This window comes from Pelobates fuscus, chromosome 2 (assembly GCF_036172605.1).
Source record: "Pelobates fuscus isolate aPelFus1 chromosome 2, aPelFus1.pri, whole genome shotgun sequence".
Classification (NCBI taxonomy): Eukaryota; Metazoa; Chordata; class Amphibia; order Anura; family Pelobatidae; genus Pelobates; species Pelobates fuscus.
Window position 1 is genome coordinate 366,502,567 of NC_086318.1, and position 72,089 is coordinate 366,574,655.

General features: G+C 39.7%; 1 protein-coding gene across 1 annotated transcript; it reads left to right on the forward strand.

The window, feature by feature from the left end:
* Positions 1-5,776: 5,776 nt before the first annotated feature.
* LOC134586353 (protein kinase C-like) lies at positions 5,777-59,056 on the forward strand. The gene is made up of 10 exons (XM_063441826.1): positions 5,777-6,064; positions 13,274-13,444; positions 14,568-14,689; positions 16,232-16,294; positions 16,846-16,981; positions 17,467-17,643; positions 18,258-18,386; positions 52,804-52,974; positions 54,534-54,625; positions 59,029-59,056. Exons 1-10 carry the CDS (start codon positions 5,777-5,779, stop codon positions 59,054-59,056), a joined length of 1,377 nt encoding a protein of 458 aa, XP_063297896.1.
* Positions 59,057-72,089: the final 13,033 nt, after the last annotated feature.

The following is a 72,089-nucleotide window of genomic DNA, read 5'->3' on the forward strand; positions in this document are numbered from 1 at the left end:
CACATTTGAGACACACCAGTTTCATATTTTTCAAAAGTGGATGCTGGGCCTAAGTCTCATTTTAGCAGCTCATGATTGAAAATTACCTCTCAAAGGCCACACCTATTTTTTAAATATAAGCAGTTCATCAATTCAAATTATGAACAAGTGCATGCTACTTGCTGTGAAAGGGGGAATGTTTGGAGTAAACTTTTCAGGGGGTAGTACCCAGTTATCTGCTTCCTGGCAACGCTGTCACGGATCCCGGAACCAAAACACAGACAGACCACAGAGAGAGAAACTTGTAATAACAGTCCTTAGAATGGCCGGGCTATACAAGCAGAGAATAGTCAAGTTACAAGCAGAGGTCAAAGGAGTAAAGAAAAAGGACAAGCCGAGGTCAAGGATCAGAGAAGACAGGATAAACGGGAGACAAAGCCAACATTCGGTAACCAAACAGATGACTAAAATCACACCCCAAAACCGGCCTGGGTGTGGTTAATTTTAAAACAGTGGCCAATACATTGGCCGGGCTGAAAGGGGTAATCAGGGCAGTAATATCTGGTCTCAGCTATTACGCCCCTCTTGTAACACACCCTGCACCTTTTCTGGGGGATTTCATTCTGGGGCTTGATAGAATCCTGAAGCAGAAGTGACCTGTCTTCATTCTTCTGCTAGGCTCCACTGCTAGGCTCTGTGGCACTCAAGCAACCCAGAAATGAGCTGAAACTGAAATTATAGAAACGTGCATTTCAGCTCAGCATTTGCCTTTTTAAAAATTACAAAAGGTATTGTAGATTGCCGCCTGCATTATATATATGCCCACTTTTTTATACTATGCCCTGGTCTTTCGCATGATAAAATACGGCTGCATCAGTTGACCGGACAGGTCAATCCCCTATAGGCTGATTGTAATGTGGTATGCAGACTGGCACACGTTTAATTTCCTCTCTGCCACGAGATGCGACCCTGCGTTAGGATGAACACCTCCTTTTATCACAGTTCATTCTGGCAGAGAGCTGCTCTTTCCCCCCTTTTTATTTTTTTTTCTTCTAGAGCCTTTGGGAAACCTGTGCGACTCTTCCGAATAGTGCCACAAGTCACAGTCTCAAAGCAGCATTTTTAGAAGTGGGATACTATTATACAAATTATCAATATACAAGTGATATCCCTTGTTTAGTAATGGCATGATTAGGTCCCAGACAATTTTCCCACTTGTCCCTACTATATATGGGCAACCTGGGGGATCGAGGTGGCTATCCCTTCTTTTGTATACACGGAAGGTGTACACATAGCCACTGCCACTTTCACACAGTTTATAAAATGTTATCCCATATTGGGATCTTTTGGATGGGATGTATGGTTTAAACCCCAGTCTTCCTCCTAAACTTCACGAGGGATTCATCAATAGAGATATATATTTTTTGAGTTATAAATAGTGGCAATTAGAGGGTGTATTTTATATAGAAAATCATACTGTGGATGACTTTTTGGGGGGAATTGTCACTAAAGTGCATAAATCACAGTATGTCTTTATATCTGTCCCTACTACTTATTGTCTGGGAAAAAATGGGGGTATTGCAAATGGGGTTTTTAGACCAATACATTCTAATTGTGGGCTTTTTAATTATCCCCATTGGCATTGTCAGTGCCCAGAACTGTTTCAATTCTGGCACACTGGTTGGGTTCCATCTCTCTTTCCTGGCGACAAGAGACTCTTGATTGTGTGCCAGATACTGCTCAGCGTACGGATTAGTCTACGTGACTATCTTCCCAAAAATCTAATCTCCCAAGAACAGCTGCATACAATCCAGCGCATTATAACCAGACAGGTCAGCTTGTATCCCAGGATTGGCAGTGAACTCTGGGATTTCTGGTGAAAAATTAATAGGGGGTACCCAGTAATCTGCGCCATTTTTTTAGCATTAGGGGAATCGGCGATTTCTCCTGATGGTCCAGCAGTATCTTACACACAGTCCCTGTCGCCTGCATCACTCCCTGCGTCACTCTCGGAGGCAGTGTTTGTCGGCATAAGCCTCCTCTGCACTATACTTCCTAAGCATTATGGATTAAGGGAATAAACTTTAACTAAATAACTAAACTTTAATTTATTTATTTTTACTTGTTTTCTTTTCTTATCAGCTTAGCACTAAATTCCCACCCACCTCAACTAACTAAATGACAAATTAATAAAATTAAATATTAAAATTTAACTCCTTAAGGTTACTAAAAAATCTAATTTAACCCCTGAGGGTAAAAAATAAATACAAAATAAATCACAGTAAAGTACTGTGATCTGTATTTTGATCACTGCTGGCAGTGATCAATCAGCAGGAAAAGGGTTAATTATTTTTTTTTTTAAATGACAGGGTAAAGGGGATTTGGAACCTCTTCAAACAAATTAATTAACTTCAGGGACACAATGTAACAACGATCTGTCTCTCTCCACTTCAAAAACCCACAAGAGGTGGAGGGAAGCGGATCTGATATCCCAGCAGCATTGTGACAACGTGGGCTGGGACATCGCGATTTGCTGTTGCTGGTCTGCCCCTGACTCACAGGCACCCAGCAACAGCGTTAAACCCACAGGTCCGTTATCTGGCGTTAAGTGCTTCCCCAGCATGACGGACCCGGTCCGTCATCTGTCATTAAGGGCTTAAGGTCCTATTTTCTTATATATATATATATATACAAAAATAGAAGATTCCATGCACTCTTGCTTGAAGTAAATAAATAAATAGTATAAATAATACTTGCCGGGTGCCAAATCCCATGGGGATGTAGATAGAACAAAAAATAGCAGTGACTGGGTTGCACTCACGGTCTTTTGTAGAAAAGGTATAACTTTATTCCATAAGTGGTAGAGAAATCGACGTTTCGGTCCACACAGGGACCTTCCTCAGGATCTGTCATTTTATCCTGAGGAAGGTCCCTGTGTGGACCGAAAACGTCGATTTCTCTACCACTTATGGAATAAAGTTATACCTTTTCTACAAAAGACCGTGAGTGCAACCCAGTCACTGCTATTTTTTGTTATATATATATATATATATATATATATATATATATATATATATATATTTATATTTATATATTTATATATATATATATACATAGCAAAAACCAAAAAGGTTATGGTGGGGAGAAAATTGTGATTGAAAACCCCTTCCACCTGAAGTCTGATGAGTTGTGGCGAAACGCGCGCGTCAGGGGCCATCGGGGATTCACAGCAACAGCTGTAAGTGTGGAGTCTGACCGGTATCTCCCCATTCCTTCATGAATCCTGAGCAGTTTTTCTGTTAGCTCGTGAGCAGACGTTTTGAACTAGCCTCCATCCTCTTTATTCTCTAGAGATGGGTGGCTATTCACTTTTTCCGATAAGCAGCTGTATTAGTTCCATACCTATTATTATAGGTTAGTCCTGACAGTCTAGCTCCCGCTTTTTCTAACAGATTGAGTGATTCAGCTCGTGCTATCTCAGCTCTACAGTGTGATCAGCATTATTAGCTACTTTTACCAAGCATGAACTGCAACATTGTTTTGTGGCTATGAATATGCATCAGAGCTATTTAAGCTCTATATTGTGATCTAGCATTATTAGCTACTTTTACCAAGCATTAACTGCAACATTGTTTTGTTGCAATGAACATGTGTCAGAGGCACTCTGAAAACTTTTGAACAGATCCTCTGTGTGTTTCATCTATTATATACCTATATGTTTGATCCATCTGCATGTTTAAACTGAACTTTTATATGTAGTATTTTACCACAATTATGTTCGGTTTACAACTTTAGATATCTTTATGTGCTAGGTTTGAGACACCATGCCGTCCTGGACATTTGTTGTCTAAATCTGCTGATTAATCTTTATACACTTAATATCTGTTACTTCATCACTTTAGATCCTTAGGTGCTAGGATTGAGGCACTACGCTGTCCTAGACACACGGGGTTACAAATTGCTGATGAATTTTTACACATTCAATATGTTATTACTTTATTGATGTTTAAACACTTTTCAGTGATTTTTTATTATCGTATTAATAAAAGTTACATTTTAATTAATTTCTTAAGGGCACTCCAGTTTCTCCTCTTGCCTGTTACTTCTTTGGTAGTTTACTGTGGGTTAACCCCACCTATTGAGTGTTTCCCTTTAGCTTCCAGTTTCTCTTTGTTTTCTCTTGTGTTAAATGTTAAACAAAAATCTGCACACCAGTCAAGCCATAAGACTTGCTTTTCCCATAGAAATCACAAATTTGCAGTGATATTACTACTGCAAGGAGTTCTGGGTGGCCCTAACATTAACTATATATACAGTTGTGGATGAATTGTTTTCACTTTTTTACCGTTATTTTCTTAAAAAAAAAAAAATAATAATAAAACACTATTTGAAAAGATTAGGGTTCAAGTTAGGATTAGGGCCAGCAAGACAATCCATTTACTGAAATCCCCTGCCTGTGGGGCCAGTATTTATAATGATAAGGGGCATGTGCCAATGCTAGCACTAAGCTGGACTGCCAGGTAAGGCGTCCAGATCCTGCATACTATATTTTGCCTCATTCATAATCTCTAATAAATAGAGGCTCAGGCAGCATTTATGATTACATATAGTACTTTTAACATTAAAATGTTCTTATTGGTTTTTACATTCAGGACACCCCTCAATAGAAAAGCATTGAGGATCCTACTGTGCATGCATGGCAAGTGGCAATAGGATTATTTTCATAGAGATGCATTACGGTATTTCTCTATGGAGAGACTTGACTGCGTTTGACATCATCATGATGTCAAACAAAGAAAACTTTACACGTTTTTACATGGAAATGCCTCTAAACGCAGTATGATTAACAGTCACTAGAGGCACACTGATTGACAAACATAAACACAACTTTTTCTCATAAATGGCAATGGTTATACTTGTCACCATACAAAGAGAGCACCAAGGCACCAAAACCACTATATTAAGCTGCAATAGTATTGGTGCTCAGGGTGCCCCTTTAACTAAAACAAGAAAAAAACAAAAGATAATTTTTTTAGGGCATAAATTGCCTTTTCTTGCCCTAAATTGCTGATACCTATAAGTGGTAATTTGCTACATGCTAACAGCATAGAGGACTTTGTGTGGGGCAATACATACACGTTACCTAAATGCACTGCCGCAAATCAGAATGAACTGATATACTGCATCGGTCAGTAATAACCAAAGAGACTGTCGGACACAAAGCGAGTACTCAAAATGGAGCTTTCATTCACAAAATGCGTGGGTGACAAGGTCCTTTTTAAGTACATATTAAACCTCTATACAATTTCCTAATTAAGTGAGCAGCAATTGTACAGATTAAATATAGATGTCAAAAGGATGCACGCACACAACCTGGTGCAGTAACAAGGCCTAGTGTGCCGCACTCAGACACCGAGTAAGAAAATGGACATGTAGATCTCTACTGAGGTGGCCATATTTACTGCCAGCTCTGCACAAATGACATAGATGAGAAGCTAAACACTAAACCTAAAATATATTTGAAATTATACATTTACAAAGAGTTTTAAGAAATATGAATTATTTATTATGAAAGATGAATAAAAAATAAAAATAATAATCATTGGGATTTAAAAATAAACAAAAAAAAACAACACAATGCAGTTTCTGACCAATCAGAGCACTTTAGAACTCATGACATAGAACTTGCTCATGCACCTGCCACTTCACTTCAAACCTTTTGAGAGCGATTTTGATTGGTGACAGTTGGCAAAATTTTTATTCGACAATTCGTGGATTAAAACCATCAAACTCAAACATGGATGGTAAGAAGACGAAGAAGAGGACCGCTGAAGACGTAGAGAGCAGAGGAAGAACACAACAAAAAGAAGACAACAAGGACAGTGACATCAGGAAAGAGCTACAGGTGAAGAAAAGGAAGAAAGAAGAACCTAAAGATGAAGAAGGAAAACAACGCGCGAGTGAAGAGGAAATTAATGAAGAAATCAGCGACTCTCCAGAAGATCCAGGTCCATCTTTGGATTCATCTCTTTCGCTGGAGAGATTTACATTCCACCGACTGCTTGGCAAGGGTGGCTATGGAAAGGTACGCAATTTGTGAAATATCCATTTACACAGCAGATATGTTTTTTACAAAAGAAACTGAATTTTTAGGGGTGATGTAACACATTATTGATTAATATAATTCTCAATAATTGGTTATAGGATGTACACCCTTATCAAATCATTTAAAGATTTATATTCAAAAGCTTAAACATGTGATTTGTCTCTGATTGTGGTCACTTAGTTTCATCTATTGCTGGTTTTAACTTGAAAATACATTAATATATTCTGTTTGCTCCCCTGTAAGATTGAACTTAATGTCAATTTATTTTAGCATCAATTAGAAAATGTATTGAAAAATTAGATTCAGAGATAGGTTATAAAACCTATTCTGTTGTTTAGATAGGGTTAGGTGAGTAATACGGGCATAACCCTGTGTAACGTTACAAATTAGACTAGCACTGGTATAATTAAGACCAGACCTGCTCCCCTTTCTTTCATTTATTGTTTGTTTTTTGTTACACATTTTTATTTTAGCACATGTTTTCATCCATTATTACTTGGTATAAATCCTTTAACCATTTTTCTAATAAAATTGTATTTAAAATATCTTCTATTTAAGAATGATTTTTTTAATCGGTTGTAATCTCAGTGAAACCTGCCTCCCCCCACTTTTCAAGTGGGAGGTCCCACCTTCCCATTTTCTCTCTACTTTATTTTAAGATTAGTTCTATGGGCAGTGCACAGTATTAAAAACCAAACAAGGTTATTATTATTATTATTATTATTATTGGCATTTATATAGAGCCAACTAATTCTGCATCGCTTTACAATATTATGAAAGGGGGGGAAATGTACAATAAATGAGACAATTACACAGTAACACAGGAACAATAGGAAGATGAGGGTTAATTCCCTAAACAGTATGTAATGGGAAGAATTATAAAAATTAGCTTAAAGTAGGCCTTCACCCATTTTAACCCAAATAATATTGCCTTCTCAATTGACATCAACATACTCTTTGGTGAATAAATTCCATATTCCATATTTCTTACATGTTCCTCTGTTGGATATTTAATTGTCATTTAGTTAGTAGTACTGGAAATTGATAGTGTTTGTTGTGATTTTTCACTGTAATTATGGCCAGTTTAAAGGGACACTATAGTCACCTGAACAACTTCAGCTTAATGAGGTTGTTTAGGTGAGTGCTACAGCTACCCGGAGCCTTTTTCTTGTAAGCACTGTATTTTCTGAGAAAATGCAGCGTTTACATTGGAAGCTTGGAACACCTCTTGTTGCAGTCAATCAGACGGCCACCAGAGGGACTTCCGAGTTCAGAGGCCCTAAAAAGGCCTCTCGTCCGATGCATTCTGGGTGAATGCATCAGACGGGCTATCAGCACACAAAGCACTGTGAACGCGCTTTGTGTGCTGACAGCCTGTCAGCACTGCTGTGGGCGTGGCTTCAGCTGACAGCTGAAGCCCGAACCCACAGGGATGCTGTCTGGCCACAATAGTGGTTGAAGGGGGGGGGGAGGGGGGGGACCTACTCTCCTCCCCCCCCCCCCGGCCCCCACCCCTGAGCGGTGAGTGGGGGCCCTAAAAATAAGGGTGGCACATACTGCCCCCCCGGCCCCCACCCCTGTGCGGCCGGTGGGGGCACTAAAATTATCAATAAGGGGGGACCTATTGTCCCCCCCCGGCCCCCACCCCTGTGCGGTGGGTGGGGGCCTTAAAATAAAAAATAAGGGGGGGACATACTGGCCCCCCCCCCGGCCCCCACCCCTGTGCGGCGGGTGGGGGCCCTAAAATTCACAATAAGGGGGGGCATACTGCCCCCCCCCCCGGCCCCCACCCCTGAGCGGTGGGTGGGGGCCCTAAAATTCACAATAGGGGGGGGACCTACTGTCCCCCCCCGGCCCCCACCCCTGTGCGGCGGGTGGGGGCCCTAAAATTCACAATAAGGGGGGGGACCTACTGCCCCCCCCCCCGGCCCCCACCCCTGAGCGGTGGGTGGGGGCCCTAAAATTCACAATAGGGGGGGGACCTACTGTCCCCCCCCGGCCCCCACCCCTGTGCGGCGGGTGGGGGCCCTAAAATTCACAATAAGGGGGGGGACCTACTGCCCCCCCCCGGCCCCCACCCCTGAGCGGTGGGTGGGGGCCCTAAAATTCACAATAGGGGGGGGACCTACTGTCCCCCCCCGGCCCCCACCCCTGTGCGGCGGGTGGGGGCCCTAAAATTCACAATAAGGGGGGGTCCTACTGCCCCCCCCCGGCCCCCACCCCTGAGCGGTGGGTGGGGGCCCTAAAATTCACAATAGGGGGGGGACCTACTGTCCCCCCCCGGCCCCCACCCCTGTGCGGCGGGTGGGGGCCCTAAAATTCACAATAAGGGGGGGGACCTACTGCCCCCCCCCCGGCCCCCACCCCTGAGCGGTGGGTGGGGGCCCTAAATACAAAGGGGGTGGGGACCCTAGTTAACCCTCTCCCCCCCCCCCCCCCAAAAAAAAAAAAAACTTATCTCCCTACCTACCCCCCTCACCCTAAAAATAATGAGGGGGGACCATTAACTAAAAACCTGTAAAAAAAATGAGATAAAATCAACTTACCATTCGATGTTTTCTTTCTTCTAAAATCTTCTTTCTTCAGCCCCAAAAAAGGCCAAATAAAAATCCATAATACCCGACGCAATAAAAAAAAAAAAAAAAAAACCCGAGCGCAAAAAAAATAATCCATCTTCACCCATGGAGGGCTCCGCGCAGACTGAGCTCCGCAGGGCGGGGGAAGGCTTATAAAGCCTTGCCCCGCCCTGCAATTAGGCTAAGAACACTCTGATTGGTGGGTTTAAGCCAATCAGAGTGCTCTTTGTCATTTTACAAGCGTGGGAAAGTTCTTTGGAATTTTCCCACGCTTGTAAAATGACACAGAGCAATGTGATTGGATGGCTTGAAATCCATCCAATCACAGTGCTCTTTGTCATTTTACAAGCGTGGGAAAGTTCTTTGGAATTTTCCCACGCTTGTAAAATGACACAGAGCACTGTGATTGGATGGATTTCAAGCCATCCAATCACATTGCTCTGTGTCATTTTACAAGCGTGGGAAAATTCCAAAGAACTTTCCCACGCTTGTAAAATGACAAAGAGCACTGTGATTGGATGGATTTCAAGCCATCCAATCACATTGCTCTGTGTCATTTTACAAGCGTGGGAAAATTCCAAAGAACTTTCCCACGCTTGTAAAATGACAAAGAGCACTCTGATTGGCTTAAACCCACCAATCAGAGTGTTCTTAGCCTAATTGCAGGGCGGGGCAAGGCTTTATAAGCCTTCCCCCGCCCTGCGGAGCTCAGTCTGCGCGGAGCCCTCCATGGGTGAAGATGGATTATTTTTTTTTGCGCTCGGTTTTTTTTTTTTTTTTTTTTAATTGCGTCGGTTATTATGGATTTTTATTTGGCCTTTTTTGGGGCTGAAGAAAGAAGATTTTAGAAGAAAGAAAACATCGAATGGTAAGTTGATTTTATCTCATTTTTTTACAGGTTTTTAGTTAATGGTCCCCCCTCATTATTTTTAGGGTGAGGGGGGTAGGTAGGGAGATATTTTTTTTTGGGGGGGGAGGGTTAACTAGGGTCCCCCCCCCCCCTTTGTATTTAGGGCCCCCACCCACCGCTCAGGGGTGGGGGCCGGGGGGGGGACAATAGGTCCCCCCCCTTATTGATAATTTTAGGGCCCCCACCCGCCGCTCAGGGGTGGGGGCCGGGGGGGGGACAGTAGGTCCCCCCCCTTATTGATCATTTTAGGGCCCCCACCTGCCGCTCAGGGGTGGGGGCCGGGGGGGGGACAGTAGGTCCCCCCCCTTATTGATCATTTTAGGGCCCCCACCCGCCGCTCAGGGGTGGGGGCCGGGGGGGGGGACAGTAGGTCCCCCCCTTATTGATCATTTTAGGGCCCCCACCCGCCGCACAGGGGTGGGGGCCCGGGGGGGGACAGTAGGTCCCCCCCCCTTACTGATCATTTTAGGGCCCCCACCCGCCGCTCAGGGGTGGGGGCCGGGGGGGGGCAGTAGGTCCCCCCCCTCATTGATAATTTTAGGGCCCCCACCCGCCGCACAGGGGTGGGGGCCGGGGGGGGACAGTAGGTACCCCCCCTTATTGATAATTGTAGGGCCCCCACCCGCCGCTCAGGGGTGGGGGCCGGGGGGGGGGACAGTAGGTCCCCCCCTCATTGATAATTTTAGGGCCCCCACCCGCCGCACAGGGGTGGGGGCCGGGGGGGGACAGTAGGTCCCCCCCCTTATTGATAATTGTAGGGCCCCCACCCGCCGCTCAGGGGTGGGGGCCGGGGGGGGACAGTAGGTCCCCCCCTCATTGATAATTTTAGGGCCCCCACCCGCCGCACAGGGGTGGGGGCCGGGGGGGGGACAGTAGGTCCCCCCCCTCATTGATAATTTTAGGGCCCCCACCCGCCGCACAGGGGTGGGGGCCGGGGGGGGACAGTAGGTCCCCCCCTCATTGATAATTTTAGGGCCCCCACCCGCCGCACAGGGGTGGGGGCCGGGGGGGGGACAGTAGGTCCCCCCCTCATTGATAATTTTAGGGCCCCCACCCGCCGCACAGGGCGGGTGGGGGCCCTAAATTATTATTGATAATTTTAGAAAGCGAGCTGAGCTGTCAGTCAGACAGCTCAGCTCGCGAACGCGCATTCCGCGCACATGCGCGGTAAAGCGCTCAGGTTCTTCATAGGGCGGCATTCAATGCCGCTCTATGAAGAACGCGATTGGTCCAGCGCGAAGCCGTCCCATTGGGCCCCGCGATTTCGTCATTTTGACGAAAAAGGGGGCGCGGCCTAGCGGGGAGCTCGGCGCTGGAACGGAGGTAAGTTTTTAATATAAAAACACCGATTTTTTTTTTTTAAATGAATGAAAGTTCATATAAAAGCAAGAAGGAAGGCTGGGGGACCTGTCTTTCTTGCTTTTATATGGTGACTATAGAGTCCCTTTAATCCACTCCAACTGTCACTACAATTGCTACTTCCTGGTCACATGACCTGATAGGAATGATGGACATTCTCAAAGATACAGTAGGATAACGAGAGAGATACATTTCTACTAAATGTCAATGGAAACTGTATCACAGTCTATTGTTATGGAAACTGAATCATTTCTACTTAAGAAAACATTTACTATGCTTATGTTTTATGGATTGAATAAATAAAAGTGCAATAGAGGATATTTTCACATTTTGAAGATTTAATAAAGCTTTATAGAGTATACTTCCTTACATACTACAATACACAGGAAGTTACTGTGTTAATTATGTGATTGTACAATGGGTCACCCAGCTAATACTGTATCATTTGTAACATTTGGGTCTCTGTTAAGAACCAATGCACTGGATTCTCTTTTTGTTTGTGCTATTGTTTGTGCTGATATTTGTATTTTTGCTGTGTATTTTCTAAAGCTGATGTGCGCTACTATAATAAAAATATTCTGTTCAATTACAGCAATATTCTCCGTGTGTGGTAAAAAAAAATAATATATATATACACACTCAAAGTAGTGCACTCACTGGTCTTCTTAATTTGCAAACTTTATTCACCAATGTTCAGTAACTTTACAATACCATCAAAGTTTTGGTCCTCATCTGGACTAGGACTGAAACGCTGATGATACTGTAAAGTTACTGAACATTGGTGTTGTGGACAAAAATATTAACCCAATTTATGTTAGTAAAATGCCTATTTACTCAGCATAACTACAATCAGCATTATTCAACTTTATATGTGATTTACCTAAAATGGCCGCTAGGGTGTTTCCCCTTGACATCGACTAACACCCTTATTAACAAGATGGCGCTGGAATCTGGGGGAGACCTCCAATTATTGATGTATTATTCCATGTTATCTCTGACAATGCATATGGTGTCATTTTGCTTTATAAGGGGCATGCCGTCCCCTCAGAATAAACATTCCTCAAGTTTTTCATTAACCCGAAACCTGTGTCTGTGTCTGGAGCATGCACGCATTACTTCTTAATTTGGCCCGGGGGCAGATACGCAAGGTAATCAATTAATTGATTGTTTCCACATCAATTGGTGAATAAAGTTTGCAAATTAAGAAGGCCAGTGAGTGCCCTTCTATGAGTGTATGTATTGTTAAAAGGCTGGAGGAGCACCTTAGCAAGTAAAGAGTGAGTGGATTTGTGAGTGGTCTGACATCATATTCTGGCTCCCGGCATCACTAAGCAGTGCGAGGTTGCTGTGCTATAGAAGATGCCGCCCGCCTCGTGTGGGGGCCCGAAGGTGGCCAGCCGTGCCATAGGTTCGCCATCGCTGCAATAAATTATAAGTGGTGCCAATGGTTTAGATATACCATTAGAATGCTAAACACTGTGAATGAATATGCTTTTGTCACAATCTATCTGATATATTAGCTTCAATCAGCCATATCTGGTACAGAATGCAGTATATAAACAGGGCAGGGATTGGATTTGTGCACAGCTACTCTGTTGTGTTTTTTATCAAGTTAGGTGTAATGAGATCATAGGGCATATTAAAGATAGTTTAAAGGAGAAAGGCTAAAAAAACTAAATACTAATGTATTTTACAAGATATGTCTGTAATATAATAACGACACCGTAGGTTTCTTAAAGGGAAACTATAGTGCCAGGAAATCAAAGTTGTTTTCCTGGCACCATAGCTTCCCCCTGCCTCACAGCCCTCACCCCCATGCTGCAGAAGGAGTTAAAGCCCTGTCGGCGCTGGTTTGGGTTTGCCTCTGCTCCTCCCCTGCTGACGTCATCCGTCAGGGAAGACCTAATGCATATGCACGGCAATGGCCATGCTTGCATTAGTATTTCTACCATAGGGGGTTTAACATGACACTGGATGTCCTCATGCATAGCGTGTGGGCGTCCAGCATCAGTTAGGCGACCAAATGTCACCTAAAAACCCTCTAGTGGCTGTTTGGTAGAAAATCACTAGAGTTGGAGTTTACCCTCAAAGGTAATTATCGTAGTTTATTAAAGACTGCAATAATTACCTTTGCAGGGTCAAGGAGCCTGGAACTATGCACCCAAATCACTTCAATGAGCTGAACTGGTCAGGGTGCCTATAGTGTCCTTTAAGGTAAATATAGCTTGCTACATTTAAAACATTTGTGTCAGTTTTCCTTTAAATACATCATGCTAATAGATATGTTATCACACAAGGATTGACACAACATTCTGAAAGCCTTTTTATTTATGTGTCATTCAGGTCTTCCTGGCATCGGATAAAACAACGAAGAAGGTGGCGGCTTTGAAAATAGTGAGAAAGAAAGACCTTCTCACTGAAGCCTGCGAGAGGACACTCACTGAACGTCGAGTGCTGGAGATGGCAGCCGGAAGTCCTTACCTAACCAAAGCCTATGGAGCGTTTCAGATCCCGGTAATTCCTTAATGGTCATAAATCAACTTTCCATTAACAAACCAACCAGCAATATATCTGCAGATGTTTGCTTTAAATTTTCTGTGGCAAATTGGTTTATACTTTCTAACCCATACCTAGCTCGTTCACTATCTCCATCCAGATTAAGAAAGATTAGCAACTCATAATTAGAAAGAGTAATTTTTGCATTATCCATTAGGCTACATATGGAATGCTCAAATTTGTACTTATTTTGTGTTCTTTGCATATTTCACATGGCTATATTTTAAACATTTCTTTCAAAGTTTGCAATATTAATTGTGTTTGTGCTATGTATTTTGTTAACTTGATGTGAATAGCAGTTACAGTACTAGAGAGATGCTCAGTCCCTTAAGCACTAAAAGTGCTGAACTCTCAAGTGCAGTGTCAGAGGGATTGCTAGATTCCTGGCACCAGTGACACTAAAAATAAAGTGCCAAAGGAATGTTCCATCTCTCAGGAACAAAGATAATCAGCACACTCAACCCTAGGAGTCGTTGCAGAGGGTTCTCAGGTCAGTTTCAATGCAGTTGATCATGTTTGTGCTGGCAAGAACAAAAATTATGTTTCAATGCGCCAATCTCAACTTGATGCCAAAACGCTATAATTGTGTATTTGCCAACATTCTGAACTCTTGCACTTTGAAGTTTCGATATTTCAAAACTTAGGTGAAGAATTGAATTTCCGATATTTCAAGGCTAACAGGAAGCAAAAAAAATTGTGAATTTGCCTATTCAGGAGTGATCAGTGGTATCTCCAAATTTACTCTTAGAAAACATCTAGTGTCAGTTTTGGGTTACATTTTGATTTATCTGTTATTTTTTTGAATATAAATATATATATATGTATATATATATTCCAATATTAATACGTTTTAAGGATTATAAATCAAGGCATTCATGTTTCCGCATGTTTTTTTTTCTTCTCAAAATGGCATAAACACAGTGATCAACGGCACTCCATTACAGTTGGTTCCTTAAACAGAGCATCGTTTTTTTTTTCACAGCTCTAGGATTTAGATTGCCATAGAAAAAAATATTGCAAAGTACGAGAAATATGTTTTAACAAGTTTTCTTTTTGATGTTTAAGTGTTTGTGTTGTGAAGTATATCCCATTGTATTTTATTGTCAACCAGACCCATCTATGCTACGTGTTGGAGTATCTGCATGGTGGTGATCTTGACAGCTTCTTGAAAAGAAACCTCAGACTGGAACCTTGCATTGCAATGTAAGTCTTAAAAGACAATGCTTAAAATGGAGACCGGACGATGAGAGGGGAAATATGGGTCAGAGCAATGAGAAGATTTAACAGGAAGAAATATGACAAGGGCTGAGGAAAGAGTCACATTTAAAGATTTTTTTTGGAAAAGAGGGTCGGTAAAGGAACCCTGAAGTTTCAAATAAAATTCTAATAGTTTGAATAATGACCAAATCACCCAGCATAAACATTCACAGATTAAAAATATCATTAAAGTTTATGGAACAATGTTAAATAATGTTTTTCTATTAAAAGAACAGAAGTACAATTCTCAACATCGAGCCACTGTATATAATGACAGGAGGATTGGAAAGGAATTAATTTGGGTGGGAGTGAAAGGAGACAGTTATCAATAAACAATATACAGCTGCCCACCACCACGTTTTCTACTATTAGCATTGGTTGGTAGACACTGGTGAATGCCATAGATAAAGAATTTAGAAAAATTAGGAACATCAGTGAGTCTGAAACATATATACAATAAATATACTCTGAATATAAATATTCTACAAAATGCTAACTCAGTATGAACCCATGTTGCGTGATGATGTAGAAATGTGTGGGCACATACACCTAGTGTTGCTAAGAAACAAGCATACAATGTATAACAAAATGTGTCGGGGTATAAAAACAACGACATATAAACAAGGAGGAAAGGGTAGAAAGAGTGAAGCTAATCTCAGCTAAAGCATAACTGTACATGAGTCCAATCGATCATCAAACGTAGAAGCCGAGAATCGACAAATAGGAGGAGATGCAGGAGATAGAGGACTGTGGTTGCATGTGATTGAAGTGTCTAAGGGTAAACAGTGAAATCACAGTGTGTGCTGCATGCAACCAGTGATCAACATGTAAAATTAGAGCAAGTATGCCGGTGTGTGAGTTCATACAGTGATAGACAGTACAGAGTGAGAAAGACAAGCTGGTAAAAAAAAAAAAAAACTGTAATTAGAGGCAGATCAAAGATATAGATATACCGAGGAGCTCAAAATAGACAAAAACCTACTGCAACTGGTGCTAAATAGACTCATAACATATAATACTGATTTTACACATAACACTAGGCAACAATATGAACAACAGATAAGCACAAGACATTTTGCATACAACCGAACATGTAAGAGCTATGTAAATGGATGGAAAATTGCCACAATGAGTAATAGCAAATATAAAGGAAGCTAGTCAATAAAAGGGATAAGAAGATGCCTGCTATGTATGGTATAGATGTCCTAACAAGGTATACACGTGTTATACAGAGAAATATTATTGAAGTTTGCAATAGAAACATATTTGATAATAAAAAGTATTCACACCAGTAATACTAGAAAAAGTATATGTGACAGTAAGAAAAGTGAATAATGTAGGCAGGAGAGAGCTCTGATTTTATATATATATAAATTATTACAGTGGATTTTCCCTAGGTCAGCTCATTTAGGAAGATCTCATTTTAAGAAGTAAGTTCATTTTATATTAAATACTTTGTTGATTAATATTTGAATTCTTGTTTATTAGATTCCTCGCTGCGGAGATTGCGTGTGGACTCCAATATCTCCACCAACACGACATTGTGCATCGGTAAACACATCTTCGTTAAGCGATATATTTATAAGCTTGCTCTCTCTACACTGTGCTGTTCCTTTTTTATCCATATTGTTTAGCTACATTTTTACCTTTCTCTCAGGTGAGTTAAGATTTTTTGCTCTCACACTTCACCTGTAAGAGGGCATTATACAAACCGTTTCAACTTTACACGAAGAAGAGGCTTTTTACTTACGTTTGAGAAAAACATGTACTCGTGTGGGGCCGAGCAGAAAAAAGGAAGGGCAGGATAAGAAAGAAAGAAGCAGAATGGTCATTTCTAGTCCACCTGATTAAGAGAAATGTACAAAACTGCATTAATTAAAACTTAATTACAAAATCCTTTTTTAAATTGTCTCCTAAATTCAGGTATAAGCAGCCTGTTCATTTCTCTGTGAATTGATGGGGCATTATTTCATTGATTGGCTATAGCTCATAAATAGATTTGTACATACTTCCAGTATTTTACTATTAGTAAGCCATGTAAACGACCTGTTTCATGACAGATCTTCAATAAACTATACATCTTATGATATTTCTCTCTACAGAGACATAAAGCCAAGGAACATAATGCTGGATGAAGTGGGTCACATCAGGATAGGCGACTTTGGACTGGCGCTGGAGATGCACGGCAAGAGGAAAGCAAAGGGTTACGCAGGCACTGTAGATTATATGGCTCCAGAGGTAGGATTGACCATGGCTACTGTTTGGGTTTGAGGCTACATGACTTGATCATATTACACCTCACCAAGAGCAACAATCACTCTGTAGCTAAACAGATCTTTATAGCTATGAAGATGAAGAACTAGAATTCAACATTTCTATCAATGCTCATGTTATTCTCCTTTGTAATAAGGTATTATGGTTGATATTATAATGAGCATGGGTTAACATCTTTATTTATTATGGCTGATGGCAACAGTGCTTGGCTAGGTCCTGCAAACTTTAAAGACAATTCTTTAAAATTGAAAAACACCTTCAGTGATTGTCTATACTGTCCCAACCAGTCATATTGCTCCGAATCATTGCACATTTGTAGTGAAATATATATTTTTTATAAGTTTCCTATTTTAATAGGCAGACGATGAGAACAGCATTATATTTGACAGTAATACCTTCTTTCCTGTACGGAAACACTTGACTAATAATTTCTGAAATTATGTTGGCAGATGCGGAAAGGAAGAAAATACAATGCTGCAGTAGATTGGTGGGCCTATGGTCTAATCCTTCATAAACTGGCCAAGAGAGCATTTCCAAAAAATCCAAATGCTGCCCAAACAATGCTTCATGACACCACAGACCACCCTGAGTGTCAAAGAAAACAGGTCAAAGATCTCGTGAAAAAGGTGTGTATGATCCGGCAGTCTAGATTAATGTCCTGAAAAAGAAAACAATTCTATGAAAAACTTACTCTTTGCACAGCTAAAAAAAGAGAACATATATTTATAGAAAACTATTAACAAAGAGTGACACGGAATGGCCATAAATGACAATGGTATCTATATATGGTAATATCGAAAAAAAGATAAATTAATTCAGTCAAATGCTTATAGCTCATACCAGCAGTCCATCGCTGGGAAGATTCCTTATAGTCGTATAAGACAGGATAATATTTAAGGAGGGGATTTCAGGAAATAAAATATATACACAACTAAACAATCAAGAACACAGTGATAAAATGACTAAAACTAGAGAGAATCGGGAACTGATGCTGGGTTAGGTAGTGTCTCCTATTGAGAGCAGGAGAACCTTAAACACTGCATTCAACATATGAAGTCGAGTGGAGATAAAAGCGAGTGTACTAGTAATAATCTTGCACCTTTGATTCTTAGAATGTCCCTTTAACCTTGTGATGCTGCATACAGATTTACAGATATCTATATTGTGTTTGCATGTGTTTTAGTAAATGAATAAAGGCAGTGGCGGTTTTATTGTTGACATTCTACTCTTCCATTTGCAGCTCCTGTGCAAAAATCCATCTCAGCGCTTGGGGGCAGCTAGCAGCATCCGATTCCATCCTTTCTTCCAGTCCATTGACTGGGATGAGCTGGAGGCTGGCAGGCTAGATCCCCCCTTTGTGCTAAGAACAGTAAGTATACGGAAACTTCAAACAGAGACCAGAAAAATCAATGTAACAAAATGAGTGACTAGTTTATGAAAATATAAGAGGGACGATCAAAGGGCTAATATGGTGTGACCGTGGATTACTGGTTGTGATTGGGACTATGTATATCTGAGTATTATGGGGTAATTGGAAACAATATCTAAACTTGGCAGCACTGCAAGCTCTAAAGTGTCCACTCCAGCCATATCCATACACCGCTGTCCTTAACCAAACAGCTGTGCCTGTCCCTTTGTACCCAACTATCTTGAAAAACCTCATAGGAAAGCACGGTGTGGAAGGTTGAAGAAAGAGGACCCCGATCCAGCACCCAGGGACCCTAGCGCTGGAATCAGGTAAGTGGTCATGGCCTGGGTGCAGTGGAAGCATAGGGAGACTGTAGTGTCAGGAAAACAGTTTTGCATTCCTAACACTATAGTGTTTCTTGAAGCAATCTAGCCTTTAATTTTTCCTTTTGTTCATTGGCACTATGGCTAGAACACTGTGATAATAGGAAAATTACACCAGTTTATCCATATAGCTTTTGGCATTCTGCAATCTCACTCTTCCATCTTTTACATCCGTATTGGTGTTCTTATACTGCTTTCTAGGAATGGTAACTCTTATTGGATGTGTTGTTGTACAATGTGTAAATAGTACAGTAACTTCTTATGTCTTCTCTTTATAGCCACCACTGGAGAGCTTAATATCACGAGTAATACAGGAGACCCTAACATCTCGATACGAAGCATTTACTCCATCTATTCCACCAGAGCAGCGGCAGTTGTTTCTTGGATTTTCTTTTAACACCCTCTCCTAGCCTACTGCAGCATTGTGAATTTTCTTCAACATCTCTTTCCCTGACAACGAGGGACCATGAAGAAAAGGTAAAGTTACGGCGTTACGTTGTCTCCTGGGCTGTGGGTAGAGAGCTCCAAGCTGAAAGGGATGAGGGTAGACCTGCCCAGCGTTTTAGTTGTACTCCAGTCACCTTTTGTTTACCTAGAAAGCGATAGTGCTGTAACATCAATATCACAGTCAGGGTTTACTTTCTTTTAAACTATGATTTGTGCAGTCAGTGAAGTAACTGGCTGTGTCAGTGAGATTTGGATTTTGTTTGTCTGTACAGGCAGTGATGTAACTGCTCTGTCAGTGTTTTTCTTTTCTTTTCTTTTAACTATACAGGCAGTGGGGTAACTGCTCTGTCAGTGTTTTTCTTTTCTTTTATTTTAACTATACAGGCAGTGGGGTAACTGCTCTGTCAGTGTTTTTCTTTTTATTTGTATGTGTGTTATTTTAATCTGTACAGGCAGTGAAGTAACTGCTCTGTCAGTGTTTTTCTTTTCTTTTCTTTTAACTATACAGGCAGTGGGGTAACTGCTCTGTCAGTGTTTTTCTTTTCTTTTCTTTTAACTATACAGGCAGTGGGGTAACTGCTCTGTCAGTGTTTTTCTTTTCTTTTCTTTTAACTATACAGGCAGTGATGTAACTGCTCTGTCAGTATTAGGTTTTATTTTTTGCACAGGCAGTGAATTAACTGGTTGTGTCATTTTTTTTCATTCACAATCAGCAGTGAAGTAAACTGCTGTAAGATTTCATTTAATTTGGTTTTAGCAGCAAATAGTGAAAGTAACTGGCTGCTGTGATTTTTTATTTGATTTTGCATTTTTTCTTACAAACTGACTGTGATGGAAAGAAGCTGCACAAAGCTAGCTGCCGCACTGCTTTTTTTAATACTAGGTCAACGTTAATTTAAAATGCCCCACATTTCTTTTCATTCTAATTTTTAGAATTAAAAAAAAATGTTTTTGCACAGTCTCAGTTTCCCTAAACTCCAGTAAGTAGGCAGGCCCGGACTGGCCATCAGGAAAACAGGGCAAATGCTGATGGGTCACAGTGGCCATGAACTGGGGCCGACCAGGGAGATCACATCCTCTCCCTGCCGGCCCCTCCACGTCGGAGTGCAAGGAGAAAGTTGCGCGGTCGGCAAAGAAAGGGTTCCACAGTAGTCAGGGAGATCAAGCCTATGTACTGCAGGGGAGAATGCAGTGAAATGCTCCCTGAAGTGATCAGAGCATTGCGGTGGGTTACCAAAGCAACGAAAGAGCACCGCTGCTGGTGCAGTGCGCCCAAGAGGACCACTGGGGATCATTATTCCCATCCCTGGCCCAAGGTAAGTGAAAGAGAGGGGATCGTAACAAATTAATATAATTAATTACTACTGTATGCTAATATTTTAAGCACCTCTCCACAGTACAGCCCCTAAACCCCACAGTGCAGCCCCTTTCCCACTACTATACAACCCTTTATCACCCCACTGTGCAGGCCCTTATCCCTCACAGTACATTCTCCATTCCCCCCACTGTACAGCCCCTTATCACCCACAATGCAGCCACTTACCACCCCCACAGAGCAGTCTTACTCCCCACAGTAGCCCCTCACAATACAGGATTTTACCCACTCACTGTGTAGCCCCTTAGCCCCATAGCCCCTGAGTGCAATCCCCTACCCCTCCTCACTGTTTAGCTCCTTACCCACACAATAAAGCCCATTATACCTGCAGTGCAGCCCTCAGTCCCTTACAACCCCACAGTGCAACCCCTTACTCTACACAGTGCAGCACCCATAACCCTTACTGTACACCCCTTTACTACTCCTTACCTCTCATAGTGCAGCCTTACCCTATACAACAAAGTCCCTTACTCCCACACAGTGCACCCCCTATCCACCACAGACATAGTATAGCCCATATCCTCCCATATACTAGAGTCCCTCTACACACACACACACACACACATACACATTACATCCCCTACCCCCTCTACACATTCTGTATATTCCCTATCTACAAATACACTACAACCCTATTCCCCACACAACCGGCACACACTGCTGCACTATCCAGACACACACTAGACTGCGAACAGCCCCATCCACACAGACATACACACAATCCCACATGCACATTGCACCATATGCAGCCTACCCAACACACATTAACACCATAAGCAACCTCCATATGGATACAACATCACATGTAGTCTCTTCTGTATACACATACAAATACACACACACTCTACCCTGTTTTAACACTGTCACTCTTATGATCTCTGGTTTGTGCCCCACTCATGGGGAAACCAGAGACAAGTCACCAGCAAACACAAAAGACATGTATCATTAGAATAGCTTTCACTGTGTCAAACACAGGACATTTTGCCCAAGTGAGTGCTCATTATTAGGGCCCTGCAAATGGGCTGCCCTGTAGGGGAAATGTCCTGACATGCCCACTTTAGGGTCAGTACGTGCCAATGATGACTCCTATTGAGCTGCTCTGCCTTAAAATGCTAGGGCCGAATTATTGTCCTAGTCTGGCCCTGTAAGTAGGTGCCTATTCGAATAATTAAACTACCAGGAGTTCTTAGCCACCAGCACTATGTGCCAGTGGAAATACTTTTCCTTAATAGTAAGGTGCTCTGTAGTATGCCAAATCCATCTAAAATTTACACTACTAGGGATGCCCAGGTCTAGTAAATATGTAATGCCTGTCTTGCCCCTCAGTCCATTTGGAAGTAATGGGCTAATATGATTCGTGGAAAGCCCCTGCTCTTAAACAAATGAAAAGCGTGACATTTCCAATAACCCAGCCAGTAACTTTTAAATTAAAGATAACCCAGACATGGGTTTAAATAAGTGGAAAAATTACCGCCTCTGTAGCTGGGGTGGCTGCATCAGTGCCTGCAGGGTTTGGGGGTCCATCGGGTAGTCCACCCATTTAGCAGCGTGACCCGGCCCCTTTAACCCCTTAAGGACCAAACTTCTGGAATAAAAGGGAATCATGACATGTCACACATGTCATGTGTCCTTAGGGGGTTAATGTCGGCATCCAGCGCTGGGAGGAAATTATTAACTTCACCCAGCTTACATACCGCGCGGGATAATGAAGACGACAGATATGTAAATTACAACTATAGTATTGATATATGTGTATCAATGTATACCAGTGTGTGTGTGTGTTCCAACCCAGCATCCAAGAGACGTCATTGCAGCTTTAAACTCATATAGACTTAAACAAGAAATTATGAGGGCAATGAGATCCAAGTCCCTACAGGACTCTAAATATGAATCCATATGATAGTTGTTCCAGGTAAAAAGAAGTAAAATTCAAGGGAGGGGAGCACTTGAGCACTGAAAAAATAGATATTATTAGTATAAATAGTAAGGGAGAAGGATAGGGAAATTAAATAAATAATAAACAGAGAGAGTTTATTACACTTTAAGTAAATAATATTGGACATGAGCACTAAAGATAAATAATACAGGGGGAAAGGAGAGAGAAGGAATCTAGGTAAAGAATGTAAAGCAAATTTTTTTTTCTTTTTTTTTTTTTTCTCTTTCTCTTTTTTTTTTTTTTTCTCATTCATATTATTATCCCCGCTTGAACTCAGGGTAACTCGCAGATTTCTTACACGTTTGATAGAATTGTTAGTATATCCCATCACCTAACCATATAGGGTGGTTAATCTGTAAATTTCTTCCCTCCTGACATACAGGGGGAAGGAACGCAGGGATATTTATGGCTCCTATGGGAAAGGAACCATTTATTTTAATGTTAAATGTAGGGGTGCAATGTCTTGTATGTTATGTTATTTTTTGGTTGTCCAGACTGAGGGGAAAGGGGTCAGATAGAATTAAGTTATGCTTAGAATAGCATCTCTCAATGTAAGGGGGGTTAAATACACCGCAGAAAAGAGTTATCCTCACCGATTTTATTAGGAAGGAGTCAATACATATATGTGGAATACAAGAGTCACACTGGCTAAAAAATGACAAAGATAGGTTTAGCTCAAAAGAGTTCCCACATATTTTTAGATCCTCTATGCCCAAGAACAAGAAAAGAGGAGTAGCAATTATAATTTCTGCGAAGATAGATTTTAAGTTAATTCACCAAGTTTCAGATGACGAAGGAAGGACTCTCATAATAATTGGAGAGATAAACAATCAGAGATACACAATTGTAAATCTATATGCCCCCAATAAAGCTCCCATAAGGTTTTTAAATAAACTGGTGAATAAAGTCGAAAAAATTAAACAAGGGGAAATAATATATATGGGAGACTTCAACTGTATACTAGACCCTGATATGGACAGAAATAAATAAAAAAAAAATGAGAACAAGAGACAGTTAGAACAATCCTCCCAAAAATTTAACGAGGTAATTAAAAAGGCAGGTCTTATGGATATTTGGCGCATATGGCATCCTATGGAAAGGGATTATACTTGTTTTTCCTTCCCGCATCAGGTATATTCAAGAATAGATTACATATTGACAGAAATAAATATTGTTAGAAGGGTCAAGAAAATTCTGATCACTAATATCCCATGGTCAGATCATAATGCTCTAATTTTAGAAATCAAAGAAGAATTTGTCAAAACTAGATCTAACTGGAGATTGAATGAATACTTGTTAAAAAAACCCCAAAATGTGGACACAATACAAAAGGCTATAGAAGATTATTTCAGAGAAAATAATAATTCTGAGATCTCCTTATCTACGCTCTGGTGTGCGTTTAAATGTACAATCAGGGGAAGCTTTATAAAAATGGGCACAGAGGAAAAAAAAAGAAACTTACAAAACTTGGCACAACTTTATATAGATTATGATAGATTGGAAAAACAGAATTAAAAAAAAATATCGTTTGAAATAAGTAAAGAATCAAGAAAAATAAAAGAGAGTATTAATAATATATTGATAAACAAATCCAACCTTGCGTTAGAACGTTTAAGAAGAAACTGGTACTATAAAGGGAATAAAGCGGATAAACTACTAACAAATAGATTAAAAAAGGAAAAAATTAAAAAAATTATTTCTAAAATAAAAATAAACGGAGAAGAAGTAGTCCTGTCGCCAGAGAAGATCGGTAACGCATTTCAAAAATATTACGCAGAACTATATAATCTACCCGGGGGAAACAATACTGATGATATTTCCAAATTCTTTACAGAACTCAAACTCCCGTGTATAACAGAGGCTCAACTGGAAGTATTAAATGAACCTGTCTTACAAAATGAAGTAGAATCTGCAATTAAAAAATTAAAATCAAAAAAAGCACCAGGACCTGTCGGGTTTAGTAACTGCTTTTATAGAACCTTTAGGGGTAATATAATAGAACCTCTTACCAAACTATTTAATGACTTTATGTCATACGGAAATATCCCCAGCAAACTGTTAAAAGCCCACATAGTTCCAATTCCAAAGCCTGGGAAAAATTTGGAATTAGTAATAAATTATAGACCTATTTCATTACTTAACAGCGATATTAAAATCTACTCTTCTGTTTTAGCAGTCAGGTTATCTAATGTAATAACAAGTATTATTCATCAAGACCAGGTGGGGTTTATATCCAGTAGAGCCCCAACTTCTAATATTAGGAGATTTATAGATGTGGCAGATTTGGCAACCAGACACAAGATCCCCCTCCTTGCCCTGTCATTAGATGCCGAAAAGGCCTTTGACAGGGTAAGGTGGGAGTTTCTGGAGAAAGCCCTATCTGGCTTTGGAATTCAAGGTAATATCACCAGGGCTATCATGGCTTTATATACAACTCCAACGGCTAGGGTAGTGGGAAGCGGATTTTCTTCCGAATGGTTCCAGTTAACAAATGGAACAAGACAGGGTTGTCCCCTGTCCCCAATATCATACCTGATTAGTCTTGAACCATTAGCACACAAAATCAGAGCTGATGACTCTATAAAAGGAATAGAACTAGAGAAGGAATCATTAAAGCTTACAATGTATGCAGACGATGTGGTACTTACTCTGAGAAACCCCGTGAAATCCATGTAAAAGGTCATGGATTCTATAGAGGAATATTCATTCTATCCAGGATATAAATTAAACTTAAGCAAGTCTACAGCACTTTCATTCAATCTCACGTTAAATATTAAGCAAAAGTTATTTGACAAATTCGGATTTAATTGTGAAAAAAAACCATGGAAGTTTTGGGCATAGAAATTACTAATGAACCGAATAATATGATGGAACAAAATTTTTTAAGGCTAATGAAAGATACAGCAAAAACCCTGAATAATTGGAAGGGAATTGAAGTATCATGGTGGGGGAGAATAAATATTATAAAATTCTATATATACCCAAAGTGGGTGTATCTCTTCCGCATGCTACCCCTTTACTGTTCAGAAAGCTGGCTATCTTTAGCACAATCAATTATTAATGAATTTATTTGGGGTCAAAAACGTCCTAGATTAAGTAGAAACCATTCAAAGTTAAAGATAAAATCGGGTGGACTGGGAATCCCACAATTAAATCATACTTGGAGAGTTTGTAACATAGCACAAGCAATAATAACCCAATCCGATTTAGCAAAAGAACAAATCTGGTTTAAAATGGAACAGAGTCTACTTAACGATGAAATAAAGGAGGATATATATTCTCTTTTCTGGAAGACAGATCATAGAAAAAACCTTAGACAGGGTAATTATGATAAGGGCTTGATCCTAAACAATTTAATCCCCATATGGTATAAATTAAGAAAAGATCTAGACTTACAAGACAAACTGCTTACTAGCATTGATTTTAGACAGCTGCAAAAAAATATAATGGATCTAAACATCCAGAGCTGGATCAATGCAGGGGTTAACAAAATCAACAATATAATAGATAATGGTAAGATAAAAGATTTTAATACCTTAACAGACGAATATAAGCTACAAGCTAAAGAGATATTTACCTATATGAGAATAAAGGGGTATCTTAAAGAGCACTTATTAAAAAATTATTCAGCGAAACATTTAATACTGGAAAAATTATTAAAAGACCATACTATTATTAAAAAGTTAGTCTCAAAGTGTTTTAATTTAATCGAAACTGACCCGGAAGAAATTATTGGTCTAGTGATATCAAAATGGGAGAAGGAAATAGACAATAACATAAGTTACGATGACTGGATGAAAGCACTGAATTTGACCATAAAAAATGTACACTGTCTGAACCTAGTGGAACTCCAATACAAAATCATGAATAGATGGTATTTAACGCCAGATAAACTTGCTAAAATGTACCCGGATGCATCGGATAAATGCTGGCGCTGCGGGGAACATAAGGCAGGAATGCTACATATATGGTGGGAATGTGGTGAGATAAAAAGATTTTGGGATATGGTAACTATGAATATTGAATCATGGACAGGAATTAAGGTCGACAAGAAACCACAGTTATTTTTGTTACAACTATATATGTCTCAGAATTTGGATCAATATGTTGTCTTGATAATTCATACACTGTTAGCAGCTAAAACATCAATTGCTAGGAAATGGAAAGCCAGAGAAATCCCAATATGGGAGGAAGTAAAATCACAATTAATCTATCAGTTGAAAATGGAGATAGGGATAGTTAAAGAACCAAGTACTTTGAAAAACTGGCTAGGTATCATACAGGAAAATTAGTCTATAGATAAACCCTGCTTACATTTGATATAAAGATAGCTAGATACTATAATAGGAATGTAAAATTACTAAATTAAAATCTAATCTGACTCAAGAGAGCCCTCAGTCTGGACTTTTTGTTTATCTTTGTTAATGTATAGTTAATGTTTTGTATGTTAGATATGTATACACTTGAAAATTTTATCACGTAATTGCAATATGAGAAAATGGTAATGCATATTATGCTGTATATGTTTTATATAATAAGAATAGCTTTCACTGTGTCAAACACAGGACATTTTTGCCCAAGTGAGTGCTCATTATTAGGGCCCTGCAAATGGGCTGCCCTGTAGGGGAAATGTCCTGACATGCCCACTTTAGGGTCAGTACGTGCCAATGATGACTCCTATTGAGCTGCTCTGCCTTAAAATGCTAGGGCCGAATTATTGTCCTAGTCTGGCCCTGTAAGTAGGTGCCTATTCGAATAATTAAACTACCAGGAGTTCTTAGCCACCAGCACTATGTGCCAGTGGAAATACTTTTCCTTAATAGTAAGGTGCTCTGTAGTATGCCAAATCCATCTAAAATTTACACTACTAGGGATGCCCAGGTCTAGTAAATATGTAATGCCTGTCTTGCCCCTCAGTCCATTTGGAAGTAATGGGCTAATATGATTCGTGGAAAGCCCCTGCTCTTAAACAAATGAAAAGCGTGACATTTCCAATAACCCAGCCAGTAACTTTTAAATTAAAGATAACCCAGACATGGGTTTAAATAAGTGGAAAAATTACCGCCTCTGTAGCTGGGGTGGCTGCATCAGTGCCTGTAGGGTTTGGGGGTCCATCGGGTAGTCCACCCATTTAGCAGCGTGACCCGGCCCTTTTAATGTCGGCATCCAGCGCTGGGAGGAAATTATTAACTTCACCCAGCTTACATACCGCGCGGGATAATGAAGACGACAGATATGTAAATTACAACTTTGGTATTGATATATGTGTATCAATGTATACCAGTGTGTGTGTGTGTGCCAACGTGTGTATCTGTGTGCAGGGCTGGTCTTTGGGGTGTTCGAGCTGTGTGGCCACACATGGCGCCATGGAAAAATTAACACTCCAGCGTCTGACACAGCTCTTGGGGCTGAAATTAAGCCGGCAGAGGTTCCAGGAGCAGAGCCTGTGCTGGGGAAATGGTTGCGGTACCTGATCAGGGCAGCTCCATGTGGCAGACTGAATTGATGTCATCAGACAAACGGCAGCTCGAGCCGCGCAGAGTTGCCCTAAGAAGGACTGCACAAACTTCAGGAGGCTCTCAAGCAGGTACAGGGGATAGCTTCATCCTCAATGGCTGGTAGGGTGGGAGAAAGGAGGAGAATCAATGACTATCTATAGGTGTGATTAGAGTAGAAAGCTGTAATTCCTCTGGTGAAGAGAGTGGTGTACTACCTACGGGGGAGAGGGTGGGATACTACCTAAGGGGGAGAGGGTGGGATACTACCTACGGGGGAGAGGGTGGGATACTACCTACGGGGGAGAGGGTGGGATACTACCTACGGGGGAGAGTGTGGGATACTACCTACGGGGAAGAGGGTGGGATACTACCTACGGCGGAGACGGTGGGATACTACCTACGGGGGAGACAGTTGGATACTACCTACAGGGGAGACGGTGGGATACTACCTACGGGGGAGATGGCGGGATACTACCTACGGGGGAGATGGCGGGATACTACCTACGGGGGAGACGGTGGGATACTACCTACAGGGGAGACGGTGAGATACTACCTATGGGGGAGAGGATGGGATACTGCCTATGGGGGAGAGGATAGGATACTACTTATAGGGGAGAGGATAGGATACTACCTTTGAGGGGGTGGGGTAATATTTATGGGGGAGAGGAGGAGAATGGAGTACTATTTATGTGGGCTAGAATGTGGATATTATCTATGCTGGAGAGAAAGGGATACTACTAATGGGTGTGAGGAGAATGGGTTCCAGCTATTTGGAGGGAGAAGCTTTGAATTAGCTATTAACTATGAGGGGGAGGGGGGGGGCATAGGATATCAACTATAAGGGAGGAGAAATGGGTTACTAACTACCAATAGCAAAGAATAGGCTTCTACCAATAACAAGTAGGGGAGAAGAAAGGGCTACTCCCTATGGGACATTGATGGACATTAATGGGCTACTAACTATTGGAGTTTGGAATGGGCTACAGACCGTGAGGGGTACAAATTTGCCACTTAGTTCATACAGAAAGTTCCACACCATAAAAAACACCCCTGCATCCACACACACACACACACACCCTTTTAAGTACATTAACCCTTCACACACTAGTCTCTACATTCACACACAAAAACTCTAGACATACATATGCCCCTGCATTCAAACACATTGACACACACATAATACAATTCAATATTTTTTCTGTATTCTGATACACACTGTAGGAGGGGGATTGGTACTTATAAAATAAGGTCGGCCCTGTCTGTGTGGGCGTGCCAGTATGTTTGTTTATCTGTGTGTGGCTGTATTTGTGTGTGTGTCAGTGTGTGTGTATCAGTGATGGTATATGAGTGCATATGTGTTTCAATGCGTATGTGTATATGTACGTGTCAGTGTGTATGTGTATCTGTGCTTTAGTATGTGTGCATATATCAAACATTCAAATCCAAACATCAACACTACATACAAACACACCCCTGCAATCAAACACCAACACTACATGCAAACATATCCCTGTATTAAAACACCAACATTGTCTACAAACACACCTTTACATTCAAACACCAAATCTACACACAAATATACCCCATCATTCAAACACAAAGACCTCACCCACACCCCTGTATTCAAACACACTACACACAAGTATGCCACTGCTTCCAAGAGGCAATAATATATACAAATACACAACTGCATTCAAATGCCAACACTTTACAAACACTCCATACAAAAAATAAGCGTACATTCAAACACACAAAAAATTTCCACAAAGTAAACCCAACATGGATGGTCAAATTGTAGCTGTGGGAGATGCATGACAGATGGGAATCTACCTTTTGGCCACCCTTGTGCTGGGGGAAGGCCCCCCTAATGTAGAGTGGACTGTGGTGCAAGAATTATTTTTGTCACCTGTCCAAAACAATTTCTTGCACCACAGTCCTCTCTACATTAGTTCCACCACTAATTTAAAGAAAAAAGAATTATAGGTGATTAAGTGAGTGAAGAGATATGTGTGAGAGGGGGTGGATGCATGGATGAATTGATGCCTGGTGGGTGGATGGATTGATGAAAGTGTGTTTGTGTGTATGTGTTGCATTGTTGATGAATTTGGAATGAATGGTGTGTGATTCTGTGAGTGAAAAGAGATGCGAAAGGTGTGTGAATGTTCAGTAACAGCGGTTGAAGCCTTGGTGCGGCGTTACTGCTCACATGGACACCCATGTGCTAATTCAACCATTTTTCTCACTGTAATGTCCTGCTTCTGCTAGAGATAGACAGAAATTGATGGCTGTGTAAGAGTTTGTGTGTGCATCTTGTATTGGTTATGACTGAGAAATGAAAGGTGTGTGATTCAGTGAGTGAAAAGAGATGTGAAAGGTGTGTGAATGTCCAGTAACAAGGGTTGAAGCCTTGGCGCGGCGTTACTGCTCAGATGGACACCCATGTGCTAATTCAACCACTTTTCTGAATGTAATGTTCAGTTTCTGCTAGAGAGAAAGAAAGTGAGAGGAATATTTTTGAATAGATACATACAGATCAACAGGCTGAACTTGCCTACCCATATGTGAGCAGAAATAGCAGATTATTGCTTGTAAAGTGATATTGTCATTGGACATGGAAGTGGTGGAGCATGCGGCAGGCACACTCTCTCAGGACCCTTCTGCTTTAATGTCGGGTGTTGCAAGCACCAATAGAGAGAGCTTGGCGTGTTCCTTAGTGCTCCAATTATAAGTCAGGTTTGAACAAGTATAAATCAGCAGAAGCTATGGACGGGTTGTTAATGAAGGACAAGGGAAACATGCATTCCTGCTAAAGTGGCTGTTTAGGTAAACGGCCCCCTCTCTGTGTAAAATAAAAACATATTTTACTCACCTTTTCTCCCATGCCACTCTGGTCTTGCCGCGCCTGGCCCACCTGGCACAGCCTTCATGACTTTTTTTATGCTTCTTGATGATCTTTTACCATAGGAAATTATTGGGAAGCTATTCTGCATGAACAGCAAAACGCTGTGCCAGTCAGCATCTCCTCACAGAGATTCATTGAATCAGTGTATCTGTATCGGAAACATTCAGCGCCTCAAATTCCTCAAACCTGTTTCCTAACCTCTCTAATTCCTCCCCAGCCTCTAAAATAACCTGGGGTGGGTTATATTTCCGTTAGCAGGTGAGAGTCGGCACTTAAGGGTGTGTGTGCCGGGCTCACTTCATCAAATTGGATTTTTATTTTTCAATAGGAAAACCCGGAAGCAGAATAAAACCACTACATATACTTTTCTATATGAGGGGCTGAGAGTGAGCCCCCAGATAAGGTGAACATATCTTGTTATGGACACAAATTAGAATTAGTAAAATGCCTAATTACTCATACTCATATTCAATATTTACTCAAAATGGCTACTAGAGGCAACCCCTCCCATCGACTAACTACCTTGTGTAACAAGATGGCGCTGGAATCCGGAGTAAAATCCTGTGATGACAGTGACATCACGCCTTGTAGGATGTGCATTAGATAAAACACTTACCGCCTAACCAATTATTGATGTATTTTCTCTGTTATCTATAGTTTTGCATATGATGTATTCTTGCTTTATAAGGGGCATGCCGGCCCCCTGAATAAACATTCCTGAAGTTCTTTCAGCAACCAGAAACTTGTGTCCGGTGTGAATTTACTTTAGGAGCGTGCACGCATTAAATATAAATAATTTGGTATGGGGCAGATATTCAAATCATCAAACACTTGGTTTGGTCCACAACAATATCTTTTAGAGGTTTATGGTGGTGGCTTTTATCCAGCTATATTTAAGCCGTTTTTGCTTGTAGAGATTATTGATATGGTACTTAACTCCTTAAGTGCTGGAATACTGGAAAGAGGATTCTTTGGTGGTTTATTTCAAATTTGAATTTAACCTATCAAGTGCTGGAACCAGTGTTCATTTTGTCAACTAACAATTTTAGCCAAATTTTAGTAGACACATTTTTTTTTTTTTAGATTAAGTCGACTACATCTAGACTAAAACGAATACAATTCAGATGACTTAAATACTACTAAAATTAAAATGGCTTTTTAGTCAGAACACTATGACTAAAACTAAATTGAAATTTGCCGCCAAAATTAATACTGCACAGATGGGCTGTGGAAGGGGCAAAAGAGACACACCAGGGCTTGGGAGAGATACACCTAGAGGGGCTGGGAGGACACAAAGAGGCACATAGAGGCTGGGGAAGGGGAAAAAGAGACAGATAGAGACTTTAACAAAACCCATCAGTGGAGATTTAATCGTCTAAGACTAGACTAAAACTCCAACAATTCAGATGACTTAAATACGATTAAAATGGCTTTTTAGTCAAAAGACTATGAATAAAACTGAATAGAAATTTGGTGCCAAAATTAACACTGGCTGGAACATTGGCTGGAACAATGCAAATTGCCATAATACAGACTATTGACTCGAGTATAAGCCGAGTTGGGGTTTTTCAGCACAAAAAATGTGCTGAAAAACTCGGCTTATACTCGAGTATATACGGTAATTACCACAATTCTCACAAGCCTAGTATGGCAGAAACACGAGCCCCTAATACCCCCAACGTTTCGGCACCTCCTGGTTGCCTTTTTAAAGGGTGTTTAGGCATGGGACAAAGCTCATTAATCTATACTCAAAACTAGACCAATCATTTCATTGCATATCAGCAATCTTTCTTATTCTTCTGTTATTGTTAATTTTTGTTAATATGAAATATGTTACAGCAACCTCTGTTATGACAATATGTATGGCATACTGCAACAATGCACAATTTCAGTGAATATCCTCTACCGAACCAAGCTGTTTCTTAAATATTCTATCAAACAACTGTCTGCACTCTTGTAAACTATACCCCTTCAGGACAGAGTCAATAGTGCACGTTCTGATCAAAAGAAAACGTAAACAAAAACTGGAATTTGCACTATATGTCTGTTCAGCCGTAATTCACCGCTGTCACATTAAGTGCACCCACACTTATTATATATCATTTTGTTCAGGAGAAACAGGGCTTTAATTTATCAATAACTATTCATATATGGAACATAATTTATTATGAATAAAATTTAAAAAAATGTGAGAAAATAAGATTTTTTTTAAAATTTGTATTTCTGTCTGCCATTTTAGCTGTGAATGTCATAATACTGTTAGGTTTTACTGCAAAAAAATGCACATATTTGTAATCAGCGATGTCTCACGAGTACAACAGTACCCCCCATTAACAGGTTTTATGGTGTTTTGGAAAGTTACAGGGTCAAATATAGAACGTTCCATCTTCAAATTGAAATTTGCCAGATTAGTAATGTTACCTTTGAGACGGTGTGGTAGCCCAGGAATGTGAATTACCCCCATTACCCCCATTTGAAAAAGTAGACAAGCCAAGGTATTGAAAGTGGGGTATGTTTAGTCTTTTTTAGTAGCCACTTAGTCACAAACACTGGCCGAAGTTAGCGTTCATATTTGTTTTTGTGTGAAAAAAGCAAAAAATGAATATTTGGCCAGTGTTTGTGACTAAGTGGCTACTAAGAAAGACTGGACATACCCCACTTGCAATACTTCGGGTTGTCTACTTTTGCAAATGGTATGCCACCATGGGGATAATTCTCATTCCTGGGCTACCATACGCTCTCAAAGGCAACATAACTAATCTGGCAAATTTCAATGTGAAAAGAATTAAATGCAAGCCTTATATGTGACTCTCTAACTTTCCAAAACACCATAAAACCTGTACATGGGGGGGTACTGTTATTCTTGGGAGACTTCACTAAACAAAAATATTAGTTTTTTAAAACAGTAAAACATATTACAACAATAATATAGTCCATAAAAGTGCAGTTCGTTTGTAAAAAATGCAAAAAAGTCACTTTTACTTAAAATATCATCGTTGTAATACAATTTACCAGTTTGAAACACTAATATTTGAGTTCAACGAAGTCTCCCGAGTAAAACAGTAACCCCTATGTACAGGTTTTATGGTGTCTTGGAGAGTTACAGGGTCAAATATAGTGCTTGCGAATTAAATTCTCTGCACTTTCTCCCTGTGTTGTCAGGCACATAATTATGTTAAAAGATTACTTAAATATACATGTAGAATTTTAATATATACCGGTATACATATATATGTATTTAAATTCTACGTGTATACTAATCTTTTATGTAATCATATGTATTTATCTATATATATATATATTTGTGGTTATTTGTATTTTATATATAGATAGATATATATATAGAATGTCATTCTATGTGTATTTTGTTACCAATATATATATATATTAATAACAAAATACAGTTAGAATGAAATTACACATGGATATATAATTTATATTAAATTTAGTTTCAATATTTTATTTATTTATTTTATTATTTTGTTTATTATTTTAATTATACGTATATATATATATATAATATATATATATGTAGATCTATTATATATATATATATATATATATATATATATATATTTATATATATATATATATGTATATATATATATATATATATATATATATATATATATATAGATAATAGATATACATATTATATATATGTAATGTCATTCTAAGTGTATTTTAATACTAATATATATACTTATATTAGTATTAAAATACACTTTGTATGACGTTACATATATATAATATGTATATATATTATATATATATATATATATAATATATATATACATATTATATATATAAAAAAATACTTTTAATTTATTTTTACACGTTTAATTTTTTTTTTTTTTATTCTTCCTACCAGCAGGGGGACTGTCTGATATTTCAGACAGCCCCCCTGCTGGCAAATCCATAGCCAGCTACAGGGGTCCATGTGTTCGCTCTTTGAGAGCGATCACATGGCCCCTGGGGGCCTCATTTGCCGTGGGAGGGCTGCCTGGGCTGTCAGGCAGCCCTCCAGAAGAGGATCGCGGCGGAGGTGAGTACCTCCTGGCTCCTGGCTCCTGGGGCAGAAAGTCGTTACGGCGTTCCATGCCGCCGCAACGGCTTCAAAGCCCATTTAAAGCGCGACGGCATGGAACGCCGTAACGGCGTTAAGGGGTTAATCATGGTTTTGAAAAGACTCTGCCTGGAATTACTATATAAAAAAGGATATTATTCTACCAATTGTTTGCACATTGTGTGTCTTACTCATGCTAACAGAAACAAACAAAAAATATTTATAAAATTGCAAACGGAAAAAGAAATATGCAGGTTAAACACATCAATTCACTAGTTAAATATTGTACGATGCTTCTTCCAAAATCCCATTTTTTAGCATCATAGACTTTAAGGTCAGAATGACTAAAAGTTGTTTTTTGAGAAAATCCACACACTTTGTTAGACAATATTTATGACATTTGTGATAATTCACTTATTTAATAAGACATAACAGGGGTTAATTCATGATACTCTGACTTGAAGCAAATGAAAATCCAAATCACAAAAGTGAGGCATAAATAGCCGATATGGACAAAATCTCCAACTTACAAGTAATCAGCAGCCATAATTTTGCCATTTGAATTTAAGCTACCGACATTTGGGAGTTTAATGAATAAATACAAAGAAATGTAAGGAAATAATTTCTCCTTTAAATACACATCAACAGTTTAAAAGGACAGGAAGTCCAAAACTATATCCATAAAAAAGATGAGCGTACACACATCAATTCACTACTTAAATATTATATAATGATTTTCAAAAAATCCCACAACATAGGCAGTCCCCCTTCAGTAAATCCTGCCAATCTCCATCATGTGATCGCGATTACAGGAGGTCCTCGTTTTGCGACCTACCTGTTTTATGACGGCTCGCATTTACAACCAGCTCTCTCGCGGGGTAGTAAGTGCGAGCCGTCGTGGGAGTTAGAGGGATTCCATCCTCTGCTACGTTCTTCTATGTTCGGGGATATTTCCCCAAACATAGACGAACGCAACAGAGCAGGGAATCCCTCTAATCTATGTTTCTATAATTTCCTCGAACATAGATTAGAGGGATTCCCTGCTCTGTTGCGTTTGTCATTGTTCAAGTACATTTCCCCAAACATAGAACAACGCAATAGAGCAGGGAATCCCTTAACTCCTCACTTACCGAGCAATTTGTTCTACGAACAGGTCGCAGGAACGGAAGCCGGTCGGTAAGTGAGGAGTACCTGTACACTGAAATCACATTGCATGGTTTGGCAATTTACATCACTACCTGCAGGGAGACTGCCTGGGTTGTCAGAAAGATCACACAACTTATAATTAATACAATAACACTTAATTATATAAAAATAACATATACATATAAACTTAGAATTACATTATATATATAAATATATATATTGAATCAGTCATTTTTGACATGTATATATATTTATTATTCAAAACAAATATTTGTGTATATATATATATGTCAGGGCTCCGCGGGCAGCGGTCCCCCCTCCTCTTACCGGTCGGCGAGCGGCATCCTCTCCTCTTGACACGCCGCTGGCGTCTTCTCCTCCTCCTCCCCCCAGCGGCAGCATGTCTAGCGCTGCACGCTGGGAGCCGGCACCCATATCAGTACGCCGGGGTCACTCACGTGACCCGGCGTTAAAGCGACAGTACAACAATCACAGTGGGGGGTATAGATACCCCCCACGTGTGTTTGTTAATTCTGATTGGAAGTTATCCAATCAGAATTAAGGCAAGGATATTTATACTTACCTTTCCTGTCTCTCAGTGCCCTGTTGTGGTCTTTGCTTTAGAGTATTGATTCTGAACGTGTGCTTTCTGGTTACGTACTCCCTGGCTTGTTATACTGACTTTGTGACTTTCTCCTACCCTTTGACCTCGGCTTGTTTCTCGTTATTCTGTTTTCTGGTTCCCCTTACTCGGCTTATCTCCTGACTATTCTGTGTGTGCTTAGCCCGGCCACTCTAAGGTCCGGTACTGCACACTTTCTGTGTGTGTATCTGTGTGTGCGTTAGCGTGTTGGGTTCCCCGAATCGTGACAATATATATATATCAATAAATAAAAAGACAAATAAGTTGATGTGGCCTGATGGGATACACCCAACACATTAAAAGAGCAGGAATACTCCCAAAAGTTTGGAAATTAAATTATGCTGTGCCAATTCACAAGAAAGGTAGTAGGCAGGAGTCGGGCAAATATAGGCCAGTAAACCTTACTCTAGTAGTGGGAAAAGTGATAAAAACCATGTTAAAGGATAGGATTGTTGAACATCTAAAATCACATGGACTTCAAGATCAGAGACAACATCGGTTCACTTCAAGGAGATCGTGCCAAATTAATTGTTTTTTGATTGGGTAACTAAAATAATAGATCAGGGTGGTGCAGTAGACATTGCTTACCTAGATTTCAGTAAGGTTTTTCACACTGTTGCACATAACAGCATCATCAATAAACTACAATCTTTAAGTTTGGATTCCAATGTTGTTGAATGGGTAAGGCAGTGACTGAGTGACAGGCAACAGATGGTTGTAGTCAATTGAGTATATTCAAAGCAAAACTACCACAACAAGAGGACATAATCTTAAATTAGAGAGGCAAAGGTTTAAAAATAATTTCAGGAAGTATTACTTTTCAGAAAGGGTAGTGGATGCATAGAATAGCCTTCCAGCTGAAGTGGTAGAGGTTAACACTGTAAATGAGTTTAAGCATGCGTGGGATAGGCATAAGGCTATCCTAGACTCAAGATAAGACCAGTGACTAATGAAAGTATTTAGAAAATTGGGCAGACTAGATTGGGCAATCGGTTCTGATCTGCCATCACATTCTATGTACCGTATATACTCGAGTATAAGCCAACCCGAATATAAGCCGAGGCCCCTAATTTTACCCCCAAAAACTGGGAAAACTTATTGACTTGAGTATAAGACTAGGGTGGGAAATGCAGCAGCTACTGGTAAATTTCTAAATAAAATTAGATCCTAAAAAAATTATACTAATTGAATATTTATTTTCACTGTGTGTATATAATGAATGCAGTGTGTGTGTGTATGAGTGCAGCGTGTGTATGAATGCAGCGTGTGTGTATGAATGCAGCGTGTGTGTATGAATGCAGCATGTGTGTATATGAGTGCAATGTGTGTGTATATGAGTGCAGTGTGTGTGTGTATGAGTGCAGTGTGTGTGTGTATGAGTGCAGTGTGTGTGTATGAGGGCAGTGTGTGTATGAGTGCAGTGTGTGTTTGAGTGCAGTGTGTGTGTATGAGTGCAGTGTGTGTGTATGAGTGGAGTGTGTGTATGAGTGCAGTGTGTGTATGAGTGCAGTGTGTGTATGAGTTTCCACTCCCAGCTCAGTGATTAACCCCTTAAGGACCGGACTGTTTTTGCGATGTTGTACATTTGCAACCAGGCATCTTTTTACACTTTTGTGGTGTTTGTGTTTAGCTGTAATTTTCCGTTCTCTCATTTACTGTTCCCATACAAATTATATATTGTTTTTTTCAGGACAAAAGGGGCTTTCTTTACATACCATTATTTATATAATCTCATGTAATTTTTTAAAAATGAAAAAATATGATGAAAAATTGAAAAAAATACATGTTTTTTGACTTTTATGTGAAAAATCTTTTACTCATCTACAAAAGCGAATGAAAAAAAACTGCTAAATAGATTCAAAATTTTGTCCTGAGTTTAAAAATACCCAGTGTTTACATGCTTTTTGCTATTTTTTTGCATGTTCTAGGGCTTTAAGTACAAGTAGGATATTGCGGTTTCAAAACATACATTTTTAAAATGTATCAATAGTGACATTGTAACACTAATATCTGTCATAAATCGGTGAATAACACCCCACATGTACATATTTTTTTTAAAGTAGACAACCCAGGGTATTCAATATGGGGTAGGTCCAGACTTTTTTAGTAGCTACTTAGTCGCAAACACTGGCCAAAGCGTTCATATTTGTTTGTGTGTGAAAAAAGTAAAAAACTAAATTGAACGCTAATTTTGGCCAGTGTTTGTGACTAAGTGGTTACTAAAAAAGACTGGACATACCCCATTTGCACTACCTTGGGTTGTCTTCTTTTGCAAATGGTATGCCATCATGGTGGGGTAATTCTCATTCCTGGGCTACCATACGCTCTCAAAGGCAACGTAACCAACCTGGCCATTTTCAATGTAAAAATATTTGACCCATATATTTGACCCTGTAACTTTCAAAAACGCTATAAAACCTGTACATGGAGGGTCCTGTTCTACTCAGGAGACTTTGCTGAACACAAATATTAGTGTTTCAAAACTGGAAAATGTAGCACAACAATTATATCATCAGTAAAAGTGCTGTTTGTGTGTGAAAAATGCAAAAAAAGACACTTTCACTGACAATATCATTGCTGTGATATGTTTTACTGTTTTGAATCACTAATATTTGTGTTCAGCGAAGTCTCCCGAGTAAAACAGTAACCCCCATGTACAGGTTTTAGGGTGTCGTAGAACGTTACAGGGTAAAATACAGTGATAGCAAATTAAATTCTCTGGACTTTCGGCCTGGGTTGACAGGCAGGTCCCTTAAATTGCAATCAATAAAATAACTTAATTATGTAAAAATATTACATAAATACGCACGTAGAATTTAAATATATATGCATATTTATATATTTGAAGTCTACGTGTATATTTATATAATTATTTATGTAATTTTGTATATGGACATATGAATAGTTTGTATTCTTTTTATTTATTTATATATACATAGATATATACACAATTTTATTCTAAGTGTATTTTGATATAAATATATATATTAATATCAAAATACAGTTAGAATAAAATTTCGTATAGATATATAATTTTTTTACATTTTTATTATTATTTTTACATGTTTTATTTAATTTAAATTACTTATTTGTATTTTATAATAATATATATATACAATATATATAGTTATTATATATATTATATATATATGTGTGTAATTTAATTATAAGTGTATTTTTATATTAATATGTTATAGTGTAATTTAGAAATAAACAAAGATGTTTAAATGTCTATCTGTTCCTGTCCAATTTAGAGAAAATTAAATTGCGTATACGCAGAAGTAATTCAGACTGACACACGGAGTTCAGGTTAAAATAACTTCGAGGAAATTTATTGGCAAGTGAAGCAAGAGCGGGCTCGCAGGCCCTTTTAAGGGGAATTTTGCATCATCATTGATTATCGAGATATCAGTAAATAAACATCATTAATTGGATTAATTGTTAAGTGTCTGTGTTAGTGTCCACCCATCAATATGATTAATTGGTTCAAAAACTAAGTGGTTAGCTAGGTGTCCTCCCACCGAGAGGTGGTGTTGTTCTGGACACGGGTGTGGACGGATGGCTCAAGCGCCATCTTTCCCAGCATGAGGTTTACTCGGTGGAAAGGGGGGCTTGGGCGTCATTTTACGTAGTTAGTGATGTCAGTCTTGTGATCAGGTGCAAGGTTCTCTTATGAATAGAACATTTCATTAGTACAGTGCTCTCATGGCCTTCAGATTATACTATGTTGCAAATTACAGGAGATTCAGCAATTCCTGGGGTAGGCATGTCTTTATAGAAAAATACAGTCTCTGTTCATTGTACTAAATGTTGCTGGGAAATTCTGTCATGTAATGTAGTTTAAAATGGAGGGTCTGTCACAGTGTGAGGTTAAAATGGAGTTAGTACAATAATTCAATACAGGTTCAATAAAGATTTTTAATAATTCTACATCAAATATATGTACATATTAATATAAAAATACACTTAGTATGACATTATATATATATATATATATATATATATATATATATATATATATGATATATAGACATATATTATATAGGTATAATATATGTCTATATATCATTTCTATATATATATACACATATATAATTATTATTTTTTTATTAACTTTAACTTTATTTTTTTTAATGATTTTACACATGCAGGGAGACTGCCTGTCAGCCCTATTGTGACCATGTGGTCGCCCTGTTGAGCGATCACATGGCCAGAGGGGTCCTAATCTGCCATGGTGAGACTGTCTGGGCTGCAGGCAGTCTCCCCACAACGGGAGCCCGCCGATCGCCGCGGGGAACCGACGGCGATCGGGTAAGTAAATCTTAAAGTTAGGACGGTTCAGGACCGTCAGCGGTCGGCAATGGAAAAATGCCGATGACGGTCCTGAACCGTCCTCCGTCCATAAGGGGTTAATGATGGATTAATAGATTGATATAATATAATATAATATATTTATAATAATGGGTTATTATATTATTATTATATAATGACAGGTTTCCACTCCCAACTCAGAGATTAATGATGGATTAATAGATTGATATAATATAATATATTTATAATAATGGGTTATTATATTATTATTATATAATGACAGGTTTCCACTCCCAGCTCAGTGATTAATGATGGATTAATAGATTGATATAATATAATATATTTATAATAATGGGTTATTATATTATTATAATATAATGACAGGTTTCCACTCCCAGCTCAGTGATTAATGATGGATTAATAGATTGATATAATATAATATATTTATAATAATGGGTTATTATATTATTATTATATAATGACAGGTTTCCACTCCCAGCTCAGTGATTAATGATGGATATAATATAATATATTTATAATAATGGGTTATTATATATTATTTTTTATTTTTTTTAAATATATATGATTTTATTTTAATAATATTTTTTTTCGTCCCCCCTCCCTGCTTGATACATGGCAGGGAGGGGGTCTCTCCTTCCCTGGTGGTCCAGTGGCATTGGTAGTTCAGTGTGGGGCTGTGGGGGCTGCAGAGCGGTTACTTACCTGTCCTGCAGCTCCTGTCAGCTCCCTCTTCCTCCGCGCCGGTCCGTGCAGCTCCTCTGTCAGCTCCCAGTGTAAGTCTCGCGAGAGCCGCACTATGACCCCGTGTGCTGAAAAACTCGGCTTATACTCTAGTATATACGGTATATATAATATAATTAACGTATAAATATTTTCATCCTAAGTGTATTTTGATACTAACGTATACAGTCATGGGGAAAAAAAAGTACGTCCTCTTTCATTTCTATGGTTTTACATATCAGGAAATAATAACAATCATCTGTTCCTTTGTGGTGGAATCGCGGTAAAAATAAATTTAGTAGGCAGAGATTTCCACGTGGCATATGTGTATGTTGTGTCAGTTAGTTAGCTACACGTAGCTAGGATACTGTCATCAATGTACTGAGCATGTGCAGGAATACAGGATATACGAGTATTCCCCTCCTCCATTGTGCTGGGCAAGCCATGTGGTCAAACAGGAATTTAGTCTCTATTCTGTTGATTGGGTAAGAATATATATAAGGTGCCTACACTGTACGATCAGGGCTCAGATTTTAGCTGTTTTTGGTGACATTAGTCCCTCTGAGTCCCGGTCGGTGAATCGAATAAAGATCTCTTCCTTCCTGAAGAAACCTGTGTCCATCTCTCTGTGCTTGGCTTCCGTCAGTTTCTCCGGTATCATTTGGTGCATTTGCCGGGAATCTCATTGTTCAACGGTAGCTGAGAGCAGAGGCGTGAGACGGTCTATCTTTGTCCACGCTCCCTACGGCTGCACCCCTGAACTTTTGCGTGGACCTCCCTTCGTCTCGGCGCCACTGGTCTGTTGTCCAGGAGATCATCGGCCTCTACGTAGTAAGTGCTGGGGTGCCCCCGTCGATGAGTGTGAACTCAGGTTCAGGAACAAGGAGGTAAGACGACTACTGTTTTAGATGGTGGATCCACTAGGGGTATTGGATACCGATTGTGCGGTAGGCCCATAAGGGGTTTGTATTGTGTATGGAATTGGCCCCCTCAGTAGAGGGAAGGAGCGAAGGCGCACCGCTCATAATTAAACGCCCTGTAGTCAGCCCGTTTAATCTTGGTTTGGAGTCAGGCTGGGTCCTGTGTAAATAGCCCAAGCCGGACACCGGTGTCTTGTCTAGACTAGCGTATCTAGGGTGTATATTCCGTTCGCTAGGTCGGAGGGACCGGGAGACTAAGCGGAGCCTGGTGTATATTCTGTCCGCTAGATCTCAACCTATCTTTGCTAAGTGGGAAGGCGTGTAAATTTGGAACCCACTAGACTATTGATTGAGTAGATAGACTAAGAGGGTTCTGTGTAAATTCCACCCTCTTGTTCGCTATTTGTGGTGCTTGGGCAGCGACGGCTAACCAAAACGGATGTAAATTGTTTTAGGTAGTCCTTCGAGGTACTGGGCAAAAGATTAGTTGGGAAACTGTAAATTTGTTAAAAATTATTGTAGTAGAGTGTATATCTTGCTAGATAGTGTGAGCTCTGCCGTCTAGCGAGAGTGTGAATAGTGTGTAATTGTATCATAGCGCACGGTACCATAACCATGTATTATAATTACTGATACTGTAAATAACCACTAATAACTGTCGTTTATGTTGTATGTTTAACATCATAACAACTACTTACTGAACTGTGACTTTAAAATTGTACTTTAACCAATGCTAACCATACTATAACTACTGTTTGTAAAGACGATGTTACTAGGGTGTGTTATAGACGGGTAATTTAAATATTAAGAATTATAACGTGGGTGATTGTATAGTCTCGCCAAAAGGTACAGTAATAGTTATTTAGTGACTGGTGTAACAGCTGTGTGTGTACGAGAATTCCCTGTATGTTTTGTTGTGTGTGTTTGGCCTAGTAACTGTACCACGTGGTGCTGTTGCCAAGGGGAACGAGTGTGACTGTTGGAAGTGTGTTTGTTTTGCTTCTGTTGGAGACAACGCTCCGTTGCTAAGTATGGGTGCGTGGGATTCAAAGATCATTGATCCCTTAGAATGTATGAAAAAAAAGTTTTAAAAAGGGATACCTTTTGATCCCTTAGAATGTATGTTAAAGAACTTTAAAAAGGGATACAATGTACATGATTTTGGAGTAAAGATGTCCCCAACACGCCTGACTACTTTATGTAGTAGGGAATGGCCTGCCATGGTGGCTGCATGGCCTCCACGTGGTAGTCTTGGTAGTCTTGATCCTAATCTGGTGCAGCGTGTACACGTGACTGTATTGGGTAGGCCTGAAATTTACGGCCAGTTTCGGTATTTGAGAATGTTAAGAAAGCATTGATGAGCGCCCCAGCATTAGGTCTACCTGATCATACACGTCCATTCTACTTATATGTACACGAGCAAAGAAGGATGGCTGTGGGAGTACTGACACAGTACTTGGGATCATGGCAACGACCTGTTGCATATATGTCTAAACAACTGGATGCAGTGGCCAGTGGTCTTCCACCTTGTCTAAGAGCCGTAGCTGCCGCTGCCCTGCTGGTAGCCGAAGCTGATAAGCTCACTCTGGGTCAGGAACTCTACGTGCGAGTCCCGCACGTAGTATAGACGTTGCTAGACTATAAAGGCAATCATTGGTTTAGCAATAGCCGTATGACTAAGTATCAAGCCATGTTATGTGAGAACCCGAGAGTGCATCTTGAAACTGTCAATACCTTGAACCCAGCTACCCTTTTGCCACAACCTACTGAGAGTCAACATGATTGCCTGGAGGTGATGGATGAAGTGTTCTCAAGCAGACCGGACCTTCGTGATTTTCCCATCCAGAACCCCAATGTCCAGTACTATACAGACGGTAGTAGTTACGTGAAAGAAGGGATTCGCTACGCAGGATACGCAGTGACAACCATAGACAAGGTGATAGGAGCTCGGCCATTGTCAAAAGGAACATCGGCACAGAAGACAGAATTAATCGCACTCACACGAGCGTTACAATTGGCTGAAGGATTGAGAGTAAATATCTATACGGATTCAAAGTATGCGTTTTTAACCACTCATGCCCATGGAGCCTTGTATAAAGAAAGAGGACTACTGAACTCAGAGGGTAAAGAAATCAAGTACGCAGCGGAGATATTACAACTATTGGAAGCTGTATGGGAGCCGAAGGAAGTTGGTATCATACATTGTCGAGCGCATCTGAAAGGTGATGGTGATGTGGTGAAAGGAAATCGGATGGCAGATAATGCAGCCAAGCGTGCCACTGAATCGGGACAACAGGAATATGTGGAGTATATAGCTGCTCTCATACCGACCCCTCTGTCTCAGTGGACTCCAGTTTATACAGCTCAAGAAGAAGAGTGGTTAAAGACTGAAGCTGGAAAATACTTGGAGAATAATTGGTATCAGTTAGAAGATGGAAGGAGAGTTATTCCAGCATTGCTAGCTGTAGAAATTGTTCAGAACTATCACAATGGGACACATTCCGGGAGAGATAGTATGCAAGAATCTCTTAGGAAGCATTTCTACATACCAAGATTGTCCAACTTGACTCAAGCCATTGTACGAAGATGTGTGTTATGTGCCAAAAACAACGCAAGGCAAGGTCCAGTGAAACCACCGGGAGTCCAATTCATGGGATGGCTCCCTATGTCCGATCTCCAAATAGACTACACGGTAATGCCTAAATCCGGCAGACATCATTACCTACTGGTAGCTGTGTGCACCTACTCAGGATGGGTCGAAGCATGTCCCACTCGTACAGAGAAAGCAGGAGAAGTTGTGCGATTTCTGTTGCAAAAAATAATACCCCGATATGGACTACCATGTTCTATAGGATCAGATAATGGTCCAGCCTTTGTTCACCAGTTCAGTGCACACTTCTGAAGAAGCCCTGTGAGGCGAAACGCGTAAAGTGGACTTTTATTTATACTTAGAAACATAGAAACATAGAATGTGACGGCAGATAAGAACCATTCGGCCCATCTAGTCTGCCCAGTTTTCTAAATACTTTCATTAGTCCCTGGCCTTATCTTATAGTTAGGATAGCCTTATGCCTATCCCACGCATGCTTAAACTCCTTTACTGTGTTAACCTCTACCACTTCAGCTGGAAGGCTATTCCATGCATCCACTACCCTCTCAGTAAAGTAATACTTCCTGATATTATTTTTAAACCTTTGTCCCTCTAATTTAAGACTATGTCCTCTTGTTGTGGTAGTTTTTCTTCTTTTAAATATAGTCTCCTCCTTTACTGTGTTGATTCCCTTTATGTATTTAAATGTTTCTATCATATCCCCCCTGTCTCGTCTTTCCTCCAAGCTATACATGTTAAGATCCTTCAACCTTTCCTGGTAAGTTTTATCCTGCAATCCATGAACCAGTTTAGTAGCCCTTCTTTGAACTCTCTCTAAGGTATCAATATCCTTCTGAAGATAGGGTCTCCAGTACTGTGTACAGTACTCCAAGTGAGGTCTCACCAGTGTTCTGTACAATGGCATGAGCACTTCCCTCTTTCTACTGCTAATACCTCTCCCTATACAACCAAGCATTCTGCTAGCATTTCCTGCTGCTCTATTACATTGTCTGCCTACCTTTAAGTCATCAGAAATAATCACCCCTAAATCCCTTTCCTCAGATGTTGAGGTTAGGACTCTATCAAATATTTTGTACTCTACCCTTGGGTTTTTACGTCCAAGATGCATTATCTTGCACTTATCCACATTAAATGTCAGTTGCCACAACTCTGACCATTTTTCTAGTTTACCTAAATCATTTTCCATTTGGCTTATCCCTCCTGGAACATCAACCCTGTTACATATCTTAGTATCATCCGCAAAAAGACACACCTTACCATCAAGACCTTCTGCAATATCACTAATAAAAATATTAAAGAGAATGGGTCCAAGTACAGATCCCTGAGGTACCCCACTGGTGACAAGCCCAAGCTTCGAATATACTCCATTGACTACAACCCTCTGTTGCCTGTCACTCAGCCACTGCCTTACCCATTCAACAATATTCGAATCCAAACTCAAAGATTGTAGTTTATTGATAAGCCTTCTATGTGCAACAGTGTCAAAAGCCTTACTGAAATCTAAGTAAGCAATGTCTACTGCACCACCCTGATCTATAATTTTAGTTACCCAATCAAAAAAATCAATAAGATTAGTTTGGCATGATCTCCCTGAAGTAAACCCATGTTGTCTCTGGTCTTGAAATCCATGTGTTTTTAGATGTTCAACAATCCTATCCTTTAACATGGTTTCCATCACTTTCCCCACTACTGAAGTAAGGCTTACTGGCCTATAGTTGCCCGACTCCTCCCTATTACCTTTCTTGTGAATGGGCACAACATTCGCTAACTTCCAATCTTCTGGGACTACTCCTGTTTTCAATGATTGGTTAAATAAATCTGTTAATGGTTTTGCTAGTACACCACTAAGCTCTTTTAATAGCTTTGGGTGTATTCCATCAGGTCCCATTGACTTATTTGTCTTTACTTTTGACAGTTGAAATAGAACCTCTTCCTCTGTAAACTCACGTGTAATAAATGACTCATTTATCCTTTTTGTTAACAGAGGTCCCTTTCCTTCATTTTCATCTGTAAATACCGAACAAAAATATTCATTGAGGCAGTCAGCTAGCCCTTTATCCTCATCTACATACCTTCCTTCTTTTGTTTTTAATCTAACTAATCCTTGTTTTACTTTTCTTTTCTCATTTATGTATCTAAAAAAAGTTTTGTCCCCCTTTTTTACTGACTGTGCTATTTTCTCTTCTGTGTGGGATTTGGAAGCTCTTATAACTTGCTTAGCCTCTTTCTGCCTAATCTTATAGGTCATTCTGTCTTCCTCACTCTGGTTTTTTTTATAATTACTAAATGCTAACTTTTTGTTTTTTACTATTTTGGCCACATCTGCGGAGTACCACAGTGGTTTCTTGAATTTTTTGCTTTTACTGACAAGCCTAATGCAATTTTCTGTTGCCTTCAGTAGTGCAACTTTTAAATAATCCCATTTATTTTGGACTCCATATAAATTGCTCCAGTCTGATAATGACTCCTTTACACATATTCTAATTTTAGAAAAGTCTGTTTTTCTAAAGTCTAAAACTTTTGTTTTTGTGTGGTGTGACTCAGTCACTGTTCTTATATTAAACCACACTGACTGATGATCACTGGATCCTAAACTTTCACCTACAGTAATATCTGATACCAAATCTCCATTTGTTAACACTAAATCTAGTATGGCCTCTTTACGAGTTGGCTCCTCAACGACTTGTTTTAGAGACAATCCCAGTAGGGAGTTTAGAATATGTGTGCTCCTGGCACAAGTAGCTATTTTTGTTTTCCAATTCACATCAGGAAGATTAAAGTCACCCATGATGATAACTTGTAATTATACCTGTTTGTTTTATATATTAAAGTACTTCTTTTAGCCTACTTTTATATATATTTTTAATTATTATTATTATTATTTAATTATTATTACCTTCTACTCCCTGGATCCTGCATATCCCTGGTGGGGATTATACCACCTAGGCTGTCTATACTAGAGCAGGTTATATGCTCTAGAAATTGTAAGTATAATACCTTTTATACTTGTTACCACTCTATCAGTACGTACTTCACCATATGCTGCCATATTTTTATTTTTGGATTTTATGATCTACGCACCACTGCACCTTGGAAAATCCCTGAAGCAATACCACCATATATCCCGAGACGGGGATTATACCGTCCAGGCGCCTCACAGCTGAGCTCTGTTATAGCTCATCCCCATGTGAGTGGACTGTGTATAGCTTTATTTGACCTTTCTTGTTTATTTACTGTATTGCACTATTATGTTTTGCTTTTTATTTTGAGGTTACCATCCATTGTCAAAATTTACATCGACTATATGTATGTATAATTTTTTATAATTTTTTATACTAATACCTCTAGGCGCGGTATACACTCCTCTCTTCCGATTTTGTTCACCAGTGTCTACAACAACTGACTCATATGCTTGGTATTAAGTGGAAACTTCATACAGCATATAGGCCTCAGAGTTCTGGGAAAGTGGAAAGGATGAACAGAACTATTAAGAGCCAATTGGCAAAAATGTGTCAAGAAACTCAACTCAAGTGGAATGTTCTTTTGCCAATAGCTCTGTTGCGCATTCGTAGTACACCTACCAGAAGGATGGGTCTCTCACCTTTTGAAATTATGTATGGGCGTCCACCTCCCGTACTTAGTAACTTAAGGGGGGATTTGAGTCAGTTGGGAGAAGGAATTACCCGGCAGCAGATTGTAGAGTTGGGTAAAACTATGGAGGAGGTACAGAAATGGGTACAAGATAGGTTACCTGTGAATATTTATCCACCTGTCCATTCTGATCATCCAGGAGAACAAGTTTGGATAAAGGAGTGGAACAGTGTACCGTTGGGGACAAAGTGGAGGGGTCCTTATGTTGTTCTTTTGTAAACCCCAACAGCTATAAAGGTGGCCGAAGTGACTCTGTGGATTCATCACTCCAGGGTTAAACCAGCAGCAGCAGATTCTTGGCAAGCTACACAAGATCCTGAGAATCCCTGCAAGATCCGGTTGAAGAAAGTGACCCAGTTGGATTGAAAGTGATTTTTGCGAAGAGTTTTGTTACAAGGGAACATCAACAAGAGATCAGCAAGTAGGTGTTTTGACAGCCATAATAAAGCCTGACCACCTGCCTACGTTACATAGCCAGAGTGTCTTGAAGGGATCTCTGTGAAGGAAAGTGATGATCAGAAGGACTCCATTCCCTGCAGCCCTCACATACCTGGAAGCTGAGGTGCCATCGCACGGTCGAAGAGTTAGAAAGAAGATGTCAGGAGTGATGTGTTTAATAATGTATATATGTGTGTGTTTTTAATTATTCAGGAAGGTAGAGGTACCAACACACCAGGCTGCGAGGTTTGCATTAAGACTACGAAAACAGGCAATCACATTTCCCAAACCCTTATTTGGCATTCACAGTATGAGTGTAAAGGACATGTATCTAAGTGTAGATACTTAGGCATAGACTATAGTGTATGCCATTTAGGAGCAGGAGAACCTAAGTGTTTTAGCCCTGAGTATCAACCCCGTACAATTTGGTTGACTATTCGGAATGGAGACTCACAGGGGACCCTGATAAATAAGACCATACTAGAAACCGTACATTCTCCAGGTGTTTTGCTATTTGATGCATGTAAGGCGATATCAGGTGGTAGAAAACCGTGGAATGTATGTGGTGATCTTAAATGGGAAAGAACGTATGGGTCTAATGATAAGTATATTTGCCCCAGTAGTAAGTATAGATATATAGATCCAAAATGCCCAAATAAAGAATACAATTATTGTCCGTATTGGTCCTGTGTGGGGTGGGCAACCTGGGGACAGACAGTAGATAAGGATATGATCGTCACTAAGTTGCCTACCAAGCCATATTGTAAGTCCAGGGAGTGTAACCCAGTCCATATACTTATCAATGACCCAGAACGATTTATAGATAGGTTTGGTAACTTATTTGGGTTCCAGATATATGGAACAGGTTTGGATCCTGAGACAATATTATTTATAGGAATAGAGACCGATACTGTGGCAACCCAGACTCATCAGGTCTTTCATTCCTTCTATGAGGAGATGAGTGTGGAAAATAAGATCCCCCATAATGCGAAAAACTTATTTATAGATCTAGCCGAGAGCATTGCTGGTAGTCTTAATGTAACCAACTGCTATGTGTGTGGAGGTACTAATATGGGAGACCAATGGCCATGGGAAGCAAAGGAGGTAATGTATTCCGGTTCTGAGACAGTTGAACAGTTAATATCTTCTCAAACTGATTATCAAGTGAGTGTTAGAGGTAAATCGGAGTGGCGATTAAAGACCTCCATTATAGGTTATGTTTGCATAGCAAGGAAAGGAATAATGTTTAATAATAGAACACCGATTGAGAAAGCCCTCAAGTAGGGTGAAACGCATCTCGGAAGTGAAGGATATTTATGGGACATTTTTTTATTCTATTTTATTTGTTTGTATTTTACTGCCTGCTGGCAAAATACATTTTTATTTTTAATTCAAGTCTTCTCTGATCTTCACCAAACCTGCTCCAAGAAGGGAAAGTGTCTCCCTCATTGACACTCAAGCTGGTAAACTCAGAGCCGAGTACCTGGCTCTGAATAAGGTGAGCACCTATTTAAAGATACAGTATACTCACCTTTATAACCTAAGTTACTACACTATATTATCTCCTATTACGTTTTCTTTGTATCTCTTATCTCTGAGGGATTCCACCAACGCTTCAAAAAAAGGGGACAAGTACCACCAGAGGGTACTAAAGCGCAAGTGATTTGAGCCTATCCCATCTTAGGCTCTAAAAAATGTGAGTTAGCATTCTGTTTTGATCACTGCACAACGGTTAATTACCAAACAGATTTGCACTATTATTTCCCTGTATATGTTTTTCTTTCTATGTATATATACGCTGAATTTAAAGTGATACTGCAACAATATCAGGACTAGACGACCCTTGTTATAGGGTAGGTATCCATTATTATCACTGTATGCTCCCCTCATATAGGTGAACTGCCTCTGGCTTTTCTACCTTTCTTCTAGTTTCTACAATTTGAGGTGGGTGTGAGGGACACACACAAGAGTGTTGTAGCATCTACACTATTTTCAATATTTTATAAGCGCCTTTTATACAGTTTTTTTCATCTTTTTCTCTACAATTGGTGAATAAAGTTTGCAAATTAAGAAGACCAGTGAGTGCCCTTCTATGAGTGTATGTATTGTTAAAAGGCTGGAGAAGCACCTTAGCAAGTAAAGAGTGAGTGGATTTGTGAGTGGTCTGACATCATATTCTGGCTCCCGGCATCACTAAGCAGCGCGAGGTTGCTGCGCAATAGAAGCTGCCGCCCGCCTCATGGGGGGGCCCAAAGGTGGCCAGCCGGCCAGCTCTTGGGTCCCCCAGAACATAAGGCAGTGCCGCCCATAAGGCAGTGCCTCGCGGTGAATACACTGCTGGGCACCCTAGCAGTGATCTATGGTAGCATGCCCACAGAGAGGGCTCAGCGTGCCATCTGTGGCACGCCTGCCATAGGTTCGCCATCGCTGCTATAAATTATAAGTGGTGCCAATGGTTTAGATATACCATTAGAATGCTAAACACTGTGAATGAATATGCTTTTATCACAATCTATCTGATACATTAGCTTCAATCAGCCATATCTGGTACAGACTTCAGTATATTAACAGGGCAGGGATTGGATTTGTGCACAGCTACTCTGGTGTGTTTTTGATCATAGGGCATATTAAAGATAGTTTAAAGGAGAAAGACTAAAAAACAAAATAATAATGTATTTTACAAGATATGTCTGTAATATAATAACGACACCGTAGGTTTCTTAAAGGGAAAATATAGTGCCAGGAAATCAAAGTTGTTTTCCTGGCACCATAGCTTCCCCCTGCCTCACAGCCCTCACCCCCGTGCTGCAGAAGGAGTTAAAGCCCTGTCGGCGCTTGTTTGGGTTTGCCTCTGCTCCTCCCCTGCTGACGTCATCCGGCAGGGAAGACTAATGCGTATGCACGGCAATGGCCATGCTTGCATTAGTATTAGTACCATAGGGGGTTTAACATGACACTGGATGTCCTCATGCATAGCGTGAATGTCACCTAATAACCCGGAAGTCCCTCTAGTGGCTGTTTGGTAGAAAACCACTAGAGTTGGAGTTTACCCTCAAAGGTAATTATCGTAGTTTATTAAAGACTGCAATAATTACCTTTGCAGGGTCAAGGAGCCTGGAACTATGCACCCAAATCACTTCAATGAGCTGAACTGGTCAGGGTGCCTATAGTGTCCTTTAAGGTAAATATAGCTTGCTACATTTAAAACATTTGTGTCAGTTTTCCTTTAAATACATCATGCTAATAGATATGTTATCACACAAGAATTGACACAACATTCTGAAAGCCTTTTTATTTATGTGTCATTCAGGTCTTCCTGGCATCGGATAAAACAACGAAGAAGGTGGTGGCTTTGAAAATAGTGAGAAAGAAAGACCTTCTCACTGAAGCCTCCGAGAGGACACTCACTGAACGTCGAGTGCTGGAGATGGCAGCCGGAAGTCCTTACCTAACCAAAGCCTATGGAGCATTTCAGATCCCGGTAATTCCTTAATGGTCATAAATCAACTTTCCATAAACAAACCAACCAGCAATATATCTGCAGATGTTTGCTTTAAATTTTCTGTGGCAAATTGGTTTCTAACCAATATATACAAAAGAAAAAAAGTTACTTTGTGCACTGTGCCTACTATAGACTCACCTGCCACGTTAAGGCAAACCTCTTAGGTGAATAATCCTACACTAAAAATTCACCTTCCTGTCTTCAGCTAACAGGTAAAAATCTCTAATGAGATAAAGAAGGGTATTTGTGAGTGATACTAAAAAGCCTCCAGTTATTTAAATGTCCACAGGGATTTGGGATAGTGAGCAAGTAACTCTTTTGCTTTGTTTTATATTGTATGTATTGGGGCTGATGTGTACCATAGTCACTGCTGCTGCCAGGAGTAGTGGGCGTTTAAGCACAGGACTTGATTTTGTATAGTTTCTAACCCATACCTAGCTCGTTCACTAACTCCATCCAGATTAAGAAAGATTAGCAACTCATAATTAGAAAGAGTAATTTTTGCATTATCCATTAAGCTACATATGGAATGCTCAAATTTGTACTTATTTTGTGTTCTTTGCATATTTCACATGGCTATATTTTAAACATTTCTTTCAAAGTTTTCAATATTAATTGTGTTTGTGCTATGTATTTTGTTAACTTGATGTGAATAGCAGTTACAGTACTAGAGAGATGCTCAGTCCCTTAACCCCTTAAGGACACATGACGTGTGTGACACGTCATGATTCCCTTTTATTCCAGAAGTTTGGTCCTTAAGGGGTTAAGCACTAAAAGTGCTGAACTCTCAAGTGCAGTGTCAGAGGGATTGCTAGATTCCTGGCACCAGTGACACTTATAAAAGTGGCAAAGGAATGTTCCATCACTCAGGAACAAAGAGAATCAGCACACTCAACCCTAGGAGTCGTTGCAGAGGGTTCTCAGGTCAGCTTCAATGCAGAGGATCATGTTTGTGCTGGCAAGAACAAAAATTATGTTTCAATGCGCCAATCTCAACTTGATGCCAAAACGCTATAATTTTGTATTTGCCAACATTCTGAACTCTTGCACTTTGTTTGAAGTTTCGATATTTCAAAACTTAGGTGAAGAATTGAATTTCCGATATTTCATGGCTAACGGGAAGCAAAAAATTATTGCGAATTTGCCTATTCAGGAGTGATCAGTGGTATCACCAAATTTACTCTTAGAAAACATCTAGTGTCAGTTTTGGGTTACATTCTGATTTATCTGTTATTTTTTTTTAAAATATATATATATATTCCAATCTTAATAGGTTTTAAGGATTATAAATCAAGGCATTCATGTTTCCGCATGTTTTTTTTTCCTCTCAAAATGGCATAAACACAGTGATCAAAGGCACTCCATTACAGTTGGTTCCTTAAACAGACCATCGTTTTTTTTTCCACAGCTCTAGGATTTAGATTGCCATAGAAAAAATAATTGCAAAGTACGAGAAATAATGTTTTAACAAGTTTTCTGTTTGATGTTTAAGTGTTTGTGTTGTGAAGTAAATCCCATTGTATTTTATTGTCAACCAGACCCATCTATGCTACGTGTTGGAGTATCTGCATGGTGGTGATCTTGACAGCTTCCTGAAAAGAAACATCAGACTGGAACCTTGCATTGCAATGTAAGTCTTAAAAGACGATGCTTAAAATGGAGACCGGACGATGAGAGGGGAAATATGGGTCAGAGCAATGAGAAGATTTAACAGGAAGAAATATGACAAGGGCTGAGGAAAGAGTCACATTTAAAGATTTTTTGGGGAAAAGAGGGTCGGTAAAGGAACCCTGAAGTTTCAAATAAAATACTAATAGTTTAAATAATGACCAAATCACCCAACATAAACATTCACAGATTAAAAATATCATTAAAGTTTATGGAACAATGTTAAATAATGTTTTTCTATTAAAAGAACAGAAGTACAATTCTCAACATCGAGCCACTGTATATATTGACAGGAGGATTGGAAAGGAATTAATTTGGGTGGGAGTGAAAGGAGACAGTTATCAATAAACAATATACAGCTGCCCACCACCACGTTTTCTACTATTAGCATTGTTTGGTAGACACTGGTGAATGCCATAGATAAAGAATTTAGAAAAATTAGGAACATCAGTGAGTCTAAAACATATATATATATACAATAAATATACTCTGAATATAAATATTCTACAAAATGCTAACTCAGTATGAACCCATGTTTGCGTGATGATGTAGAAATGTGTGGGCACATACACCTAGTGTTGCTAAGAAACAAGCATACAATGTATAACAAAGAGTGTCGGGGTATAAAAACAACTACATATACACAAGGAGGAAAGGGTAGAAAGAGTGAAGGCTTGTTACTAAAGTATCTCAGCTAAAGCATATCTGTACATGAGTCCAATCGATCATCAAATGTAGAAGCCGAGAATCGACAAATAGGAGGAGATGCAGGAGATAGAGGACTGTGGCTGCGTGTGATTGAAGTGTCTAAGGGTAAACAGTGAAATCACAGTGTGTGCTGCATGCAACCAGTGATCAACATGTGAAATTAGAGCAAGTATGCCGGTGTGTGACTTCATACAGTGATAGACAGTTGAGAGTGAGAAAGACAAGCTGGTGAAGAAAAAAAAACTGTAATTAGAGGCAGATCAAAGATATAGATATACCGAGGAGCTCAAAATAGACAAAAACCTACTGCAACTGGTGCTAAATAGACTCATAACATATAATACTGATTTTACACATAACACTAGGCAACAATATGAACAGATGGGCACAAGACATTTTGCATACAACCGAACATGTAAGAGCTATGTAAATGGATGGAAAATTGCCACAATGAGAAATATAAAGGAAGCTAGTCAATAAAAGGGATAAGAAGATGCCTGCTATGTATGGTATATATATATTTTTTTTAATAAATTTTTATTGAAACATTTTCCTTTTTCACAAAAAAAAGACAATTATGTTGGGTCTTAAGAGATTCAATTCATGTACAGTGTTACAAACAAATAAATATTTGAATAAATTATTACACATTATTTGACATTGTACAGAAAGATAGTGGCATAATGATCCCATCGGAACCAGCATAAATAACAAAAAAAAAAAAAAAAAAAGACCATCACCAAATTTTGGAGCAGATAATTTAGAGCACATAATCGTTTATTTAGATCCACATCTATTTTATATTCTATTTGATTTATCCCATAGTAAGGCCAACAAATACTTCACAATAAAATACAAATATAATAAGCTGTCTAGCTAGAAGAGTGTCCAAATAAACCCTTGTATTTTTTTAACCAATCTTTGTACCATTGTTGCTTCTTCGACATAAAAGTCGAATTGTTGATCAGCTCATATTCCATTGACATTTGGAACATGATCTGATCAATCAATAGTCGCTTGTCAAACGGCTTTGAAGATTTCCAATGTCGCGCAATAATGATTTTGACGGCGACTAGGCAATGAATGGCAAAACAAACATCCTTCTGGGAATTGAAAGTCAGGTTTAAATGTAAGAGGGCCGCAGCGGCATTCTCCTCAATTCTATTTGTCGTCATGGCTGTAAAGATATTAAACGCCCATAACCATAAATATTTAACCGCAGGGCAGGTCCACCATATATGTGTGTAAGTACCTGGCTGACTTCCACATCTCCAACACGTTGGATCTGTAGAATCATATATTCTGGCCAGTCTGGCTGGAGTATAGTACCATCTATATAAAACTTTAAAATGGCACTCAGACAGATTAAGGCAGTGTATATATTTATTTACCATAGTTAGAGAGGAGTTCCACTCCTCTACAGAAATCTGCAAATCTAATTCTAGTTCCCACCTTTTAATCAGTCTGTGAGGGGATTCTTTAAACAGCTCCAACAAGGACGCTGCCACAGACACAATCTTTCTGATGGCTTGGCTTCGAAAAATAAATTCCAATTTCTTGGCAAATATATTAGATGATTTGATAACATTTTTGTGGATAAAATTTTTTAAGCGAAGATAAGTAAAGATTTCTCCACCTGGAATATGGTGAGTATCTATAATGCTTTGGAAAGGTACGATCTTATCTCCCTGCATAATGTCTGCAATCCTCAGTTTGTCAACATTATTCCAGTGCTTTAACGAGAAATCTTCTATCAATATTTCCAATATGTCCAGCGTACATGTTTTCGGGATGGAATTATTTATGCTTAGTTTTTTCTTAATATTTAGCCATTCTCCCAGCATCTGGGATAATATCAACGAGCTAGTTAGAGGAGAGTTTTTAAGGGAAGTCTTTGTAGTTGTCCACAAAGAATGTTGTAATTTATCCAAATGAGCCACTTTGGATTCTATAATATACCAGGGCTCAAAGACCTGTTTAGGATCCTGGAGAAGATAAATATGCCTAATAATATTCACTTGGTAACTATATACAATGCTAGGGAAATTTAGACCGCCATTGCTCAACTTTTTAGTTAGGATCTTTTGAGTAATTCTGGGTTTTTTATAGTTCCAGATAAAATTGTTAAAACTAGATTGAATCATTGCCAACCAGGGTAGAGGGACTTTGAGTGGTATCATGGAGAACAAATATAGCCATTTAGGTAAAATTTATGAATTTATAATATTGATTTTACCCTGCCATGAAGTTTCTAAATTTCTCCATTTTTTAAGTTTAAGATTCATGTTGCGAATGAAAATCAAAATATTCCTCTCCATTATTCCGGCTGGGTTAGCAGTTATAACTAGTCCCAAATAGTTTATTTCTGAATCGGTCCATATGAATTTGTAAGTGTCGGCTAAGGTAGTGACTTGTTCACTGCTCATATTCATGAACATTACTGTGGATTTATTAATATTTAATTTAAAATTTGAAATAATGGAATATCTGTCAATTTCAAACATTAAGAATTTCAGAGACGACTCTGGAGCGGAGAGCGTAAGTAACGCATCATCCGCATAGAGAGATATTTTGACATCCAGAGTATCCATTTGAACACCTCTAATTCGTGGGTTGTTCCTGATATTAATAGCCAAAGGCTCAATGGACAAAATATACAACAAGGGGGAGAGTGGGCACCCTTGTCGCGTACCATTTTTAAGAGCAAACCACCCTGCAGTAATGTTGGGGCCCACAGTGCGTGCAGAAGGAGCAGAATACAAAGCCATTATGGCATTGTGTATCCAACCTGTAAGCCCGAAAGCAGTAAGAACTTCAGCTAAGTAACCCCACCCGACCCTGTCAAATGCTTTTTCAGCATCTAAAGACAGGGCCAGGAGGGGCAACTGATCTCTATTGGCCAAATCTACAATATCTATTATTCTCCTAGTATTACTGGATGCTAACCTACCCGGTACAAACCCAATCTGGTCCGGATGGATCAGGGTCGTAATTATAGACTTGATTCTCTCCGCGATTATAGCCGCGTATAGCTTCATGTCTACGTTAATTAACGCTATAGGTCTGTAGTTGCTGGGATCGGTACTACTTTTATTTTGTTTTAATATAGGAATGATATTTGCTTGTAGTAGTTCCGTTGGAAAAGACTCGTTTATGGCTATTTGATTGAACATATCCGTTAGAGGTTTAATCAATAAAAACTGCATATGTTTATAATATAAATTTGTAAAACCATCCGGACCCGGAGTTTTATTTATGGGTAATCTATTTATTTGGAACTGAACTTCGTCCTCCGAAATGGTTTTATTTAAGTTTAATAAATCCTGATATGTAACTTTTGGTATTTGCGTGTCAAGTAAATACTTTTTAATATCATTAACCTTAGGGGACAGTTTTAAATTATACAAATCCTCATAGAATTGGTTAAATCTTTCCCCTATTGAAGAAGGGGTCGAGTAAACCTTTTGACCGTCTGTCAGTTGTTCGACTCTATTTTTTGCGTTGAAATTTTGTAATCGTTTGGACAGATTTTTATTTGCTCTATTCCCCGTATAGTAATTATTTAGTTTTAATTTATGAATATTTGTTCTAATTTTCTGTTCAACCTTAGATTTATTTGTTTTTGTAACCCTTTTAACTTTGTGTTTATTTCTGCAGAGGGATTCTGTTTATTAAGTTTCGATAGATTATAAAACTCAATATACAAATCACTTAAGGTCTTTCCAGTATTGATCTTCATAATGTGGGCTAATTTAATTAAATATCCGCGCATAACTGATTTATGTGTACACCAATTGTTTGCTGGAGATGTATCGGAGGAGCTGTTCTCCTGACAAAAATATTTTAATAATTGGGTTAGTTCCTCCTTGCTCTTTGGATCATTAATAAGAGCATCGTTCAGTCTCCGAATATTTCGGACTGGGGGAGATTTATTTCCGAGCTCCATTAATATAAAACTATGATCTGACCAAATACTATCTTTAATTTCACTTGTGTTGCATAAAGAAATCGAATTTGCATCCAATAGACAAAAATCAATCCTAGAATATGATCCATGTACACAAGATTGATGAGAGTAATCTTTGTCGGTTGGATGCAATATTCTCCATATATCATGCAGGTTGTATTGTTTGCAGATAGTATGGAGTTTTTTGGCCTGCTTAATAGTTCTTTTATCAGTTAGAGTGCCAAATGTATACAACTTATCCATTTTAGGGTCACTGACACAGTTGAAGTCCCCAGCTATAATTAGATGGCCTTTGTGCACTTTATCAACTTGGCTCATTATAGACAAAAATTTAGCCATAGGATCTACATTCGGCAGATACACATTGACTAAAGTATAGACCGTATTATCAATGGCACAGACAATAATTATAGATCTAGCTTCTGTATCCTGTTCAATATAATTAATTTCAACATTGAGATTACTATTAAAAATAACTGCAACCCCTCTTTTTTTGTTATTCGTTAATGAGGCATGAACAATGGTGGGAAACTTGTCCCCTCCCCATTTCTGGGTACGATCCTTTAACCAATGAGTTTCTTGTATAAATGCCAGTTGTATATCATGTTCAACTAACGAGGCATACAATCTTCTCCTCTTTCTATTTGTATTTAAGCCTTGTGCATTTAACGACATAAACTTAATCATATTTTTCATGTGGAGTTTTCAAAAGTATTTGATGTGCTTGGACCCCACGTCTAAAGTCAAAGAATTGGACAGCTACCATCATCAAGAGTTTCTCCAAAATATCATATGCTCCAAAATAAAAACAGAAAAAACAAATCAAATACAAAAGTATACCACCCATAATAAAACAAAATTGGATCAAAATTGCTCCAATAGCCACAGACAACATATAACGAATATAGAAGAACCTAGTTCCCTAGTTCTTCCCGTTTCCTCCTTGTCCCTCTTTTCTCTCTTACACTGTGAATTTCAGATGATACTAGAAATTGACAGAAACAATGTAGTATCACTACACCAAGAGGGGCAACCTCCCAGAGAAGACTACCAACAGCCTCTTAGAGTCTTACGTCCACTTTTTCCATTTAAGTCGGGGAAAGCATGATACCCTTAGACTGGTCCCACCTAACGTATTCTGTGTGTTTTAGTATCAATACAGTTAACCAGACAGGGTCATTATATAAATGCAAAGAGGGGAAACATTTGACATGCCTATCAATTATCTGTATACAGAGAAAGAACTAAGGGTATGTTTGGGTCTGGTATGATTTCCAACAACAAAGGCATAGGGCATAGGAGATAAAATTTACCCGTGGCATTTATCGGATTCTACTGTGGGGCTAGTTAATTCAGATAAGCCCCCTATGACCAGCGCTTATCCAGAGTCGACTTATCACCTCCCAATATATATCACCATTAGGTAATCGTGCCATGATTTCTCAACTTCATATTCTAATCGGCTGCTTACCCATCTGCCCCCACATCCTAATAAAGTAAAATAGCGATGGGTATAAATTACATGCTTCAAAAAAAAAAAAAAAAAAAATGTCTTATTTTACCTTAATTCGTGTATCCCCACCAGCATTAACATTTTAAAGAATGAAGTTATCATACAGATATAATACCATTGTGCCCATGCAGATTGTTTGTGCACATTTATATGAGTATGCATAGCAGATTTCTATCTAATCTATCCCGGCGAACATCCTTCCATAGTTGTTTCCGAATAGTGATAAATTTAAACTTTGACAAATTAACATTCTTTTCCCTTTACCCATTTTCATATTTACACCCAGTGTTGTCTTATGGTAGTAAAACAAAATTCAATGACTATAACAATTATTTATATTATAGAATACCGTGTATAAATATATATAGGCCATAGCAGTTTAATTTGCAAATGGCTTATAGAGTGCTAATGTATATCAACTTGCCTATACCAATATACCGTGACATCTTAAGTTTATCTGTGAGTTTACAGTTTCTCATGTGAATCTGCATTAGCAGAGTAATTATTAATCTGCACATACAGACAAGTACTAAAAAGTAAATAGTGAATCTATATTGGATCAAACATTTAAATCATACTTTTCTTCTCATCTAGTGAATCGTCTTAAAAAAATAAAATCCCAGTCACCTTATCATCCCCCCTGTTTATAACTATTGAGTAAGCTATTGAGTAACCATGGCTAATTGTGATAGCTCTGTAGTCTGATCCCCTATGGGGCCGTCAGCCTAGACGTTCTAATAATAGTGAGTATAGGTAAGTTAACGTATCATACGGTATTATCTAATAATAATGAGTATAGGTAAGTTAACGTATCATACAGTATTATCCAATGGTAGTAAAACAGACTACCGTAAGTATATCACTTATAATATATATAGGCTGTTGTATTCGAGGAGTGGGACATTATCCGTATTATAGTACCATTGAGCAATTGTTTAAGGGAGTTTTTTCTTTTTTTTTTTTTCTCTTACTTTCTACTTTCTGCTTTTTCCCTGAATAATAATCACTCTCCTAGTTTCTCTTTTTTTTCTTGTTTTTTTTTTTTTTTTTTTTTTTCCCCTGATGCCCTTATCCCCTCTCCCCACCCTTCCCCCCCCCTTCCCCAGCGTAACACTTCATTTCTCCCCATATGCGTTGTATTTTTAACCACTTAATGGTGCTGCTGCATTAATTTCTTGCCCTTAAGCCATTCAACCAAGTCCATATTGGTATCAAAAGTCTCTCTTTTGTCTTCATATGTCAGCGAAAGTTTCAAGGGGTGTAGCCACCTGTATCTTATGTTGTGAGATCTAAGTATTTGGGTTGCAGAACTAAAGGTTTTCCTTTTCTGTCTGGTTTCAAAGGAGAGATCCCGAAACACCTGTACATTTTGATAACAGCCAGAATTGATTTGATTTGTTCGGGCTGACCGCAGAATAGATTCTTTAAATTCATATGAAACAAAACAGGCAATGATGTCCCGTGGAAGATTTTTCTGAATTGATTGGGGTTTAGATAATCTATGGCAACTATCTATTATTTGATCGTGTGGATCAAACACAATACCCAGAACTTCTACGAAATCCAGCAAGTTTTTTTTTAGATCTTCTTGAGAGTCTTTCTCAGGTATATTCCTGAAACGTAAGTTTTTACGCCGACTGCGATCTTCCAAGTCAATTATTTTAAGTTCTAATGCCGAAATCTTGATTTGGGCATTCGTACTTTCTTGCATAAGACTTTTAACTTGAAAATCCATTGCTTTGAATTGATCCTCTATTCTGTGCATATTAGCAGCAAGAGCATTTATTTCTTGTTTAATTTCTGTTTTAATTGCTGTTGCAGTTGTAGCTAATTCGGTCTTTATTTCATCCAAGTTCGCTCTGAGGGTAGTTTGTAATATAGTTTGTAAATCTGTTTCAACGGATTTTCTGCCCTCAGCCTCGGGAATATCAAGGCTAGTGTCTGTATCATTCACTGTCAATTTAGGCTTTTTATTCTGTTGCGGCGAAAAATAAATGCTCATTGATTTGTCTTGAGAAAGATCTTTTTTATCTTTTCTTGATGAGATCTTAGTGTCATTAGGTTTTCTTGAAGCCATATTGAAGAAAAAATAAATCCGGGTTAAGGTTGCACACCAGTAAGTATGGTTGCTCTTTAATTATGATTGTATAGACAAACTTAGCGTTGCGTTTGAGATTACACAGTGGTATACAATTACCCCGTTTATATATACGTTGGCACACAAAAATATGTATGTAAAAAATGTGTTGAGAAAAAAGAAAAATATGAATATGCCCCACAAACTCAGATATATGAAATAATTTGGCTGCCTTTTGGTGGGGTTTAGTTGTACACTAATACACTAATAGTGTGCATTCCCATTCAGGATGTTTCAGTAGACAAATAGAGAAATTAGAGAAAAACACAAATCCTTGGTCAGAGGAGCAGCGTTTGCCACGTGGGAAGCGGCCACCGCAACCTTGTGAGGGCATATAGGGAGAGTGTTTCCTCCGGTAGATTGCCTTTATCTTTTAGTTAGAGAAGGGAGCGGATAGTTCTCTGTCAAGGCTGGAGACAGGGGGGAATCAGGCAGAGTTTATTCCCCGTCGGCAAACCGTAATGACTCCTCAAGGCTGCAGCGGGAGCACGGACGGCTCATCTCGGAACGGCCGCCTCGACGCCCGCCATCCCTGGTGGCTGCCCCTCCTCCTCCGTCACAACGACGCCGCACGCAGAGCACGTCAGCACGTCATAACCCCGCCGTATCTTTCCAACTAGGCAACAATATGAACAACAGATAAGCACAATACATTTTGCATACAACCGAACATGTAAGAGCTATGTAAATGGATGGAAAATTGCCACAATGAGTAATAGCAAATATAAAGGAAGCTAGTCAATAAAAGGGATAAGAAGATGCCTGCTATGTATGGTATAGATGTCCTAACAAGGTATACACGTGTTATACAGATAAATATTATTGAAGTTTGCAATAGAAACATATTTGATAATAAAAAGTATTCACACCAGTAATACTAGAAAAAGTATATGTGACAGTAAGAAAAGTGAATAATGTAGGCAGGAGAGAGCTCTGATTTTATATATATATAAATTATTACAGTGGATTTTCCCTAGGTCAGCTCATTTAGGAAGATCTAATTTTAAGAAGTAAGTTCATTTTATATTAAATACTTTGTTGATTAATATTTGAATTCTTGTTTATTAGATTCCTCGCTGCGGAGATTGCGTGTGGACTCCAATATCTCCACCAACACGACATTGTGCATCGGTAAACACATCTTCGTTAAGCGATATATTTATAATCTTGCTCTCTCTACACTGTGCTGTCCTTTTTTTATCCATATTGTTTAGCTACATTTTTACCTTTCCTTTTACTTACGTTTGATAAAAACATGTACTCGTGTTGGGCAGAGCAGAAAAAAGGAAGGGCAGGATAAGAAAGAAAGAAGCAGAATGGTCATTTCTAGTCCACCTGATTAACCCCTTAAGGACACATGACGTGTGACACGTCATGATTCCCTTTTATTCCAGAAGTTTGGTCCTTAAGGGGTTAAGAGAAACGTAGAAAACTGCATTAATTACAACTTAATTACAAAATCCTTTTTTCAATTGTCTCCTAAATTCAGGTATAAGCAGCCTGTTTCATTTATCTGTGAATTGATGGGGCATTATTTCATTGATTGGCTATAGCTCATAAATAGATTTGTACATACTTCCAGTATTTTACTATTAGTAAGCCATGTAAACGACCTGTTTATGACAGATCTTCAATAAACTATAAATCTTATGATATTTCTCTCTACAGAGACATAAAGCCAAGGAACATCATGCTGGATGAAGCGGGTCACATCAGGATAGGCGACTTTGGACTGGCGCTGGAGATGCACGGCAAGAGGAAAGCAAAGGGTTACGCAGGCACTGTAGATTATATGGCTCCAGAGGTAGGATTGACCATGGCTACTGTTTGGGTTTGAGGCTACATGACTTGATCATATTACACCTCACCAAGAGCAACAATCACTCTGTAGCTAAACAGATCTTTATAGCTATGAAGATGAAGAACTAGAATTCAACATTTCTATCAATGCTCATGTTATTCTCCTTTGTAATAAGGTATTATGGTTGATATTATAATAAGCATGGGTTAACATCTTTATTTATTATGGCTGATGGCAATAGTGCTTGGCTTGGTCCTCCAAACTTTAAAGACATTTTTTTTAAATTGAAAAACACCTTCAGTGATTGTCTATTCTTTCCCAACCAGTCATATTGCTCCGAATCATTGCACATTTGTAGTGAAATATATATTTTTTATAAGTTGCCTATTTTAATAGGCAGACGATGAGAACAGCATGATATTTGACAGTAATACCTTCTTTCCTGTAAGGAAACACTTGACTAATAATTTCTGAAATTATGTTGGCAGATGCGGAAAGGAAGAAAATACAATGCTGCAGTAGATTGGTGGGCCTATGGTCTAATCCTTCATAAGCTGGCCAAGAGAGCATTTCCAAAAAATCCAAATGCTGCCCAAACAATGCTTCATGACACCACAGACCACCCTGAGTGTCAAAGAAAACAGGTCAAAGATCTCGTGAAAAAGGTGTGTATGATCCGGCAGTCTAGATTAATGTCCTGAAAAAGATAACAATTCTATGAAAAACTTACTCTTTGCACAGCTAAAAAAAAAAAGAACATATATTTATAGAAAACTATTAACAAAGAGTGACACGGAATGGCCATACATGACAATGGTGTCTATATATGGTAATATCGAGAAAAAAAAAGATAAAAGATATATTAATTCAGTCAAATGCTTATAGCTCATACCAGCAGTCCATAGCTGGAAAGATTCCTTAAAGTCGTATAAGACAGGATAATATTTAAGGAGGGGATTTCAGGGAATGAAATATATACACAACTAAACAATCAAGAAGAACACAGTGATAAAATGACTAAAACTAGAGAGAATCGGGAACTGATGCTGGGTTAGGTAGTGTCTCCTATTGAGAGCAGGAGAACCTTAAACACTGCATTCAACATATGAAGTCGAGTGGAGATAAAAGCGAGTGTACTAGTAATAATCTTGCACCTTTGATTCTTAGAATGTCCCTTTAACCTTGTGATACTGCATACAGATTTACAGATATCTATATTGTGTTTGCATGTGTTTTAGTAAATGAACAAAGGCAGTGGCAGTTTTATTGTTGACATTCTACTCTTCCATTTGCAGCTACTGTGCAAAAATCCATCTCAGCGCTTGGGGGCAGCTAGCAGCATCCGATTCCATCCTTTGTTCCAGTCCATTGACTGGGATGAGCTGGAGGCTGGCAGGCTAGATCCCCCCTTTGTGCTAAGAACAGTAAGTATACGGAAACTTCAAACAGAGACCAGAAAAATCAATGTAACAAAATGAGTGACTAGTTTATGAAAAGATAAGAGGGACGATCAAAGGGCTAATATGGTGTGACCGTGGATTACTGGTTGTGATTGGGACTATGTATATCTGAGTATTATGGGGTAATTGCAAACAATATCTAAACTTGGCAGCACTGCAAGCTCTAAAGTGTCCACTCCAGCCATATCCATACACCGCTGTCCCTAACCAAACAGCTGTGCCTGTCCCTTTGTACCCAACTATCTTGAAAAACCTCATAGGAAAGCACGGTGTGGAAGGTTGAAGAAAGAGGACCCCGATCCAGCACCCAGGGACCCTAGCGCTGGAATCAGGTAAGTGGTCATGGCCTGGGTGCAGTGGAAGCATAGGGAGACTGTAGTGTCAGGAAAACAGTTTTGCATTCCTAACACTATAGTGTTTCTTGAAGCAATCTAGCCTTTAATTTTTTCTTTTGTTCATTGGCACTATGGCTAGAACACTGTGATAATAGGAAAATTACACCAGTTTATCCATATAGCTTTTGGCATTCTGCAATCTCACTCTTCCATCTTTTACATCCGTATTGGTGTTCTTATACTGCTTTCTAGGAATGGTAACTCTTATTGGATGTGTTGTTGTACAATGTGTAAATACTACAGTAACTTCTTATGTCTTCTCTTTATAGCCACCACTGGAGAGCTTAATATCACGAGTAATACAGGAGACCCTAACATCTCGATACGAAGCATTTACTCCATCTATTCCACCAGAGCAGCGGCAGTTGTTTCTTGGATTTTCTTTTAACACCCTCTCCTAGCCTACTGCAGCATTGTGAATTTTCTTCAACATCTCTTTCCCTGACAACGAGGGACCATGAAGAAAAGGTAAAGTTACGGCGTTACGTTGTCTCCTGGGCTGTGGGTAGAGAGCTCCAAGCTGAAAGGGATGAGGGTAGACCTGTCCAACGTTTTAGCTGTACTCCAGTCACCTTTTGTTTACCTAGAAAGCGATAGTGCTGTAACATCAATATCACAGTCAGTGTTTACTTTCTTTAAAACTATGATATGTGCAGTCAGTGAAGTAACTGACTGTGTCACTGAGATTTGGATTGTGTTTGTCTGTACAGGCAGTGATGTAACTGCTCTGTCAGTGTTTTTCTTTTAATTTGTATGTTTGTTATTTTAATCTGTACAGGCAGTGAAGTAACTGCTCTGTCAGTGTTTTTATTTTATTTTATTTTAACTATACAGGCAGTGAAGTAACTGCTCTGTCAGTGTTTTTATTTTATTTTATTTTAACTATACAGGCAGTGGGGTAACTGCTCTGTCAGTATTAGGTTTTATTTTTTGCACAGGCAGTGAATTAACTGGTTGTGTTATTTTTTTTTCATTCACAACCAGCAGTGAATTAAACTGCTGTGAGTGAGATTTCATTTAATTTGGTTTTAGCAGCAAATAGTGAAAGTAACTGGCTGCTGTGAATTTTATTTCATTTTGCATTTTTTCTTACAAACTGACTGTGGTGGAAAGAAGCTGCACAAAGCTAGCTGACGCACTGCTTTTTTTAATACTAGGTCAACGTTAATTTAAAATGCCCCACATTTCTTTTCATTCTAATTTTTAAAATAAAAAAAAAAGTTTTTGCACAGTCTCCGTTTCCATAAACTTCAGTAAGTAGGCAGGCCCAGACTGGCCATCGGGCAAACAGGGCGAATGCTGATGGTTCACGATGGCCATGGACTGGGGCTGACCAGGGAGATCACATCATCTCCCTGCCGGCCCCTCCAGGGCTGAGTGCAAGGAGAACGTTGCGCGGTCGGCAAAGAAAGGGTTCCACAGTAGTCAGGGAGATCAAGCCTCTGCACTGATGGGGAGCATGCAGTGAAATGCTCCCTGAAGTGATCAGAGCATATCTGTGGGTTACCAAAGCAATGATAGAGCACCGCTGCTGGTGCAGTGCGCCCAAGAGGACCCCTGGGGTCATTCCCCTTCCTGACCCAAGGTAAGTCAAAGAGAGGGGATCGTAACAAATTAATATAATTATTTACTACTGTATGCTAATATTATGAGCACCTCTCCACAGTACAGCCCCTAAACCCCACAGTGCAGCCACTTTCCCACTACTATACAACCCTGTATCACCCCACTGTCCAGGCCCTTATCCCTCACAGTACATTCTCCATTCCCCCCACTGTACAGCCCTTTATACCCCCACAATGCAGCCACTAACCACCCCCACAGAGCCCTCCACAGTACAGCCCTTTACCCACTCACTGTGTAGCCCCTTAGCCCTGAGTGCAATCCCCTACCCCCCCCCCCACTATACAGCCCTTTACCAACCCACTGTGCAGCCCCTTACCCACACAATAAAGCCCATTATCCCCACAGTGCAGACCCCACAGTGCAACACCCAGTCCCTTACCACCCCACAGTGCAGCCCCTTACCCTACACATTGCAGCACCCATAACCCTTACTGTACACCCCTTTACTACTCCTTACCTCTCATTGTGCAGCCTTACCCTATACAGCAAAGTCCCTTACTCCCTCACAGTGCACCCCCTATCCACCACAGACATAGTATAGCCCATATCCTCCCATATACTAGAGTCTCTCTACACACACACACACATACACATTACATTCCCTATCCCCGCTACAAATTCTGTATAATCCCTATCTACAAATACACTACAACCCCATTCCCCACACAACCGGTACACACTGCTGCACTATCCAGACACACACTAGACTGCGAACAGCCCCATCCACACTGACATACACACAATCCCACATGCACATTGCACCATATGCAGCCTAACCAACACACATTAACACAAGCAACCTCCATATGGATACAACATCACATGTAGTCTCTTCCGTATACACATACACACACACACACTCTACCCTGTTTTAACACTGTCACTCTTATGATCTCTGGTTTGTGTCCCACTCATGGAGAAACCAGACACAAGTCACCAGCAAACACAAAAGACGTGTATCATAAGAATAGCTTTCACTGTGTCAAACACAGGACATTTTTTCCCATGTGAGTGCTCTTTATAAGAGCCCTGCAAATGGGCTGCCCTGTAAGGGAAATGTCCTGACATGCACACTTTGGGGTCAGTGTGTGCCAATGATGACTAGTATTGAGCTGCTCTGCCTTAAAATGCTAGGGCCGAATTATTGTCCTAGTCTGGCCCTGTATGTAGGTGCCTGTTCAAATAATTAAACTACCAGGAGTTCTTCGCCACCAGCACTATGTGCCAGTGGAGATACTTTTCCTTAATAGTAATGTGCTCCGTAGTATCTCACATCCATCTTAAATTTACACTACTAGGGATGCCCAGGTCTAGTAAATATGTAATGCTTGTCTTGCCCCTCACTCAATTTGGAAGTAATGTGATAATATGAGTTGTAGAATCATACAAGCCACTGCTCTTAAACAAATGAAAAGCATGACATTTCCAATAACCCAGCCAGTAACTTTTAAATTAAAGATAGCCCAGAAATGGGCTTAAAAAAAGTGGCAAAATTACCGCCACTGTAGCTGGTGTGGCTGCACCAGTGCCTGCAGGGTTTGGGGGGTCCATCGGGTAGTCCACCCATTTAGCAGCGTGACCCGGCCCCTTTAATGTCGGTGTCCAGCGCTGGGAGAAAATTATTACCCAGCTTCACCCAGCTTACATACCGTGCGGGAGAATGAAGACGATAGATATGTATCGATATCTGTGTATGTCAATGTTTACCAGTGTGTTTGTGTGTGTGTGCCTATGTGAGTATCTGTGTGCAGGGCTGGTCTTTGGCGTGTTCGAGCTGTGTGGCCGCACATGGCGCCATGGCAAAACGAACACTCCAGCGGCTGACACAGCTCTTGGGGCTGTAATGAAGCCGGCAGAGGTTCCAGGAGCAGAGCCTGTGCCGGGGAAATGGTTGCGGTACCTGATCAGGGCAGCTCCGTGTGGCAGACGGAATTGATGTCATCAGTCAAACGGTAGCTCGAGCCGCGCAGAGTTTCCCTAAGAAGGACTGCACAAACTTCAGGAGGCTCTCAAGCAGGTACAGGGGATAGCTTCATCCTCAATGGCTGGGGTGGGAGAAAGGAGGAGAATCAGTGACTATCTATAGGTGTGATTAGAGTAGAAAGCTGTAATACCTATGGTGAAGAGAGTGGTGTACTAACTATGGGGGAGAGGATAGGATACTACCTATGGGGGAGAGGATAGGATACTACCTATGGGGGAGAAGATAGGATACTACCTACAGGGGAGAGGATGGGATACTACCTATAGGGAGAGGGTGGGATACTACCTACAGGGGAGAGGGTGGGATACTACCTATGGGGGGAGGATAGGATACTACCTATAGGGGAGAGGATAGGATACTACCTATGGGGGAGAGGATAGGATACTCCCTATGGGGGAGAGGGTGGGATACTACCTACGGGGGAGAGGGTGGGATAAAACCTACGGGGGAGAGGGTGGGATACTACCTACGGGGGAGAGGGTGGGATATTACCTATGGGGGAGAGGATGGGATACTACCTATGGGGGAGAAGATAGGATACTACCTATGGGGGGGTGGGGTAATATTTATGGGGGAGAGGAGGAGAATGGAGTACTATTTATGGAGGATAGAATGCGGGTATTATCTATGCTGGAGAGAAAGGGATACTACTAATGGGTGTGAGGAGAATGGGATCCAGCTATTTGGAGGAAGAGGCTTTGAATTAGCTATTAACTATGGGAAGGGGGAGCATAGGCTATCAACTATAAGGGAGGGGAAATGGGCTACTAACTACCGAGAGCAAAGAATAGACATCTACCAGTTACAAGTAGGGGAGAAGAAAGGGCTACTCGCTATGGGACATTGATGGACATTAATGGGCTACCAACTATTGGGAGTTTGGAATGGGCTACAGACCATGAGGGGTACAAATTTGCCATTTAGTTCCTACAGACAGTGCCACACCGTACAAAACACCCCTGCATTCACACACACACACACCCTTTTAAGAATGTTAACCCTTCACACACTAGTCTCTACATTTACACACAAAAACTCTAGACACACATATGCCCCAGCATTCAAACACATTGACACACACATAGTAAGATTAAATATATTTTTTGTATTCGTATACACACTGTGGGAGGGGGAATGGGAATAAGGTCAGCCCTGTCTGTATGGGTGTGCCAGTATGTTTGTTTATCTGTGTGTGGCTGTATTTGTGTGTGTAACAGTGATGGTATATGAGTGCATATGTGTGTCAATGTTTATGTGTATATGTACATATCAGTGTATACGTGTATCTGTGCTTTAGTATTTGTGTATATATCAAACATTCAGATCTAAACATCAACACTACATACAAACACACCCCTGCAATCAAACATCAACACTGCATACAAACATACCCCTGTATTAAAACACCGCCATTGTCTACAAACACACCTTTACATTCAAACACCAAATCTACACACAAATATACCCCATCATTCAAACACAAACACCTCACACACACCCCTGTATTCAAACACTCTACACACAAGTATGCCACTGCTTCCAAGAGGCAATAATATATACAAATACACAACTGCATTCAAATACCAACACTTTACACACACTCCATACAAAAAATAAGCGTACATTCAAACACACACAACATTTCCACAAAGTAAACCCAGCAAGGATGGTCAAATTGTTGCTGTGGGAGATGCATGACAGATGGGAATCTACCTTTCAGCCACCCTTGTGCTGGGGGAAGGCTCCCCTAATGTAGAGAGGACTGTGGTGCAAGAATTATTTTTGTCACCTGTCCAAAACAATTTCTTGCACCACAGTCCTCTCTACATTAGTTC

What these genes read in the sequence shown, in the direction of transcription:
- LOC134586353 (XM_063441826.1), top strand. Translation starts at nt 5,777, where the DNA reads ATGGATGGTAAGAAGACGAAGAAGAGGACCGCTGAAGACGTAGAGAGC. An exon ending in GCAAGGGTGGCTATGGAAAG is followed by an intron (nt 6,065 to 13,273) that starts GTACGCAATTTG and finishes TGTGTCATTCAG; the next exon opens with GTCTTCCTGGCATCGGATAA. An exon ending in ATGGAGCGTTTCAGATCCCG is followed by an intron (nt 13,445 to 14,567) that starts GTAATTCCTTAA and finishes TGTGTTGTGAAG; the next exon opens with TATATCCCATTGTATTTTAT.